The sequence below is a fragment of the Mytilus trossulus genome, chromosome 2 (assembly GCF_036588685.1).
Source record: "Mytilus trossulus isolate FHL-02 chromosome 2, PNRI_Mtr1.1.1.hap1, whole genome shotgun sequence".
Classification (NCBI taxonomy): Eukaryota; Metazoa; Mollusca; class Bivalvia; order Mytilida; family Mytilidae; genus Mytilus; species Mytilus trossulus.
The window spans coordinates 92,853,573-92,914,520 of record NC_086374.1 but is presented as its reverse complement, the minus strand read 5'-3'; the positions used below and the strand labels follow the sequence as shown (position 1 = coordinate 92,914,520).

The window sequence follows — 60,948 nt, the reverse complement described above, 5'->3', positions numbered from 1 at the left end:
ATTGAAAAGGTACACTTAAATTTCCTAAAGAAGATACTGAATGTAAGATCGACAACACCAAACTATATGGTCTATGGGGAAACTGGCAGATTCCCTCTTATCATTAATATAAAAACTAAATTACTTTGCTTTTGGGCAAGATTAGTGCAAAGCGGTAGTAGAAAATTATCCGGGATTTTGTATCAGTTAATGTATAACCTGCATACTTCAGACCAATACTCATTTAAATGGATATCTTCTCTAAAACAAGTACTAGATGATACAGGATTTTCTTTTTTCTGGAATGCACAGGGTGGTATAAAAAGTTCAGATATTAAAAAAGAAATAAAACAAAGATTAGTTGACCAATTTGGACAGCGTATATTCGCTGATATGACAAACTCGTCAAGAGGGGAGTTTTATGCGTCATACAAAACTATTTTTTGTTTAGAACAATATTTATTGAATCTTAAAGTGGCAGATCGTTATATATACAGTAAATTTAGATGTTCAAATATCAAAATCCCTATTGAGGTTGGTCGGTGGAAAAATACACCAAAGGATGATCGTATATGCCGCCACTGCGATTCAAATACAATTGGTGACGAATATCATTATTTTTTTACATGTACCAATGAACAAATTATGTCATTAAGAGAAAGGTATATACCTACATATTACACAAAGAATCCGTCCCAATTAAAATTTATTGGGCTATTGTCACATTGTAATGTACCAGTTCTAACAAAACTGTGCTCGTTTTTGAGACATTTAGATAAGATATTTTCATAATTTGTATATATACTGTATGACAATGTAGTATTAAAATACATTTTTATTCACCCTACAATTCAAATTATTTCAAAACAAATTAACCAATTATTATATATTTTAATTCTATTGTATGATATCGCTAATTTATTTATTGTTTGTCTTGCTTGCAAATGTATAATTATGTAATTGTTGATGTATACTTGTTATCCTCTTGTAGCACCATACGTGTGCCTAAGTTGTAATAAATTGTCTTGTCTTTGTCTTGTCTTGTCAAATTTAATAAGTTACCCGTGAATGTAGTTTCATGTGCATCACTCCACTTTTTCCCCTGATACTTGTAAACTATTTTATTTTTAAAAAATTCTCTCATATTATTAATCATAGGTCATTTTCACAGAAGTTTGACAATGATCTGAGAACATATTGATACGTAGAACTTCGAATTCAAAGCGAACGATATTTTGTATTAATAAATTCTAATGTAAGTAATAATATGTTATTCGCCCTACTGTGATCATTTGAACATGTGCACCAATGCATTACGCAATTTTTTAAACTTCTCCCAGTTTTCATTATTATTTGTTTGTGATCCGATACATATGTAATTACTTCTTTAAAAAAATCACGAAGAAACCTGATCTGCATGGCATTAGCATAACTTAAGATCCAACTTTAGTGCACTTTATGTCTTCAAAGCATTCATAGACCAAACATGTTTTGTTCAAAGTCGGTGACATTAATATATAAAACATTGCTTATATAATCGTGTTCATCTTGCATATTTAAAGCACTCGTCCACGTTATTTCAATATTGATTTAAAACACCCCTCTCTTAATGTGTGGATACTAACTACGAATAATTCTTTAAATTCCCGGAAAACTAAATGCAAATTTAAAGCACAAATAAATATATTGACTAAAAATAAATATGTAAATTAAAACTAAACCTGTGTGTAATATGAACCCATAATATATATGTTCGATAACGAGTATTAAGGTTTTTTTTTTTTTTATCAATTAAACGTTACAACATTGTTTGTGTTATTTGTTTCTTAGTTTTACCATATATGAGGGTCTGGATGTTTTTTTTTTTTTTTTTTTTTTTTTACAGAAACATGGACTTGTCTATGAAACAAAAAAATAGACGAGAAAAATACCATAAAAATTAAAGAATACATAAATGATGGACCTCATACAGACCCACATCATTGTGACAATTATATAACATCTTTAAATAACATGTTTAAGTAAATTAGTTTGTGCATGCATGTACTGAAGTGCAAATAAATTAATTAATGATACATATGCTGTATCAGAGAATATTTAAACGCCTAAAACTGAGATAAAGTTCATTTGATGCATTTTACTTCCTTATCATACAACGAAGTGTATAGAATTTCCACAATTTATTTTTAGACAGAAACGTGATATTTTTTATACAGAAAATGCATGTGCAAATCATGATTGGTCGCTTAATTAAATTAGAAAATGAGCATTCATTTGGATAAAGTGTCAACAAATTTATAATTCTTTGATTTAATCCAAAATAGTTTAATTAAAAGTATGTTTATTCCCTTCCTAACAAGTTGTTTTCATTGTTGCTAATGAGAAAGCATGAAAGCTTGATCACGTGACACAGGTGATTTTAAATTGACAGGTAGCAAAACAAGGACTTACATTTCCGAGGATTTTTTTCTCTAATTTAGGATATTAACGTTAAAAAAATGACTAAAGTTGCTGACGAAGAAGAAGGAAAGAAGGAAAAGCAAGGTTAGTTTATAAATTAGGCTATATGTTAAAATATAAGAAGGGGGATAACCCTGGAAATTTGACAGAAATCCGATGAAAAAATGTGTGCAAAATCAGTGTATGCCATACTATGTTGTGATATAAAAGTGCAGTCCATATATTTTTAGGGAATGTAAGGAATATAATGCAAGTGTAACGATACAATATATTGATTAATCAAGTGCCAGTTCATCTGCATGTACATATGTTTTAAGAAAATCTTTACAAACATGCGCTTTGTGATAACACATGCAGTGATATACATTTTTGTAGTCACCTACATTTTGGCTTAATAGAAAAATTAAGAACATACTAAAATATAACCTATTTTATAGTGAAAAAGGCAATAAAACAATCAAAACCAAGGAGTAAACAAAGACTCACATTACATCAACAGAACTTTATATACACGAACTCCACTAAAATTCGAAAGTGAAATCAGGTGCTCCAGAAGGGTAAGCATTTCCTGCACCGTATATAGCACCCATCGTGTTCAGTTTGATGGAAGGTTATTATGACTCGGGAAGAATATCAGATATGATTGCTGACACACTTTTGTCACATTGGCCAATAAGCTCATGAATTATGGCGACCGTAAAATTTCTTGAGTAATATGACTTTAATTTAATTGATTCATAGCCCTGTCTTAGCAACTTTTGAGAAAGCAGTATTCCTTGTTCATCAAATAGAGGAGACACCCTTATTCATTATATATTTTTTACCAAGGCTATTTTCAATTATTTATTCATTTTGAAATTAATTAGAAATTTAGATGACTCAGTGAGTGGACAATGTACTGGTATACATTGTAACCATGCAAAACCTAAGTTTTAAGAAAATCATAGTTTCACAGCTGAGATTACCATAACAATTATAACTGATGATCACTGATAAACATATGGGACATTTTTAAAAAAATGGAATTTTCGCTACACCAATCATGAACATGCAATATGCTATTTTTTAATGCTGGACATTGTTATATATTATTAAGTGTTTAAATGGAAAGTTTATAATATAAGAGTATAAACATCAGTAAGCAACATGATTTAGATCTATTTTGATAAGATTAAAAATACGTTTTTGAGCATGTCTAGTCTATCTTGTTATCCATACTAAGTCAACTGTTAAATTGTTTCTCATTATGAATAAGCATAAAGAATAAAAAAAAATAAACACACAAGATTGTTGCACAATATTATATAGTATTGATATATTTATGTCTATGATATCCTGTTATTGCCAATCCTGAAACTTTGGTTGTATAATTTACCAGGATAGAGAATATTTGGCTGGAACACTTTCAAAAAGATATAATCTTATAAAATATGTTTTCACTGAGTAAATGAAATGTTTGGTTATTTGAACTCATCTAAACATTGCTTAAGGTTACAACCATTTTATCTTGACAATGAAGCCCACATGAAATACAATATTAATATCAAATGGTAATAGGATAGATAAAATGTGTAACATAATAGATATGAAAGGTAACAGGATAGAACTTAATATGGTGATATATCATACGTTCCTGTTACCAAAACAAAATAAAGGAAGACAATATGTGCCAGAATTACTTGATGATGGGTTTATTAGAAAGATCAGACAAAAAATACCGAACTTTATGAATTGTACATGTATTTTAGACCTAATTTTTACAAACTTTGAAAATATTTTTTGAAGGAAATTTTTTGATACAACAATTAAAATTGACAAATTATCTATCTCTACACTGAACGAATATATGTATACAAATTTTTGATTAACACCTAATATAATTGGTCATGAAAAAAAGATTTTATTGAGGACTTTTCTAAATAGCCAAAACTTCCTTTTGGACATGGTAGCAGGAGAGACAAAATATAGCCTTACATTTACCTATCGAAAAGTTGTACAATAAATTCTTGTTTGACATTATCAAGTCTGCAATTTTTTGTAAGTTGTTTCAAAAGCCTTGTTTTTTTTTCATAACATGTATAATTAAAATCTTTTCTTGTATTTTACAATTCAAAAATTCATAAATAATGACCCATATAATAATCTCAACTTTAATTTTCAGTGAGTATTTTTGAATGATTAGTCAGATAGGAACTACATGTACATTTGTATACTTGAAAATATGTTTTGCTCAAATTATTTGTGTTTAATATTTATTTTACTATTATTAGAGAGTTGAGGGATTTTCTGCACTGATTTTATTGTATTTTTGTATAGTTTTTACAATGCAATTCATAGGAAAAAGGGGATGTGGGTAATTATTTACTTCACATAGTGTAATATATTCAATTATATTGACTGATTAGTTACAGAGAAAAAAGAAGAATTTAAAGGTATATCAGTAGATATTTCTGTTTTGAAACTTTCTAAAAGCTTTGGTGATTCTGAATTGAGTATGATGTTACATAATAATGATATACATGTACTTGTCTGCTATAGCTTTGACTAAATGAGTGGCTAAATTCTTTTCTCACACCTAAGACTCTTGACCAAGTGAATACACCTTTCTCGAAAATTATCATGTTTTATTTTAACATCTTTAACTAATGTAGGGGTCATCAAGCCAACATCATCTATTGTTTCAAATTTTGATTTTGTTAAAAATAAAATCCTACATAGAACTTAATTTAAAACTTGTTAAAAATTAACTGTTTATTTTTTAATTAATACATGTACATGTAAGCCTTGTTTAAGATTGACTGTTTCTTTATTGGTAAATACATGTACATATGTAACAAAGGTTAAAAACTAAATTGTTTTTAATAAGATTTAAGTTTCTCTTTATGCACTGACATAAATCTATGAAACTTTTAAAGGTTATTATATATACTAAGTTTAATTCTTAAAACATCAACATTTATTTTTGAACAAGATCGTTGTTCTTTTTACTGACTAATCCCACAGCCAATGTATTGGTACAATTTTAAAAATTCTTTGGATCCATCAGATCATTTTATAATAGACAAAGAACGGGGAGAATATGGCATCATATATATATAAAAAAAATATACCAGCCCCATATCAGGAACATTAACTGTTAAATTAGTTCATTTTACACTTATTTTATGTTTTTACCAAAAAAAGTAAAAAAACAAAAATATAAAATTATCAAGATATAAGTTTCAAAAAAATGAATGTTCATAAAACGACTTTTTCATTGGTCAAGTGTCTGTAACAAGTATAGGTAGCAACTTCCTTAATTTCTACTTTCATTCTTATTTCTCAGTGTGTTTCTGGTTTTTAATCTACACTAATGGTTGAAATCAATAATTATAGATTTGTTTATACATGTATAGTTTTAGTTTTAAATGGATAAGTGACATGCTTGGAGATAAAAGAATATATTTTAAGCTTATCTAGATCTCTGAAACGAAATTTTGTTAAATTTATATCACCTGTATTATTAGTTTTTGAGATTTTTCCAGAAGAATATTTAAAGAAAAAGATATTACATTAAAAAGATTTATACATACATGACATAAGTATGAAAAATTTACACATATTATGATAAAGTTACTTTAAAGCATACAGCTGTGTCTTTAAACATGTTAAAACAGAACACCTTTGTGATACTGAGGATGGGTGTTATTCACCAGTCTATGTAGGTCATATCTGATATGGTTATCGTATTTCTTAGCGTTTTCTGAGAAGCTGGGATCTGGCTATTTTAAGAATTATACTGTAGAATTATTTAATTTTCAAAGAAATAAGATTCATGCTTGAAATATTTATAGCTAGTATAAAGTTTCTGGACACATCAAAATTGTTTCAGAAAACAAAATAAGTTCAAAACTTCATGTATATTTAATACTGTTCTTTATGTCATGAACATGTACAGTGCATTTAGAAATACCATTGATTTTTTTTATGTGATTATTTTATAGTTCAATACTGGAACAGTCACCAACATATGGTTTTGGTTTTCAAAACACAATTTATTGCCAAATGTTAGCTGTTACAGTTCATTTTCCAATTATCTGCTTCTTCCAATTTAAGGCTTTACAAAGGGAAATAATCTTAACACGAAGATAGGAAAAACTTGTCTACAAAAGTCTGTGAATGCACTATCAATTGTCAAATATTCTAAAAAGCTTCATTTTATCAAGTACATGATAATATTTTAAATTTGGACCTAATGATGTCTTCTTATTTTTTGTGTTGTTGGGTAAATGTGGAGTTAATGTATACACCTGCCATGGAATCTCATCATATTCATATATCAATAAGTTTCATGCAATATATTTTTAAAGTGGCCGACATTTAATGCATGTCTCGGGTGCTGAAAAGTTCATTTCTAAAAAATGTAAGGGAAGTGTTACCCCCTTCTCTGACAACGTGGTCTCGACCATTGCTTGAACCATCTATGACTATATCATTACTTTTTCGCGTTTACTACCGAACTGTCGAACCTGAATTGTTCGAAGGAGGCAATCCTGTTATCAAGGGATTTATTATAAGCCCGTATATTACGATTACTTGTCCATCCGTGGCTCTATTTCAAATGGATAAGGGAATAAGACAAAACGAAAATTTTGTGTAGATATATTTGAAATATCGATATTTGTCAACCAATCATCAATATATATTATTTAAATACTGCTTTAAATTTAATGTAAACAGAGGATGGCTTGGATTAGGAATAGTATTTAATGCTAAAAAAGCCACAAATGTAAACAGGAAGTTATGTCAGCCGGTAAGGGAGATAATTTGGGAGGGAAAGACCTAAAAGAAGTATTGTCAAATCTTGACAAACCTATCTTGTGGCACGTATTCAAATGTTTATAAAATTATCAAGCACAACCTCTAAAGATGGTAATTGCTTCAATTGGCATACATAATGTATTTGATTGGTAATTTACCTTTAAAATAAAAAATATCTTTAAAATATTTTTATAGGATTTCTTTCATGCATGTTATATTCATAATTCATAATTGGAATATTTTAGCCTTTTTTTAAGCAAATCTTTGATAACATTTGAATATTATTGAAAGGGCAAGTTCATTTCTTCCTTTAAAATACTATACTCATTTTTATTGCAAAGTTGCACTTTGCTAGAAATGTTTATAAAATTAAATGTAAAAAATACCAATCTTGTCATTGAAAACTTTCTCACAGAAGCTGACAATGACTTTATTGTTGGTCCTACATGTTCTGAAACATCACCTGTTAGTAATAAGAAATCTTCACATAGGCAGTCTGGTATAGACCCACCATGATAAAGACTTCTCCTTGGGTTTTACAGACAGATAATAATATGAGGATTATATGACTTTACAATGGAGAAAAAGACTTTTCCTCTACATGTCTATATCCAGACAGTAACATTAGCAAACAAAGGGTAACTTCCATGAGCATGATGAGGACATCATTATAAGAGAAAACATCAATAGCATAATATAGGAAAAACACATAAAAAATCAATTACAAACCAACCGCGCGACGCGACAAAGTTACTGAGAATTGTGGAAAATCACGCGCTTACCACAGCGCTATCCAAAAATCCTGGGGAGAACACTGCCAAGTATATGATTTATTAATGTTATCCATTATCAGACAATTAAAATTGCAATGGTATCTTTAAATTCAGTGTTTTGTGCATAATTTATGGAGTAATTGAAGACCTATATATGTGTCATGTGTGCATGAATATATTATAATGAAATAGACAAAACAATAATAAGTGAAATTTAAGACAGAAGTGGATGAAAGTAGTCATTACAAATAAGATAAAAGAGGGTCTAAATGGAAGATCTTCTATTGAGTATTCTATATTAGATTTTGATTTTTCTCATCTGGTTGAGATAACGATAACCTACCAGAGTCATGAAAGTTTATGATGTTTTTATGCCCCCACCATAGCAAGGGAGGCATTAAGTTTAATCCTTGTCCGTCTGTCTGTTTATTGTAATGTTCGTAGGTCCCAAATTTGGTTTCAGTTCTCTAACTTATTAGTTTGCCTGAACCAAATGCTATGATACTTATACACAATGCTTATTTCAACAAAATACAGATGAAGTTAAAATTTTGGTGGTTTCACATTAACTATTGTAGAGTTATGCCCCTTTTCAAATGGAAAAATTGCTGAAAATTTTCATTTCAGTTCTCTTAATTAAGTTTGCCTCAACCAAATGTTATGAAACTTATACACAATGCTTATTGCCTCAAAAAACAGATCAGTTTAAATTTATGGGGTGTACCTTTTATTTTTCTAGAGTTACAAATGGAAAAATTGCTGATATTTCTCGTTTTATTCTCTAACTTAAGATTTTTTCAACCAAATTTTATGAAACTTATACACAATACAATATTACCACAAAACTCAGATCAAGTACAATTTAGGTAGGGTCACTTTTACTGTTCCTTAATTATGATCCTTTATAAATTTATATCTTTTAATTATTTCTGTTGTGAGGTTGCTGTTTCACTGACAAATATTCCAATTATTCAAACCAATATTTACAAAGAAATCTGGTTGCAAATTCATGAATCTATGAATTTATTACAAAACAAGGATCTTACCCTGCTTTCCTGACCATGAATTATTCATGAATATTCACGAACAATTCATGAATATTCATGAATAATATTCACGAATATTTATGAATATTCAAGGTAACAGTTCATGAATATTCATGAATATTCATGAATGTTAAATGGCACCTTGAATATACATGAATAGTGTTTGAACTGAATAAGCTTGAATATACATGAATATTGTATGAACTGAATAACCAAGAATTAACATGAATAATTATCTATAGAATATTCATGAATATGAAATAGGATGTCCATGAAAAATGCATGATAGAATATTCTATAATCACCATGAGTGTAAAATATATATCTATCCCAATAGTGAATGCTAAATACATACTCTAAAATAACCTTGAATGTGAATATTTCATGAATATTGAATTGTTGAATATTCTAGAATAACCATGAATATTGAATGGTTGAATATTCTAGAATAACCATGAATATTCCCCTGCGAAATGATTATGAATAGTTCATGAATGTTCATGGATGATTCATGAATGATTCATGAACATAATTCATGAATTGTTCATAAAAGATTCATGAACAGTTAATGAACTAGACATGAACTACAAATGGACAAGCACGTTCATGAACCAGTGAATAATGAACTATTCATGAACAGAAAGTGTTCATGAACTCTTTGGTTCATTAAAGTTCATGAACAAAAATAGTTCTTGAACTTTTATTATTCATGAACTGTTCATGATTTTATAGTTCATGAACACGCTTGTCCATTTGTAGTTCATGTCCTGTTCATGTATAGTTCATGATTTTTTTATGAATGATTCATGAATTTGTTCATGAACCATACCAGTCCATGAATCATTCATGAACACATGAACTACTGTGTTTATGAACTGTTCATTAGTAATTTAATTCATGAACATTGTTTGTCCACTTGTAGTTCATGAACTGTTCATCTAAAGTTCATGAAATAATTTAAAAGGTTTTTTTTTGAATTTTCATTTTTTGTGTTATTATCATAAGTAAACTTCTCTTCCTGTCTGTAATTAAAATTGCTGTATCAGGACTTCCAACTAGAAATGCTAAATAACATCTTGGTGCAGTTGTTCTGCTTGAAATTCTTCACAGTTGAACAGATCTTTTAATCAATAAATGCATCTGAGTTTCCCCCTGCAAAATCAAAAATCACTCCACAAAGAATCAAAAGTCCTTGATATTTGTTTTTATAAATAAACACTCAAGATTAAACAGTTTCTAACAGGTATAATACAATGTAATAATCTAATTTAACAAATGTTGTTTTTATTAAAATATCAATAGAGTAAGATTAATAACATGAATATCACTTCAGCCTTTTCATGACATTTCAAATAATGTACCTACCCCCCTTTTTTCCCTTTTAATTTAGCCACACACAATCATAAGAGTGGCTGAAGCATGAATTATTTTTACCTTGAAATACAATATATTGTACAAATCTATCAGTTATTCCTGAATGGAAATCATTAAACTAACACTGCAAAATGTAAAGGCTACTTTCTGGTGTTTTATATTTATTTTAATTAATCAATAATTATTATAAAATGCTTCAACAAATAGTTATTCAGCAAAAAAATATAATCAAAATATATATAATTTACTTATCTGATAACAAATCTGCTTTGTTTTGACAGCTATATTACTTCACTCCTCATCAAACATCTTCATTTGTATTGTAAGCGTCAAAAACATCATTTTGCTGACGTCATTATGACGTTTTTCTATTCCCAGTCACTTGTAATCATTTGTCTACATTGTAATCTTTTGTCAAAGTCATTGAAGCGTTTTACAAAATTTCATTAATAATGATAATTATTGACACCAGTCTGCATTGTTTGGGAAAGAATGAAATTTAAGAGTATCAAAGGGGTACAACCAATTTTAAATCAAAAGGGGGGTGAAAAAATTAAATATGAACTTATTTTTTTAAAACTTAATAATATATTTTTGGATTATATAAAAGATGACATTCCATTTTTCAAAACAACTGTTGGCAGAGGTGGATTTAGGGGGGGCAGGGGGCCCGGGCCCCCCTTTTTGGATAAAAATTTGGTTGCTTATATAGGGAATCACTGAAGCGTGGATCTGCCACTGGTTGGGGAATCTTGAAAAGCAGCATTTTTTAGTGTTTGTCACACAATGGAAAAATTCCAAAATTTATTCCTCATTTATATTCATTCTCATTCATGAAATGTATGCAAAAAGTCTAAACATGTTTTGCATGAAGATGTTATGGATTTCACCTACATGATCTATCTAATAAAATGATCCTCATATTTTTTTTTCATTTAACTGTGGAATACATGTATGTTATTCTGCATCAACAATCAAGTAAAAATAAACATACAAAAGTCCTTGAACAAATTTGATTTATCAATTTTTATGCCGTTTGCCACAAATAATTCTGAGTCATTATCATGCAGCTTTATTCATGCTTATTCATGTTTGTCACACAATGGGAAAATATTCTAAGTCCAAAATTTATTCCTCATTATTCATTCTTATTCATGAAAAGTATTCCAAAAAATTCTAAGTCCAAACATTCAAGTTAATTCATGTTTATTCATGTTGACAAAAAGGGTTTTATAACCCCTAAAAAACAACTATGAATTAAGGAAACTTGATTATACTATAATAAAATAAGTGTCTAGCATTTTAAGAACATTTATTTGTTGTCTCCAAACAGTTATTAAGAATTCATGTATATTCCACTTAATTCATGTTTCTTATTCATGAATAATTTTGACACTGGAATAGTAACCATGAATGGAAGTGGAATATTCATGAATATTCATGAATATTCTACCTTATTCATGAATACATGAATATCATGAAAGCAGGGTACATTAGAAGTTTTTGTCGATTGAAATGCAAGAAAAGCTATAGAAGTATAAAACCGGTTTAAACCAGATCATCAATTGTAACTTAGATTGTTTTTATCAACTGTCCCAAGCAACTAACATTGGAGATTTTAATATTCAGATTATTGATAGTTTCATTTGCAATTCTTTTTTCTTGTAAAATGGAAATTTCATTGATTTGCAAAAGGTGTGTGGGTATAAGGTATGAAAAAGATGCTTTCAATTTATATTTATAAGTCTGTATTAGTATTGACTTTTACCTAGCTATCTAGTTGATGTATGTATTAGTATTGACTTTTACCTAGCTATCTAGTTGATGTACTAGTAATTCAATAAAGAATCTATTCTTTTAAAATCCCCTAAGGTTTGCTTTTTCATAGCTTTGCACTAATCGATCTTGTTCATTGTATAGTATGTTGAATAGTTTATTTGGTTGTGTTGTTGTTAATTATTTTTCTGAGTGCTTGTTTATATCACCTAGATCAGTCTGCTCTTCCGAAAATTCTTTTGTGACGTCAGACTTTTTTACCTGACCGTTATTATTTTGAAATCATGGTCTTATAATGTTTGACACAGGATGACAGGCTCATAAAGAATTCAATGTGCAAAACAAAGGAAAAACAGTTGATTAAAGACATGAAAATCACACCAATAAAATGCAATAAATTCAATTATCAGATTTTTAAGACATAATTATTACAGAATATGATCAATATCCTAGTAACCTAGTTCAGCTGACCTAGTTATTTTATTATTCACCAATATTGTCATTGATTTTGTGGATATTTGAAATTTATAATTTAATCTTTTAACGAGTGTGATTTATCTCTAGGTTAGCCGATAAACCACAAAATCATATATCTATGATGATACAATTTTGCCTTAATCAAAGAAAATTTGTACAGTGGAATAGTTCTATTCACAGTATAGTACCATGCAGTAATAAGTTCCTTTCTAATCTCTCTATTAAAAAAAACCTTAAACATTAGGTGACACAATAGAATAAGTTAGGATATACAGATTTAGGGTTGATTTAGAATAATAACAAAACATTTCAACAACACCAAAAAAAACCATATAAAATCAGATGGACATTACATATATACAAAGTTCAGCAATGGACAAGTGTCTACATTATCATTGGATTATCTTTTGCTGTCATATATTTTGTCTTTTCGTTGTTGCAAAAATGAAGTACTTTTTGTTGATATTCCCAGGTGTGAAATGATACTTTTTTCTTAGAAAACTATTTTTCAACATGACCTTTTTGTGCTGATGTCAATCAGTTGTAGTATATTTCCAGAATTTTTATTGGTTAACTCTTGCCCCACTTGGTTACAAAACACACAGCCCCATGTTGTTGTTCACCCATATGCCCAGATGTTGCTACTGGGGAAATTCAAACATTGTCCTTAGTTCCATGGTTGTTCCTTGAGAAATATCAAATTGTGTAGATTATCATTGATGTCTGTAATGAAATATTAAATCATCTGACCATTTTATCTTACTATATTGATTGTATGCACTCATTTCAGTAAATGCATCACTTAGATTTCACATTGTCAATGAATGGGACTACTGCAAAAGCTATGCAAATGACCCACATTGACATCACACAGACTATGATGCAACTCTGGCAACATTGAACACCTAATTCCACCCGTTCAGCAGTTTCCAGTTTCTCAGCTGTCTCTGGATTATCATTAAAACATCTTACATTTTACTGCCTGAAGACTTTTTGAGTTCCCCATTCATTTAGTTATTCAGTGAGACAATAAATCAGACTCTGGAATCTGTATGACGGCATATAACATACAAACATCCATATGGGGTACATATTTAATAAGGCGTATACATATGATATGGCTTTTTAAAAAATCACACAATGTATTATCCGTCAACCAAAAAATCCTCTGAACACTCACTGAGCTCTTGGGATTCTATTGGTGTCTTGGATTGATAAGGATGTGACATTGAAAAAGCCATAAAGCCATATGATTTTTTCTATAGTATGTATACAATACATATACTAGTATTTCACCACTTAATATAAAATCCAATTTTCGTAGAGTTTTAAACAAATATAGAAAAATAACTAAAACTACTAACTCTGGTGCGTTATGAAATAGAAAAGATATTTGATTTAACAATTGAAAACCATTATCCCCTTATATTATGTCAGCCTAGTGAGTTTGAAATGAATTATCAACAATAAAAGAATTTTAAATTTAAAATGGTTATTTTAGCACCTTTCAGGCATTTAAACTTGGCATGCTCAATGATAGATCAATACATTTTATTGTAACTGAAGAAACAATAAAAACATCCATATATCAGTGACAATAAAATAAAAGTCCCAAGAGGTTATATATATATATATAAATATCAAAAAACAAATTGACATATTTTTTGAATGGCTTATTTTTATATTGACCTACACATACTTAGGTATACCCCATATATATATACATACCAAAGTCAGGAGCCTCTGGCCTTTGCTGTTAGGGGGAGTGTCGGGGTGTCCTGATCCCGAAATCTGGGGCTTAAAAACATGAAATTGGAAATCTTGAATTTAAAGAAACTTAAATCCCTACATCCTAAAATTCAATAAAAGAATTCCAGGATCCCGAAATGATCAATCCCGAAATCCCAAGCTTTAAAACACCTGAACCTGACGTCCTGAAAAAGATCCTGCCCCCTCTTCGCTAGTCTTGTATGTTTAAGTTCATTTATAGTTAAACGTTTGTGTATGTGCAACGTTTTTTTCTCTTTATATATATTGGACAGTGGTGTAACAATTTAACCTAAAAACCTTAAAATAAGTTATATAGGGTTTGTCTTTTTAGCTAGATGGCACAAAGGACAAAAACAAAACACGACGTATGGCTCATTTAAGAGTACTCACAGTTTTACCACTGTGACAGTCATAAAATTGCTTAATATATTTATGTAATATATACATATTCCTCGTTTCTCGTTTTTTTATATAGATTAGCCCGTTAATTGGTTTTCCCGTTTGAATGGTTTTACACTAGTAATTTTCGGGCCCTTTAAAGATTGTTGTTCAGTGTGAGCCAAGGCTCCCTGTTGAAGGACGTACATTGACCCATAATGGTTTACTTTTTTTTAAATTGTTATTTGGAAGGAGAGTTGTCTCATTGGCACTCATACCACATCTTCCTATATCTTAATTAATATTATTTCATATTTACATTGTGATTTGTTAAATCTATAGAACTTTATAACTCTATTACAATGTTTTAACTGTAATAAACCATTCTAGTGTCTATGTCTATATCTATGAATTATAAATTATATAACCTCCTAGTCCACCATACATGGTAATAGTTGGAAGAGATATATATGCTATATAGAATATCACGTTTCATTTATTGCAATACAGATTTATACACTAAATAACACCACACTTTTTATATACCTTTAACAATGATTCAGTTTTACTTTCAATTTCAAGGTTATATTACAAGTAGTTAAAAATACGATAATTGCATCTTGATCGTGAGCTCAAGTGCATAAATTTACAACAAATATTTAAACTACCATAATTACATCAATTGTATATGTATAAGAAAGATATTTATACTGAACTCAAGATATTTTGAATTACTCAATTGACTGGTTCTCAGACAAAGAATTAAAATGACTTCCTGTTATAACGAGATATTTGATACTTATATATAGTTCACCTCTATTATTAAACCAAAAACAGTTCCATGAAAATGTTACTGTACATATAAAAATAGAAAGCATATAACTAGTGAAATTTAACTACGCTAAAGTTAAATCACAATGGAAAAAAGCTTTTTGAATTTAGAGACCATGTAATATATTGGGTAATCCAAACCGCAATTTAAATCATAATATAAAAAAACAAAACTTTCTCGAATTCTATTAAATGAAATTGGATAAATGTTTTTTAATTGAATTGTGGAATATGAACAGCTTTTAAAATCAATGATTAAAACTTGAATAATTAATCACATTGCAATGAATTTGGTATTAAATGAAATGGTCTGAAACATCTGTGTTTTTTATTTATTTCAGATTCATTATTTTTTAACATTATTTCAAAGCTCAATTATAATTAATCATATTAACATTATTTGAATTAGATAAACATTGATATATTGTCTCATTTAGTGGTGCTTTTTAAAAACTAGTTAATTAAAGGGTTTGCACGGCTCCAACATCTCAAATCTGACCTGCAACTTTGGAGGTTAGGCAGGTTTGGATGGCTACCTGGTCATTTGACCTTTTAAGATGTTGAAAATCTAGTATTTTTGACCTTAAATTTGCTTATAAGTGACCTTAGACAATTTTATATGTGACCTAGTGACCTAAGGTGTATCCTTCTGGAGACCCAAGGTGGTGTCAAAGTAAACAGATGTACATGTCATTTTGTATTAATGGCACCTTTTTGAGAAGTTTGTATGAAAATTTTCAAGCTTTAATATACAGAGATCCAGTATGTCATAATCAAATATTGGAAATTTAAATGCATTTCAAGCATTGACTTAAATACTTAAAACTAACAACTAAACAGTCAGCACATTAGGTGTATGATCAGCTGTAACACATCACTGGTGCTTGTGGTAGATAAGTGATACTTGGTGAAAACGGGTGATTTCTGGTGATCCAGATGGCAAAAATGGATGGCATTATTTGAAGTTAACTATATCATTGAATATATATAAGGCATTGGTATGGTTACTATGGTTGCTAATAAAATATAACTACCAGAGATCAAGAGACTACCAGAGAGCCGGACTGTGCAAGGGCTGTTAAGCCAGTCAAGGTCGTCAAAAACTTCCATTTGTTGCAAATGACATATATATACACATTCATTGAGCCAGCTCAAACCATCCACAATCACCTGAATTCACTGTGTAATTTGAAACAATTGTTTTTGATGGTAATACCTTTTGTGAACTGTAGTGATAACTTCAAACATTTCAGAAAAAAAGAAGGCATGGGATGAACCAGAGAATAAAGGTAGACAACTCTTGGGTATCTTGTGTTCTAAATGAATTATTTCCCTTTGTAAAACAGTGTCTTTCACCACTATTACATATGTATCACTTTTATAAAAATAATTAATGTATTAACTGTCTAAAAAGTTCACAATTAAGGGCTGTTGAGTTTTTTGCCAACCTTCAGAAGAAATTTAATATTTATGTAAAAGGTTCATGGATTCAATTTCTAAGTCTGTTTTTTTTTTTAATTATGTTCAATTCTTCTCTTTGAGATATATGTTCTCATGTAATGTAAATATACTGCAATTTATTTACATTTGATTGTTAACTTTCTAAAGTAGATCAAATTAAATACAATTTTTAAAAGTTCTTGTGAATATGTAAATTTTGGAGCAAATTTCTCCCCTGTTATCAACAATTTGTTTGTTGAGAAACTCAGTAATAAAGGACGAAAAAAAGTACCAGCCCAATTATAAACGACTTTGTTAACATTTCCTTTTCAAAATCAGATCAATTAATAAACAATCTCTTGAAGCAGTTTTTCAGTATCAGAATCTACAGATAAAATTTAATATATCCTAGGCTGCATGCACGATATCCATGCATGCATTTTCAGATAAACATTAAGTTGTGAACACATTAAGTTAGAACAAGAAATGTGAATGCATGTAAGCATGAAAATTAACATCAACAAATATCTTAGTAAATCACTAATTCTTTAATGAAAATGTCAAACTTTCTTATTTGTCTGAAGTTTGTCATAGATATACAGTTTGACCACATGTACAGTTTGACCACATGTACACTCACTTACTCACAGTCACAAAACTATAATACTCTAATATCTGTTTTCAGGTCTTAAATCATAAATTTAAATTTGTTTGTTTAGTTGCATTTTATTATTTTAAATATTGTATTATTGACTGAAATAAATTTATGATATTGTTTATTATCATAAAATTTTTGTTTAATTTAGTTACGGAATTACAAGTTATGACAACTATAGTCCCATTTAATCTTTGCAAGAAAAACTCATATAATTTTTTAAGTCATTATTGCATAATTTTATCATGATATATTATTATGAAGTAATTTCCATAGTTTTATTATTACATGGACAACTATAACTTGTCATTATAACATTTAAGTAAACATATAATGCTTTTCCCAATCTTTAATTAAATCAATTGAGAGTTACAGTTTTTCACCAATGATATTCTCAATATTTCTACCTCAATGAACAATATGATATTGATTTGAACTATATTGTTTACTTCTTTACATGTGATAAACTAGATCAATGCACAATGGTATTGATTTGAAGTACATGTATATTGTTTTCTTTTTACAGGTGAAAAACGTCAGTATGATCCAAATTTCAAGGGACCAATAAAGAACAGGTAAAGCTCACTCCTTTCCAATCCTAATCTGGTTTCAATTTAATATTACAACTAAGTAAGGTATCAGCTAGTATTTACCTTAATTTTGACCTCTCATAATTTATTATCTTTGCCATACATAAGTTTTCAAATTTGTTATAGTTATTTAAATGGATTTTGTCTACTTGGGAGTTTAAAGTACCTTTTCCACACAATCGTTGAAATGAGCTATAGAATTTATATTGATTTATTAAGATTAAAATTTTAAAGATTATTAAACAATGTTTATAATCTAAAATTGATGTGTAATAATGACAGCATGAACAATTCTGCATTGAAAAACACATATTAGCATTTTCCAAGTAATATAATTGTTTATTTTAAAGTGTACAGTTATAGCTTTTTTTTATATAATTGCTGCAAAGAATCATTAAATTTCATGGGCATTAATTTTTATGGAAAGATAAAAAATATTTATTGGATTTACTTGATTTTGTCAAATAGTTTGACAAGATCTTATCACAACTTGTATATTGTTGTTAAGACACTTAAATTTGTGGATTGTCTTTTAATACCCAAGAAATCAATAAAAGTTTTAATGCCCACAAATAAAACCAAATCCATAGTATCTGTATTTTAAATCTTGTATTGATTATCATTAATTGTCAGATATACAATATTTATTGTATTCATTTAAATCTGACAATTTTTTTTCTTATTTTAACAACAACAAAAACACAAATCCAAATAAAATTAAGAATGGAAATGGGGAATGTGTCAAAGAGACAACAACCAAACCAAAGAGGAAAAACAACTGAAGGCCACCAATGGGTCTTCAACACAGCGAGAAAAATCCTGCACCCACATTTGGATTTCAAATGGCTCATTAACAAAACAGTGTTATTCAGTAAACATGAACGTCATACTATACTCCCAAACTAGCTGTTCACCCTTCAAGGTCACACCAAAGTCTTGGAAACTTCTTTGGTAGTTGTTCCCCCTTCAAGGTCACACCAAAGTCTTGGAAACTTCTCTGGTAGCTGTTCACTCTTCAAGGTCACACCAAAGTCTTGGAAACTTCTCTGGTAGCTGTTCACCCTTCAAGGTCACACCAAAGTCATGGAAACTTCTCTGGTAGTTGTTCACCCTTCAAGGTCACACCAAAGTCTTGGAAACTTCTCTGGTAGCTGTTCACTCTTCAAGGTCACACCAAAGTCTTGGAAACTTCTCTGGTAGCTGTTCACCCTTCAAGGTCACACCAAAGTCTTGGAAACTTCTCTGGTAGCTGTTCATCCTTCAAGGTCACTCCAAAGTTGTATACTTCTCAGGTAGCTGTTTACCCTCCAAGGTCACACGGAAGTCTTGGAAACTTCTCTGGTAACCATTCACCCTTCAAGGTCACACCAAAGTCTTGGAAACTTCTCTGGTAGCCGTTCACCCTTCAAGGTCACACCAAAGTCTTGGAAACTTCTCTGGTAGCTGTTCACTCTTCAAGGTCACACCAAAGTCTTGGAAACTTCTCTGGTAGTTGTTCACCCTTCAAGGTCACACCAAAGTCTTGGAAACTTCTCTGGTAGCTGTTCACTCTTCAAGGTCACACCAAAGTCTTGGAAACTTCTCTGGTAGCTGTTCACTCTTCAAGGTCACACCAAAGTCTTGGAAACTTCTCTGGTAGCTGTTCATCCTTCAAGGTCACTCCAAAGTTGTATACTTCTCTGGTAGCTGTTCACCCTACAAGGTCACACGGAAGTCTTGGAAACTTCTCTGGTAACCATTCACCCTTCAAGGTCACACCAAAGTCTTGGAAACTTCTCTGGTAGCCGTTCACCCTTCAAGGTCACACCAAAGTCTTGGAAACTTCTCTGGTAGCTGTTCACTCTTCAAGGTCACACCAAAGTCTTGGAAACTTCTCTGGTAGCTGTTCACTCTTCAAGGCCACACCAAAGTCTTGGAAATTTCTCTGGTAGCTGTTCACCCTTCAAGGTCACACCAAAGTCTTGGAAATTTCTTTGGTAGTCTTTCACTTTTCAAGGTTACACCGAAGTCTTTTCTGTACACACATATATATAAATTATATAGACTTATTATCTTATAAATTATGTTAACACAGTAAGTTACAGATTGAACCCACTTTTCTATGTGTCTATGTGTATATTGTTTTTCATTTCAGATCATGTACAGATATAATATGCTGTTTGTTATTTATAATTTTCTTTACTGGTATGATCATTTGCTCCGTAATTGGTAAGTTGTATTACTGTTAGTTTATTTAAAGACATATCAGGAAAAGGTATCCATATATTTTGTTTCCTGTTTTTACTGATCTTCTTCTTTTCCTCACATATATATACCGGAATAAAAACAAAGATGTGGTACTATTGCCAATGAGACAACTCTTCTCAAGAGACCAAATGACACAGAAATTAACAACTATAAGTCACCTTACTGCCTTCAACAATGAATAAAAGTTGATCATACTTGATTTTAAGGTGTATGGATGAGTCCCTTCATTTCCTTAAGGACATGGTGTGAACCTTTATTTGAATGTCATGAATGAGATACATTAACAAACTATTATTATTAGAATGTTTCAGTAGCTGGTCTTCATCAGTTCTTTTGCTTTTTTAAGTACATAGTAGACCTATGACTCATCTAAATTTCACATAGAATTTAATTGAAATATTGTACATTTAGATCTTTGGTAATTTTATTACGTCATATAGTAATAGATAATGGTAAAAGATATTTATATATAAAACATAAAAGATTAAATGCTTTAAATTCATGATTTCCATAAGAAACTATTTATAGAATGAGGTAATATAAGTTCTGAAACAGGTAGTTTACAATCCCATGACATCATAAGAAATGTTACGTTTTAACATGTGTAAGTTAAGAGGGGGGATAGGACCTTTCTTGGGACTCCGGGATCGGGTGTTTTAAAGCTCTGGATTTCGTGATTGACCCTTTCGGGATCCAGGAATTCTTTTTTTTGAATTTCGGGACATCAGGATTTTGTGTTTTTAAGCCGGGATTTCATGTTTTTAAGCCCAGGATTTCGGTATTAGGATCCCTCCTACCCTCCCTCAGTAAAGAACAAAAAACTCTTTTGCACCTTTTATTCTGAAAATATTAACCAAATTTCACCAAATACTCAATTTCTACACATTGTGCTTAAAAGGTGACTGATATCATAGGCTTGCTTAGAGACTGAAAAATTTGTATTTTTATCTTAAGTATTATACATTGTATAATAATAATATAGACTATATTATAATACAAGTCTTTCAAGTTTTAACATTATAACTAGATATTTTTATAGATACACAAAAAAGTCACATTATATATCAACAGATGAAGTCGTCATTAAAAATATGTAAAATTTACCAAAATGTTGCATGCTATGTCTACAAAGAGTCCATTTTAAAAATGAAAAATGAATAAAGATATGTTACAAAAATCCATATTATATAAAATGCATAACAAGTATGGATAAGGTTGGTTCAAAACCCTTTTTCTATGATTTGGTATGGATTAAAAGTAAATTTTCATAACTACATGTAGTAGTAAATATTAAAAGAATTTTTAGGAAATCTACAAAATAATCACAGAAAGAAAACTTTTGCCTGTTTTTTTTTAACTTAATGAAGATGAAAAAAATTTGTAACTAGGTTCAAATTGGATACCCTTGATCATATTATATATTTTGGTAAATTATTAACTAGTTTTTGGACCCTCATATGGTCCAAGACCACAATTAATTTGTAGTACATTTCTTATAGAACATAAATGAAAATTTAAAAAATCCCACCTGCGTTTTCTCAATGAAATTTTTACAGTGTATTGTACTACTTTTGGAACAAATTATATCAAAATTATAGAAAACTTCATTGGCTCTAATTCAAAATATGGACAATTTTATGTTGAGGGCATCTTGAAATCTTTTGACAGCTTCCAAAGTGCTAATTTATAACCTTTTTCAGCTTAACCAAATACTACTTTCCTTTGCAATTCTGGACCCAAACTTTTTTTACAGTGTAATTTCACCCCCCTACTTGCAATTTGAGTCATTAAACATGGAGACATAAATTTGAAAGGGGTATATAAATTAATGGCAAGTAACCCACTGTCAACACTAGGGACTATATTCGTGAACAACTAAAAAGAACAAGGTAAATCAAGGGACAACAATTGTAGTCTCGGACCATATATAGAGCATAAAAATTAAAGCTGATGTTATTTTATGTTACAGGATACACAAGAGGTGATCCCTATAAGCTTATCTTACCAACAGATTCAAAAGGACAAATTTGTGGTTATGATGCAGTGTAAGTTACAATAGTATATGTTGGGGGGCGGGGCACTTTCATTATACAAGGTGATAGGACGTGCTGCTGGAATAGGTCACCTTTTCAAGCTTGAAAATGTGTGAATAGGTCAGGAAAACTATCAGAAATATATGTTAAGGTGGTACCTACCACTATAGGAATAAAAGGAATATTAAGCATCTCAATGATCAAAATTGGTGTTTGTCAAATTGCTATATAACCAGTGTAATTTTTCTGACAGTTGGTTCAAAATTTTCATTTTTTTTTATATTTTTCTATATTTTTGTTAAAGTGTCAAAAGTGAATACTTGTCAAAATTTAATGAAAATTAAACAAGACAAATTAATTTTAGTGTAAGTGTTGGGTACAACATTAAGGCGCGCTAGCGCTGTGTTCCCTGCTGTTTTTATCAACCAATTTTTCTCTTGTGGCAGTTGGGTATTCCACTTTTACATTACAGACCATAACATACCGCATGAAACTCAAACCATATGGGAAAAGGTTACAGTTTTACCTATAAAAAAGAAGATATGGTATTATTGCCAATGAGACAACTAAAGACCAAAATGACACAAACATTAACAGCTATAGGTAACCGTACGGCCTTCATCAATGAGCAAAGCCCATACCGCTTAGTCAGCTATAAATGGCCTCGATGAGACAATGAAAAACAATTCAAACAAGAAAACTTTTATATTAAAAAATGAACAAAAAACAAATATGTTACACATAAACAAACAACAACCACTGAATTACAGGCTCCTGACTAGGGACAGGGACATGCATAAATAATATGGTGGGGGTTAAACATGTTAGCAGGATCCCAACCCTCCCCCTAACCTGGGACAGTGGTATAACAATACAACATAAGAACGACCTATAGAAATAAGTTGAAAAAGGCTTAACTCATCAGATAGACAAAAAATAAAAGTGGACGTGGCTGGGTACTTATACATCCTGACACAAAAAGACACAATGAACAGATCTGAGAGTACTGGCAGTTATCTGACAGCTAGTTCAAAGCCTCTAACAATTACTAATAAAAAAATCATGCATCTAAGACTAAACATCTCAATATATGAAAAGGTATATATTTTTTATAAATCTAAATTATATTAAAAGGGTGGGGTAACAGAACCATAGCAACACCCCTTATCAATTAAGTATTGAAGTAGTCCCGCCCCTAAGAGATAGATTTAGGCTACAGCAACTGTTAAAGGTAGCTTATACATTGTACAGTAATTAATTACTTTGAAGACATATCTGCATAGTCCATATTTTCTTGTAACTTATATTTTTTTTCTTCAGAAATTAGGGCAGTTAGTTTCTTAATTGAATTATTTCATATTTTTTATGTCCAGGCCTTTATAGCAAACTATATTAAATGTTTTTTTTCTCATTGTTAAAGGTCATACAGTTGCCTGTAATTGCTTTAATACATTCCATTTGAACTTTGGTAGTTTGTTTTGTCCTTGGCAATCATAATACATCTCCTTATTTTCATATTACTGGTTAGAATTGAATTGTTAAAGCTTGAATCATTCACAGCTTGGGAGCTGTTTGCTGAATTTAAACAAAAAATAATATTAGATAAAATATTTGAAGGCCTTATCATACTTATTTATGATCTTTATTTTCTTTTCACAGAGTAAAAGATAAACCGTATTTGATGTATTTTGACATATCGACATGTGCACAAATGGGTGCTGCTGCTGCTGTGAGTGGATGTCCCACACCTGCGGTAGGTATTTTATGATATAGGCATCATTTGATGTGAACACCTACGGTATGTATTTGATGATATAGGCATCATTTGATGTGAGCTACTGTGAAAGGGATTTTATGGTCATCTCATGTTTACCTCGTCCTGAATATGCATGAAATATTTGCAACTGGACGTTAAGCAACCAATAATCAAATAATCAATCTAATGTTTACCTCATTTTAACTCTATAAAAAATATATATGAATTTAGTTTGTCCTTAATTTCATGGCTTTAGGTATAAGTATACCGTTACCATGAAATAGAGGAAGTTTGATACCTTAATTTAAGTAACCAGAATTGCAATATTTCATGTTAGTTTTTATACTGTGGATCTATTTATTTTGGAAGGTTCCAATTTATGTGGATTATATTAACATTTTTGGGGATATTTTTATTTTTTGTCATTGCTTTTTTTTTTCTTTTCAAAGGAATTTAATAATAATGTCTCTTTTTCCAAATGAATACCTCTTTTTATAACTCATCTATTTCTACCTAGTATAAATGAAGTAGAAATCAGATTGCTTAGTTTGTTCAAATTTAAAAAATATTTAAAGAATGTTCTTAAACAAGAATATATAGATATAGGAAGATGTGGTGTGAGTGCCAATGAGACAACTCTCCATCCAAATAACAATTTAAAAATTAAACCATTATAGGTTAAAGTACGGCCTTCAACACGGAGCCTTGGCTCACACCGAACAACAAGCTATAAAGGGCCCCAAAATTACTAGTGTAAAACCATTCAAACGGGAAAACCAACGGTCTAATCTATATAAACAAAACGAGAAACGAGAAACACGTATATATTACATAAACAAACGACAACTACTGTACATCAGATTCCTGACTTAGGACAGGTGCAAACATTTGCAGCGGGATTAAACGTTTTAATGGGCCCAAACCTTCTCCCTTTTTCTAAAATAATAGCATAACATCACAACATATAAAAACATACGATAAAATATCAATTAGCAGACTTAACTCAATCAAAAAACGTATGATTACACAAAGAACGAATAAATTTGATCTGCGATATCTGAATACAAATGCACAGTTAATTAAATATTAGAGACAAACAGTCATGACCAAAAGGCTATCAAACAAATTCAAACACACTGAGAAATATTTAACCAATCAATGTTCACTTTAGAAAAAAACCGGTTTTTTATAATCTTGAAGTTTATACAAATGTTGTAAGAATAAGTGAAAAATTGAAGATATTACAAATAATCAAAGCTGGTATACAGCCAAGATCCATATAAATAAAAAATGACAAAAAAGCATTATAAACAGTATCAACAGGTCGAATTAACAAGAAAATACGATTTGAGAGTACTCGCAGTTACTGACAGCTAGTTAAAAGCCAAAACCAATTAATAGTAAAAAATCATGCATCAGAGACTAAAATCGACTAAAACACATCACAGGGATTTAGTATTTTAACGTCATTAATAGTCAAAGAAGACATGACTTGTGCAATGCCAAAAATAAATGTATCAACAGGTAGTAGTATAGTGAAGAGCGACTTCTATAGAAATAAAAGTTAACGTGGCTGTGTCCCCTATACATCTCGCCTCAAAAGATAATGAAATTTAGTTATGTTTTAATTTGCTAATGACAAAATCAATATTAGTGCCAATGTGAACTATATTCAGAGATCTAATTACAATATTGGTACGATAACCCTTACTTATAAGTTTGTTTAAAGGTTCGATGAGTTTACAAGGATCACATAGTGATTTCCTCGCTTTAAGTACAATATTACCATAAAATTTAGGATGAGAAATACCATTTTTAATAAGCTTTCTACAGGTATAGCCAAATTTACTAATCAAATCTTTGTATCTATGAAAGAATTTAGTAAAAGTTTTAAGTAATTTATGGTATCGAAATCCCTGACACAACAATTTACCAGTGATGCATTGATTACGTTCGTTAAAATCTATGACATCAGAACACACACGGGCAAACCGAACGAGTTGCGATATATAAACACCGTATGATGGAGCCAAAGGCACATCGCCGTCTAAAAAAGGAAAATTAACAATAGGAAATGAAAAATCGTCTCTTTTGTCGTAAATTTTAGTGTGAAGTTTCCCGTTTGAAATTGAAATGTCTAAATCTAGAAAAGGACAACTGCTGCTGTTTATGTTAGATTTAGTTAAAGTAAGTTCGTTTGGGTAAATTTCTGAAGTATATTTAAAGAACTCTGGATTATTCAACGAAAAAATATCATCGAGATAACGGTAGGTATTTTTGAATGTATCAACCAAATGTAACAATGATGGGTCTTTACTGAGTTTGGTCATAAACTGAGATTCATAGCAATATAGAAATAAATCTGCTATTAAAGGGGCACAGTTGGTGCCCATAGGAATACCTACTACCTGACGATACACTTTATCGCCGAAACGTACATAAATGTTATCAAGCAGAAAGTTTAAAGCTTCAATCATATCCTCACATTTCCAGTAAGTGTATCTAGCATACTTTCCTTTTTCGTTACAGAAAAAGGCCTTAAACGAGTTACAGCAAATAAAATTACAATGAGATTTTTCGAAAGACCATTTTATCAAATACAAAAACTTTTTCTTTATAAGATTGTGTGGAAGTGTAGTGTACAGAGTAGAAAAATCATAACTGTCAACAGAATTGTAAGGACCATTGAAAGCATGTATTTTATCTAAAACCTCTAAAGAGTTTTTAACACTCCAAAAATAATTAATACCATTATTTTCATAAGCTTTATTACAAAAGTTAATAACCAGTTCTTTGATAGTAGTTAGGGAGGTGGTTAGAAGCACTGATAGATTAGTAGTAGAACACTTACTCGAAGCGGAGATGAAACGGAATTTAAATGGTTTTTTGTGTAATTTCGGTAACCAGTACATGGTAGGGACTTTCAAATGTTCGGAAGATGCTTTAAGCTGGGCAGTGGCAGTGGTATGCTTGTTAACGATTTGACTCTCTGTGGTGCGCACTGACCTGAATGTAGAGGAATTTATTATTTCGTTTTGAAGAACTTTCGTGTAGTATATGCGTCACACCACCACTACATTATTTGCTGCCTTGTCTGCCGGTACGAACACAAACCGCTCTGCGAGTACCTTGAGTTTGTTTTTTATTCTAGAAATGGGTATATCATGGTTCCTATTATTAATTTCAGAATTGTTTTCTAAATGAGATATTCGAATATCAACAGTATTCATAATTTTATTCAAATAACTGTCTAAAGATTTTTTATCGGATTTTTCACGTTTGCACCAATTTTTACAATAGGCAGACAGAGCGTCTTTAATGACCTGACGACACTGTTTCCAATCTATTGTAGATGGAGGACGGTATTTCGGTCCTTTCTTTAGAAAAGTTATGACTTCACGGTCATCGACTATGTTGAGGTCTCCTGTGATAACATGACCATAGGGAACATATTTAAAACTAGATGTTTCGCAATCTCAAGTGGAAGGAACATTATTTTCTATATTGACGTCTGTTGTAATTGACGTATAATTGAAAATCAAATTTCTGCTCGGTTTTTTATAAGAATACGAAATAATGGGTTGTTCTATATTATCAAAATATGGAGGTATTAAGCTATAGACAGAAGAGTCATTGAATATGCTAGACAAATTAATAAAATCAATACCTCTATTTATATATTTTAATTTGAGAAAATGTCGTTTACGATTTTCAGGTTTATCAATAATAGGAAAAAGCCTGTGATGACAAAAGGCTGTAATAATACGGGTGTATTCACAAAATGGGCTAAAAAAAGAAATTTTATCACACTCAAGAAAAATAGCATATAATTTACTTATAGGTATCTGACCCAGTTTGCATAATACTTGATGTCTGCCATTATTCTTTATTATAGATAACAGATCAGCAAGACTTAGTGTATAATTTATACGATGTTTAATACGTTGATTGCGGTTCTTGCGTTTACCATGAGACCTATTATTTCTAAGTCGTTTATCAACAATATTAATGACATCGATATGAGTTTTAGATATGTTCCCCTGCCCTAATATTTTATCATTTAGACCGAGAGGATAAGCTGTTTGAAGTCTTTTTATCCAAAACAATTCGCGAACTTCGCGTGATTTTTCAAATTGCTTGTGTGATTCTTCTGGTTGTTTTTGATACATGTATATACCATAACACTACACATGAAAAACAAACTAACTATATAGCACTCTAAATATACATAAACTAGTGGCCTCTGGATATTTAGCAGTCAACAAGACAATCCTATTACATGACTTTTACAATTTATAGCTTTGATGTCTATTGTACTTTACCAACTTATAATTTTTTCCAGGTGTGTCGAGCAGCCTGTCCAACCAGTTACTATGTATATATAGAGACGAAGGCGAGAGCACTTGGAACCTTAACACAGTCTGATGTGGACAAGATGATCTGTAAAGACTGGGCCACAACACAACCTTCTACCACTTCTACCTCTGTAGGTTCTCAGCATCATTATTGTTAAGAAATAATGAAGACTTTTCCTTTTCTTTTTACAATGATTTAATTATTATTAGGTCTTTCCACTTTTCTGTGGAAAGACCTATTGTTTTTCTTCTGATTATTTTTTTTTTCTTCCGCCTAATTTTGTTCTTGCGATAATCATTTGTTTCGCAATATGTCGCACAGATATTTGGTATATGATATCGAACAGTTTATGCACTTTTGAAATTTACCCTGCGTAAACGAATACTTTTCTTTGTAGGAGTTATCTTCCCAAACACTGTTTTCCTTGTTATTGCAACTCCTTCGCAACCGTAAAATATTATGACAAATTTATTTTACAAAATTGCTCGTTATATCCTCAGCATGATTTGTCCTATTTTGAACGAAGCGATATGAACGCTCCATATGAGAGTTATTTCCCCTTATGCATTTGTTATAAGTGATATGCATTTCTATCTTGTAAACCATAAGTGCTAGAGACCTAGGATCTTTTGATTTGAGGTCCTTGGTCCAAAAAAAATAAAATTAGGTCAAGGTCAAAGGTCAAGGTCATATTCTAATTTTTTTAATTTGGCTTATTCTCTCTTATTTCCAGAAACTGTATAAGATAACGACAAATTATTTTACCTAAATTGTTTGTTGCGACATGTCGTTACACGTAAATTTTGATTGCAAGGGTACGTTGAACGTAAAAGGGAGTTTTATCCCCTCTTGTATTTAAAAATACGCGTTTGGTGATATAACTCATTAACTAAATATAATTAAGACCTATGGTCTTTTGATTTGAGGTCCTTGGTTTATGACCTTGAAATTGATCTCAAGGTCATAGCTTAATTTGACGTTCTAGATATTGACCTTTGACTTTATTCTATATGTATACATGATAAAGCTTTAAAACTTTTAGAAAAAGGTATCAAACCATTAAACCTTGAAAAAAACCCACCGGGAGTGACCTTTTGTAAACGGGAAGTAGCTATTTCTTGTACTTTATTAATATAAAAGTATATAGAACCAGATATTTTTGGAATCAGTGTCAAGTAAATATTCAAATATAATCGTAAGTAACATTTTTCAAACCGGAAGTAACAAATTATCTCCCTTATTTAAAAAAAAAATGTATAAAAACAATATATTTTTGGAATCAGCTTACTAGGAGCTATCATTTGACGATTGAAATGATATTTTAAACTTAGTTTCACAACTTTTCATATCAAAATACATTGTTTTGATGGAAAGACCTTCAATTGTTCTCTGAACAATTGGTTTTTAATTTTAATATGACATGCTTCTTTCGCTTTGTAAACAACACTATTATAAAATTCTTGATTTATCTATACTTAGCACAGACTCAGAGATATACATGATTGCTAATGCTAATGCTCAGAATAAAATTGGAATATCACGGCCCAGGCCATGCGTAAATTTCCAACAAATCTATGGCTTCTATGATTTTTTTCTTAAAATTTAACACCTTCTGCAAGAATGCTGGATTTCGATTGGTTGGTAGCCAGTGTATTTTTGCATATTCTTACCTTTTTTCTCATTTCAAAGAATTTTCATCTTAGCCTAGTGGCTGTTGGAAATTAATCGTCGCTTAACTGGTATTTTTCCCAAATACCCTTCCATATCATGATATATCTGTTCTAATTACACCTTATGTAAGAATCCATGGTTTTGATTGGTTGATAGCCAGTGTATTTTTCACCAATTTGCTGTTTTCGGGGTATTTGCTAAAAGGATATGCCTTTTTTTCCCTCTCTGCCGTGGTATTTGCCAAAAAATACTCTATCCGACTGGACGCTTGTAACGTCACGATCATCAATGCGTTTTAGTACATTAACATTCGGCTCGTGAAATTAAGCATTCTCTCGAATGGTATTTTTCGCAAATCCCCCTCCTTAACATGATATATCTTTTTTCCTCTTTTTATTGTCTTTTCCAAAATTATAATGTTTAAACAATTCAGTTATAGACTTTTTATATAGATAAAAAAAAAATACATACATTTCTAAGACTGTCTTTTAAAACTTTTCTAAGATTGCTTCATAAAAACAAAATGATTTTCTATTTGTGCAAATTCCCTTTTTCTAATGTAGATGAAGCACCAGACAAAAGATAAAAAAAATGATGCAAAAAATAATATAACCATTTTACAATAGTGCTTTTAAGACATGAAACAGTAGCTATAAACTCTATAGACAATTATCCATGATGTAGAAGTAGATAAACTAATAACCTTTTATAAGTAAGGGGGTGGGGAAGAAGGGGTTCTGATCCCAAAATCAGGGCTTAAAAACAAGAAATAAGGAAATCCTGGACTTAAAACATGCAATCCTGAGGTCCCGAAATTTCGGAAAAAAGAATTCCGGGATCCCGAAAGGATCATTTTCAAAATCCCCAGCTTAAAAACACCCGATCACGGAGTCTTGATGAAGGTCCCCCCTCATAAGTATTATACTCCTGTTACTCTTGTTATACATATACACATATATAATAAATGTTTACAATTATATTTGCAGTCTGACATTCAAGCTTTTATAGACGATGATGATTGTGCACCATATTATATGGATTCAACAGGAGGTAAGTTGTGCCCTTTGATTTATCTTGAAGGTCATCATGTGTAACATCTTGCAGTATCCTAGCTTTCTATTGGATTACTGTGGATTCATTTATTTTCGTGGGTACCAATTTTCGTGGTTTGAGGAAAACTTACATATTGGTGGATATTTAATTTCGTGGTTTTGGCAAAGTCTACACTCATTCCTTTACAAAATTTGTATTTCGTTGAACATTTGAATTCGTGGTTCTCCTGTACCCACGAAATCCACGAAAATTGGTATCCAACGAATATTAATGAATCCACAGTATATGAGCCAGATTTTTGTCTTGTTTTAACATATTTGTTAAGGCAAAATTGAGGCTTGCTGTTCATGGCAATTGACAGTATCTCCAATTGTAAAAGTTTGTGATAAAGTCAGTCTTAGGGAAATATCTAATGGTAAGTCAATGATTTTTGGTATGCAGTTGTAAAAACATGGGTACATCTCAGGAAAATGTGGCCCATCCCTCCATCATGGTGCATTGAATTTTAACGTTTTGTGTGGTTTACATGTAAAGTGTTGCTAATCAAGTTTCATAACTTGCATTTTCTTTTGAAATAGGGTACAGGTGAGACATGTCTCTGTGTCACAGTTTATAAATATTCTCTTTCACAAGGTAGTATCACTTGGTATATGACTCATAAATCTCATATTTGTAAAATTTTATCTTGCTGAATTTTCTGCAGAAATTGAAAGGCCAGTGGAATAAACATTTTGAACAATATTAAAACTTTCATGATATAGATGGTCCTGCCAAGATGACCATAGTGACTAAATGGTTGAAATTTAGAAAATTTGACATCTGCAGAATTGAATTATATAATCCAATTATGTCAGGAGAGTTATTGTTTGGTACCAGAGTAGTATGCTTTAAATCTTGTTGTTCTTATGAAAAGAAATATTGCTGAGATTTGAATTAGATTTAAACCTGGATGACAATGTATTTATGCAGCTTCATTTTTTTTTCAGTGGTGAACAGATGTGTGCCATCTATTTTTAAAACAATTACAGATTATGCAACAGAATTGTATTATACGGATGATAGCGGAAATAATCGTACTCTTAAAACAAGCAGTGGGACTGAGATTACTGGTTCATTAATGAGTGAGGCAAGCTAGTAAGTGTTTAAAAGAACTTTGAAATTCTCGATTTTTTTCCCTGATATATTTTTTGTAATGAAATTAAACCTGTCTTAACTTGTGGTTTGGTTTAGACAAGTTTAGATGTACCTAACCATGAAATCTATTGGTTTTGTACCCATTTGAATGCCTTACAAAAAATTGCCCATGAACCATTCTTCTTTTTATAAATCTGTTAAATGTATAATTATAAGCCATTTGTAAAAGTCTTATAAAATCTTATTTATTTTAACAGTTTTTGAGAAATTTATCTGGTCAATGATAAAGATATTAAAAATCAAGAGAGAATATTTAACTGCCAAAATTCCTATGGCTAATATCTCAAAAACAAGCACATTGACCCCTATTTTTTGTTTTGATCATAAGACTCACACACTGTTAATTATCATGTTTCTTAATAATTATTACTTTGAATAAGTTTTGTCTGTTAATAAAAGATCTATACTATTTGAGTTCAAATGAAAATAACATTTTAGATATCTATAAGTTTTGTCATTTTTTTTCTTTTTAAAAAAAATCAGAGACATGTCAAACAAACTAATTTCAAATGCAGATCAGTCATAAAATTTTGCTTTTTGTCTGTTCCAACAGTTATAAAAAATTGAAAACTTATTTTATCAATATTGATTTTTTTATTTCAGTTACTTGGCCAAATTTTATTCTGCAGTGCAGCATATTGAAATGGTATTTAAAGATGTAGTAGCATCTGGTTACCTGATTCTGATGTAAGTATAGGTCATTGTTGAAGGCACTTAAAATTGTTGCCTTCAATTTCTTTGCCAGTCTCTTCGTATCTTTGGCTATTTTTGGTAGCTTTGGGTTCTCTTGAAGTCAATAAGGTGGTACATAACACTACAGGGAGATTACTCTGTAAAATTCAGCTGAACGTTTTAATCATGTTCTATTTGTAAAGAAATATTAAGTTTCTCAATGGTAATAATTAGCGTTTGACATTTGCTATATATCAAATGAAATATTTTGTAAAGTGTGTGGTTCAAGTTGTTTTGAAATTTTTCGATATTGCAGTTTTATTGGAATGGGAACCGTATTTGCCTTCCTATGGATTGTGATAATGAGGTGGATAACAGGAGCTATGGTGTGGATTAGTATCTTCATGGTCATTGGACTTCTGGGATTTGGTAAGTAATTTTATTTTACAAACTGCTTTTTCAGAGAGAGCTAGGCTCATCAGTTGAAAACAAAAGAACAATGTCTTGACAACAATAAAAAAACTATCAAAATCCAAACAACAGAATACAAAACACAGAATACAAAACACAACATAAAAACTAAAGACAGAGTAACACATTTTAAGTTTTAAAATGACATCATATTTGGTCAGCAGCTTAGAAAGTGAGGACTTGACTGTCCTACCTGACAGACATTTTATGTTTCATTAAACAATTGTAGGCTCAGCATGGTAACAATTACATCCTGGTGGTGGGATGGGGGATGTTGTATTTGGTCATATAGTGTTCTCTGTTCTCTGTCTCTTTGACTTATGATATTTGTCTTGCCTGAGACAATTAATGACTCAGAAAACAAGATAGGGGTGTCTTGGACTGATTTATAACAAGACATTTAAGATAGATAATCTAGTTATCTTGCAAACAGTAGTCCATAGTATGAAACGTCCATCTGATCAATTATGTCAATTGTCTCTAACCTCATATTAGTAGTTCAGTGACTTCCATAAAAGTACTATTGTTATGCCTATGCCATCATTTGATGGTGGTTATAAGGGTTACCCTTGTCCATCCATCTGTTTGTCTGAAAATAAGTTTCTGATTTCTGATTTTAATTTCAACCAAATGTTATGAATCTTATACACAATGCTAATTAACACACATTAAACCACAGACCAAGTTCAAATTTCAGTAGCATTACTTAACTTTCTCAAGATATGCTCCTTTATCATGTTACATATAAGTGGGAGCATCATCTGTGGTCTAGAAGACATTCTATATTCTTTATTCATTAATTTATCTTGTGATTTTTTCAGCTGTTTCAGAACCAGATATTACATTGATTTTTTGTATGTTGCAGGTGCCTGTTGGTGTTTTATAAAATATTATGAAATAAAGAATACTAATGTTGTGAGTGAATGGGGATTTGATGAAGCTTTTGCACTAAATTTTTCTTATTATCTGCGGCTGAAAGAAACTTGGTTGGCTTTTGGTAAGTTAATTGTCAAGATGCTAATTACAAATAACCTGAAGTTATTTAACACAGACAAGTCTTAAGACTCTTTTCACAAAAAATTAACAATAAAAATTAGTTGTTGCTTATAATGAAATATTGTCATGCCATTCAAGTATTTAATATTAGTAAGAATTATTTTTATAAGATTACTTACATGCTCTTAATGTTGGTCCTGTTGATTTAGATATGCATTTTTATTTATTACACATTACATACATGCATTTGTAAGGAAAACAAACGTAATCATCTTTTCATTACACAAGCTTTCGTCAGCATTATGTAAATCATTTTTTTATTTATTTTTCAGCTTGTACCACTTCAACCTTCCTGGCTATATTTCTCTTCCTTTTGTTAATATTAGCCAGTAGAATTTGTCTAGCTATTGAATTGATCAAAGAGGGAAGCAGGTAATTAAATAATGACATAAAGCACACCATCTAGTAGTTCACAGTGCATTTCTAACCAAATAGAATAAATTCTAAAAAAAAAAAAAAAAAAAAAAAAATTCCCATCTGACTGATGTACAAATTCAAATTATTCTGTGATAAATTTATCCACAAGGAATACCAGCTTTGTTACCAAATAGGAATTATATCAGCTGTTATGGATTTCTGGTTAAAACAAACCAATTTACTATGATTAGTAAATACTAGATATGGGGTATAGAAATAGTCCCTTTACCATGGATGCTAAACAAAATTTAAACAGATTTGACCCTTTGCAAGAAAGTTGTTATATTATGTATCATATTTTGGGGTTCCAATTCTAATTGACTGCAGTCAAATTAATTTAAAACATATTTTAAACTTGTTTGAGCATTTGTTACCAGTATTTAATTTATTTCTATTGTAGAGCAATTGGAAACATGATTTTCACACTGTTTTGGCCAATAATTCCGTTCCTGTTACAGATCTGTCTGCTCATTTACATGGGATTCAGTTGTGCGTATCCTTTTTTATGAAAGTTGATAAAAGAATACTGAGAATTGATTTTTTATTTGTGGAGTACTAATAATCAGATTATAACATTTTAGAAAAAGCAACATTTCTTTTGGAATAGATCATAGTGTATATCAGTAGTCGTTTTGTACAAGTATCTTTACAGTCGATTTCATTGAGTGTGAAGTCATATGTAATATCTTTGGTTAGCTTGCTTGTTAGCTGAACTGTGGAGTCATTGTTAGATTAGGTAAACTACCCTCATTTAAGATTAGACTAGTCCAGCAGATAACCAATCTATCTGTCTGTTGGACTAGGCTTCTTCGAAAGGAGGGTAGTATACCTGATCTTATAATGACTTCATAGTTCAACTAGCAAGCAAGCTAACCAAAGATATCACATATGACTTCACACTCAACGCAATCGGCTGTAATTAATGGTGTTTTTTTGTGAAAAGAAGAGAAAATGAGAGAATTTATTTAATTTCCTTAACCCAGTAAAGATACATTGCTTCAATGGGAAATTCTGAGTTTTACTCTAATTCCACCAACGTAACAAGTAATGGAGTGGACTACTATCTATCCAGAACACCGTGTACTCCTGATGTAAGTATAAATTACTTATGTTATTAAATCTTACTAGATTCTCTTCTTTCCAAGATAAAATCCTACAGTTCTGTTTTAATCTTACTACATGTACTTTTTAAATAGCTGTATTAATTGATAATATATTTGGCGACTAAAAGTTGACATTAGCAACAAAAAATCTTGAATTGAGAATAAGCATTGGTTAACTGAAATAAGAAGATATTTCGAGGGACAGATTTGAAAACATTTATGACATCAAACTTTTTAAAAAATAACAGGAATAACCAACAATACTAGACAAAAGTTTAATAAGTTGGAAGGAAAAATACTTTTTGAAGTTGTGAAGCAGTTACATAATCAAATATTTTATAAGTATGGACTGGTAATATCTTCTTATCATGCAACAAATCTGCACTATACTTCTAGCTATTTATCAATGTTTATTATATTTTACCAATACTCTCACAAACCATAGCAGTTTAATTATTCTGTTTTATTGATGAAAGATTTATAAAAAAGATAACATACTCTTCCTTTATTTTTTCTCTCTCTCCTGATGTGTTTCCTACAGACGGTAACTTTTCCACAAATATAATCCACTGCACAGACATTTCATTAATTATATATAATCACTTGTTTAAATGGCACGATATTATACGAAGCTTTGTATAATTTATTGATAATTTAGTCTTAGATGCATGATTTTTTAAATTAGTTGTTAATGGCTTTGAACTAGCTATCAGTAACTGCGAGTACTCTCAGATCTGTACTTAGTGTCTTTTTGTTGTTGGGATGTACAAGTACCTGTCCATGTTCACTCTGTGATTTTGTTAGATGTATTTCTATTTGTATCCATCAGATTAGTGAAGCATTTTTCAACTGATTTTTATAGTTCATTTTTATGTAGTACTATTACACCACTGTCCTAGGTTAGGCAGACGGTGTGGATCCTGCTAACATGTTTAACCAGGCCACGTTCTGCAAATATGTGCCTTTCCCAAGTCAGGAGCCTGTAATTCAGTTTTGTCCTTCAGATAAAGTTTACATTAGATGGTTTTGACTGAACTGGTTTTTTTTGCTTACAGTATTTTGTTGATTTACTGTCAAAGACTCCTTTTTTTTACATCTAAGCACACTCAAAACTGATGAAAGTACTGGGGTTATTTCAAAAATATCTCGTTCACACAGAAAAGGTCTGAAAAAAATATATTTTTAAATATGAGTGGCTTTTGGACATCTCAAAGAGGAATAAGGCTTATTTTTCATTGTGTATTCACAATTTCGAAGCAGTAATTTTACACTAGTTTGCATGTTTATTTTAGTTTAGTTTTGTTGAAATAAAACTTTTTACAACACTGAAAAAAAGACAAAACAAAAAAAATACTGAAATATCAACATATGTTAACATTAAATGTATCAAGTACTAGTTCATCCTTGCTTATTTTCTCTCTCTTCTAATGTCTTTGCTATATTTTTTCATACATAAAGATATTATGAAAATATTTAATATTATCAAAATCTGTAAAATTTTACTTTTTTTCTTTCTATATAGAGTTCAACAGCTGGACAACTGTGTGACTTTGTGAAATATGGAGGTGAAGAGTAAGTAATACACCAGAAATCATTCAAGTGTGAACACATTTTCTTTTGCTACAAAGCAGGTATTTATGGCGGAGTTGTCTTAGTAGTCAAACTACTGTATCCATTAGCCTGTCAACACTGAGGTTGTGAGTTTGAATCTAACATGGCAGGTGTGCTCGACTCTAATCTTAATTGACTCAGATTGTCAGTTTTCCTACCAAAGTTTTCAGTAGTTTTTCTGCACACTCCAGCTTCCTCCATCAGACATTGACAGCCAAGAAAGGGGACGCACTATTGTGCTGAAAGTTGTGCTTAAGGGGGCTGCATGGCGGGTCTAAATTAATTTTTTTATTTAATATAAGATTTTGCTATTTTTTTCTTTAAATGACCTTTATCTTATACCTGATAGAAAAACAAAATAAAAAAAAGGGTTCACGGATAATTTACGCTCACAATCTACCTTTGAAAGAAACATACATTTTTGTAAAGGTACTTTTTTTCTGTTGAGCTAATAGGAGAAAAAGAGGTAATATCGAAATAAAAAAAGAACCTAATTAGAGAAATCGCTTAAATTTTACAATTTTTTAGTTTATGTACAGCTTATTTGAAAACAATAATAAAAAATATAGATCACCGATAAGAAAACAAAGATATTTCAATTTTAATGCCAAAAAATAGCATTTTTTGCCCCAAAGGGAGATAATATAAAGCTTTTTCAATGATATCTACATTTTAAAAGTCAGCTGGGGACAACACAAATTGAATTTTTGGAATGATTTTTGTGCCATTTGATAAAGAAATAACTTCTTATGGTAATTTATAAAATTTGTAATGAAAATTAAATGTTTATTTTTTTTCTGAAAATCTTATCCCCGCAAGCCTCCTTAACACCAACCAATCTAACAATCATGTCAAAAACCAATTCTATTGAACTTAGAGTTTTGATACCTTGTAAGGTACTGATATCAATATTGCATGGCTTAAAATTCAGCTGAAATTAACTTAGAGCAATTTTAATCTTTATGTCTCATAATTTTTCAAAAGAAATCTTAAATGTTTTAAGTGGTCCAGATAACGCATTCATATACTGAAAGAAAATTCTTAATTTGTTGTAAAGTTTTAATTACCACTGTACCCATGAAATCTATGAAAATTGATTGGTATCCAATAAGTAATAATAAATCTACAATATTTGAATTTTTGTGAAATTAGCCACAATATTTACCAAAAAATGATGAATATTCAAAATGATGCTACTGTAATTGGAGAGCATGTATCTACTCTACAAATTCATTTCGTCATTACCATTATTCGAACCCTGGTCGTCTGCGTGACAGTCAGTGCGTTAACCCACTGAGCTAAAGAATTGATTCCCTAGCTCCCTTGATTAAGACTGGCTTTATATGTTCTATCTGTACTCAGGGGAAGCACCCCCGCTACACTACAATAGTACATTTAAATGATCTTTTTATTTCCAGATACATCATACCTGTATTAGTGTTTATGTTATTTATGTTTCTATGGGTGATGAACTTTATTGTTGCTCTTGGTCAGATGACTCTTGCTGGATCCTTTGCTTCATACTATTGGGCATTTGAGAAGCCAAAGGACATTCCAGCATTCCCACTTACAGCTGCTTTCTACAGAAGTTTGAGGTGAGTTACTTCCCTTGTATACAGTTTTTTACAAAACATCAAAGTGTTTTTTTCATCAACTGAAATTTTTTTCTGTAATTTTTACTAAGATTTTAATCAAATTTCAATGAAAATTTCATGTATAGTATGTACATTTTTTATGGGGTTTCTCATAAAAAGCAAGGACTTTGCTTTATCATTGTTAACTATAAAATGAATGTTTGTTTCCATGTTTCTGTTCAAATTTTTTTTTTTTAAATTTATGATAAAATTCTATATTATGCTGTCATTCTCACAGTTTTTTTTCAAACAATTTTGTCGTACCTAAACTTCAAATCCCCAAAGTCATTTGTTTTTATTTATGCCCTTTACCATGAGTTTGTTTTCACTAGAGCTAAGAAATATTTTTTCTAACACCAGTCAGGAAATGTGAAAATAGCATGAAAATTAGAGAAAAGAATTTTCGTCTTTCTAAAGGTTCAGTGAGAAATTAAATTTCACCGGGAATACTTATGTGTTGTAATTATAGATTATCGTTGATTATCTCAACGAGATTGATTTTCTTGCTTGAGCTGTTACAGCGAAAGTGAGAAAAACAATTGAGTTGAGATGACCAATGATAATCTGTTTATCGCTATTTTACATATGACAAAGTTGTCAATTTCAATGTCAATTTCATTAGCAACACCACGTGGCCTCCTTAGTTTCTAGCGATATTTTTTCCATATCAAGTGAGAAGCATGATATGAAAATTATCACAAAAAAAGATCAAAGGAAAAATGCACAAAATAGCGATAATTTATATTAACTGGTCAAAACAGAAATTACTTATGTAATAAATAAATGTGATGTTTAAAAAAATATGTATATGTCATGTTTTTTCCAGATATCATTTGGGAACACTAGCATTTGGATCTCTTATCATAGCCATTATACAGATGATTAGGATTGTACTAGAATATCTGGATCATAAAGTAAAAGGATCAGAAAATCCTGTGGCCAAATTCTTTCTCAAGTAAGGAGTTGTAATATATATTTCATGTTAACAAGATAGATATTTCTTTACAAATCATTTAATGCCAAAAACTGCTTTAAAAATGGAAACATGTACACAATTAATGAATACTAAGTCAGACTGCAAATATCTTATTAAAACATCCCCTGGAGTAACATCAATTCGATCAGACTTGACAACTTTCTTAAGGATGTACTTAGGTGAGGTTAGGTGAAAATTAATAAATTAAGGAGTTAAAATTGATACTTTAAGCTGGTAGAGCATCAATTAAGGATTAAAATAAGCTAAAAATATTGATAGGTCAGGGACCTCCTTTTCGAGATATTTGAGATTTAAAATATGGCGGTAAAAGGTTGACTCAACCTTTTACCTTATATTTGCATTGGTATTATTAGGTCTCAAAACAAAAGAAAGAAAACTAAGAATCTTCTAAAACTTTTGTAAATGACCTTTCATGAGCTATTCAGTCTTGAATGAAAACATAAATGGGTGTTATGGGGTAATATATTTTACATTATATTGTATGGAAAAACACCAAGGAGTCTGAATATTTGACACAAATTCCAAAACTTCACCTAAGTACATCCTTAATATCATCAGTACTGTCATTGTTAGGGACCTGAAGTAAACATAAAGATTTCAGGAGGATGGAGTCATGACTGATACGTTATGCCCCTGTCTATGAAAGTATAGAGTATTGCCAGTCTGTGGGTGTGTCTGTTTTGATCCAAATGTCAGGATTCACTGAAAATGGAAATATGATGGTGCAAGGGGGCCTGGCGTCCTATGGACACATATTCTCTAAGAGTTTAATGATGAATGCAGTTTAAACTTTTAAGTTGATAAGTGCATGTCTAGTCTTGTGCTTTTTATATTTATATAAAAGACATATGGAATTTCTATATATATATATCAACTTAATTATGATGATATACAGTGATACATGGTTGAACTTATATGTTTTGTTTGAAAAACAATTATATGTAAGCTGACATCATTATCTCACGAATTCATCATTTTAAGATGCAAAGCTTTCAGATATCCTTTTGGTGAAATCTAGCTCAAAAGAGGAAATCAATATGATATTATTCGTGGATAATTTCTTTTAGCAGGAATGATCTTTGTGTAGAGATTGTTTTTCTTATGAATTTATTTTATTTGTAAATATAATATCTTTTTAGGTGTTTGAAATGCTGCTTCTGGTGTTTAGAAAAGTTTGTGAAGTTTATGAACAGAAATGCTTATATAATGGTAAATATATATAATTTATATTTATCCCTTCCCTAGCGCTTTTTTAAAAGTATATTGAATAATGATCTGCCGTTGAAGTGATAAATTGATTAAACAGTTTAATGAATAAATGGTTAATGATATTTATTAAAATATAGGATTCAATCATATTAAAGCAAAAGGCATGAAAAAGTTATATATTTTTTTTTAAGAATTATGAAATTTTGGAGAGAAAAATTACAATTTTCTAATGTTGAGGTCAATTTAAAAAGATTGAGTGATTCATGTTTGCTTAATTTTTTGTAATTTTATTATAAAAGGGAAAAAAAGATGATAAAATTGATAGTTTTAACAGAAGCTTTAGTAGAAAATTTCATTCAATATAGTTAAGTTAAAGTTAAAATATGATTATGTACCATTGCCTCAATAACCAGGCCACATACCGATCTAGACGTATAATTTTCTCTCTTTCAGACTGCAGTATATGGAAGAAACTTCTGTTCTGCTGCTAAAGAAGCATTTTTCTTACTTCTTAGGAATGTAGTAAGGTAAAAAAAAAAAAAAATGTTTGCTTAAACTGGATTAATGTAATTTTATGGAACCAAATTTTATTTTTGAGGATGGTTCTGCCAAAGTTTGCATAAAAACCTTTAACCAGCCAATATTTGTGCAGTTAAATTGTATTTAAGTATATTCTTTTGTAATATACATTCACTGACCATATATTCCCTTGTTTATGATGTTGACAATTGTCTATACATCAAGTTTTATTTATGAACAACTTGTCATTAAAGATTACAATCTCTCATATTTTTTTTACATCACTCAATAAATTACAAATTGATGGTTTTGAACCAATATATTCATTTTGAATACGGTAGTTGAAAGAGTGTCTAGAGAATAGCTATATGTTGTCTGAAAATAAAACATTTTTTATAGCAAAGCCTTGCATTCTACATGTTTCTTAGACTTGTACTAATAAATTCTATATTTTGATATTTTGAGTGTACATTTATCCCATATCAATATATAGAATTTGTAGTTCATTGAGTACTGTAAACCAACTTATTTTTCGCGGATACTTTTTTCGCGTTTTATCCTTTTTTGCCTTCTTCGCGGCTATTTAATTTCGCGATTTAATAATTTACTTTATGAAATAACATAAGGAAAGATCAAAGTTTTACATCTTCGCAACTATTTTCATGCGCGTTATTTTTCAACTCGCGAAAGTCGCGAAAATAAATTGCTCGCGAAATTAAGTTGGTTTACAGTATTTAGATGCGTGGTTCTGTTATTTGATTTAGTTCACAAGTCTGCTTTTTACTCACTATGAAGGCAATACCTGTGGGCTTTGCTAATTGTTGAAGGCCGTACAGTGACCTATAGTTGTTAATGTCTGTCATTTTGGTCTCTTGTGGACAGTTGTCTCTATGGCAATCATACCACATCTTCTTTTTTTATAATACCTTGTTTATAAATTTTCAGACTGCAATTACCATTCAATTATAAGATGTTATCCATATTTTGAAAATTGTTTTTAAGTTTCTAAAATGGGTGCTCATTTTTGTGTAGGTTTCTGAGTTGAGAAATATTTTTTGATAATAATGATTTAACTTTTTTGTATATTACAGAGCTGTTGTATTAGACAAGATATGTGATTATGTATTGTTTATCAGCAAACTGATGGTAACAGCGGCTGTTGGTGAGTACAATTTGTATTCCACGTTTGATTTTAAGCAGCAAAAGTTTACAGTATTTTAATCTCGTGCAACAATTATGAAAAAAGATACAGATCAATTTAATAAACAAAAATGGATGGAATTGATTGAAATTAAAATTGAGCAAATATTGAGACTTTGTCATCATGTTGCAATTGAGACTTTGTCATCATGTTGCAATTAAGACTTTGTCATCATGTTACAATTGAGACTTTGTCATCATATTACAATTGAGACTTTGTCAACATATTACAATTGAGAAAATAACACTATTCGTAAAATGACGGATCACTACAGCACTTAGATAAACATTGAACAAATTGTTGTCCTTTTAAGTACCAATTTTCATTGATTTCCCTAATCCATCCTACCTCTTAATATGTATCCAACAAAGTGCGTAAATTTCTTTTAGTCCTAATTTTTAATTTTAAATTTTTTTGAATTATGAATATAAAAACCCTGAAAATCCTATAAACAAACAATGATTTCACAAAGATTAAAACCACAAAAAAGCACAATATTAAGTCAATGTTTTGCTTTATGATAGTTGAATGATTAAGAAGAAGAGTGACAGCAATGAACACAGCTTCATAATCTGTTTATTTCTCAACAACATAATAATTCAGAAACTGTATTAAATCTGTGCATCAAAATAAATTAATTAAATAATTGCTTAACATCAAGGAAAAATATACCAAAAACTTATACAGAGTGAAAGGACAAATTTATTTTGTTAAATACTATTTTACTTAAGGTGGTACCCAACACTTTCACTACAATTAATTTGGCTCGTTTAATTTTTATAAAATTTTGTCAAAGTATTTACTTTGACCTTTTAACAGAAATATAAAAATTTCAAAAATTTTGAACCAACCGTTTTGTCAGAAAAATTACACTGGTTATATAGCAGTTTAACAAACATCAATTTTGATCATTGAGAAGCTTAATATTCCTTTAACAACACAACATAATTGAAACGTTTAGCTGACTTTACAGAGTTATCTCCCTGTAGTGTTAGGTACCACCTTAATTAAAAGTATATATGTATATATATATAAAATGACTGAATAAATAGTCAACGATAAATCTTACGGGGCGATGGATCATATAAACATGTATAAATATGGATGTATATTATATATATATATATGATATAAAATCTATTTTTTTCAGGTGTTGGAGCTTATTTCTGGTTTTCTGGCGGGATAGATTTTTTCCAGAAGTACAATCCCAATTTAAATTACTTCCTTACTCCTGTAGTGGTAAGTTATATTAAAATTAGTTACTATAGAGTTTTATATTTCTATTTTTTTCTCCCGGTGATATTCCTTTCAGTTTAAAACTGATACTTGAATGATATATATTTCATACTGTATTTGAATATATTTATAGAAAGAATTGATTAAGTTTTATATCCACTATCTTGTATAATTTGAATATTCATTTTATATTGTCAAATGATTTATTTCAAAAATTATGAAATTACAATGAAATTGAAACAAATGAATGACAACCATTAGGAGGTGAACAATATTTACTAATTTTTAATTGGTAATATAATTATCTCCCCTTTCATTTGTTATTTATCTCCCTTGTATTTCCAGGTTGTAGTGATTGGGATGTTTATTATAGCCTGCACTTTCTTCAGTGTGTATAACATGGCTGTAGATACACTATTTTTGTGTTTCTGTAAGTATTAAGAACAAGCAAAGATAATAAGACAAATTTTATTATGACAGGTCCATCCATACATGAATCACTTTAATTTCACCTGCATTTATAGAAGGAGGTTTTTACAATTCAATTATGCAGTTGTCTCTTGATGCATTTTCTTTTTTATCCATCTATAACTTGTTTCTAATACTTAAATCCCAAAACAGAGACTGGATATATTTATGAAAACACTTATCCATTTGTATTTATAGACATTGTGCACTCGTTATTTTTTATCATAGGAATTTCTGGATTTCTGATCATGAATAGCAAACCAAAATTTGTCATATTTAGAAAACAGCTAATAAAAAAATATGTTCAACACCTTTTAATGCCAATGCCTGTATGCCAATAAACTTTCATAAACATTTTTTTACAGATGCCATTGTACATCTATTTATTTTATTTTAGGGGGAGGGGTTACACAGCATATTATTGTCTTCCATGTGTTTATAAAAGAATGAAAATAGCCTTGTTTTTGTCTTGTTTTTGTTATTGTAAGTAATAATTCTTTTGTTTTTTTTGTAGTGGAAGATTTAGAAATGCATGATGGATCACCAGAAAAACCTTATTTTATGAGCAAAAGTTTGATGAAAATCCTCAATAAGACTAACAAATTTGAAGAACCAAAAGGAAAGAAATAAATATGTTAGAAGATGGCAATACAAGATTTGTTTATTGAACAATTTACTTTTATGTGTGATATTATGCGGGATCATAAGTTTTATAACACAAAAGGAAAAAAAAAACACCTCAGGAACAATTCTTTAAAATTTATAAATTTGAAGGTTAATTTTTATGTTATTTTTTCTCTTTGTAAGTTTTAATGTTTAACAATGTTGATGGTCATTCTCCAGAAGTGTAGATATAGTTTTTAGGTTTCAGTCAGTTATAGTACTAAATATTCTGAATAGTGGAATTAAAGGATTGAATAGTTTGGATTCAGCATAGTTTTGACACAGGACTCATTTTTGCCAAACTTGCACTCTATAGTCTTAAATTAATGATTGTATGACTCATACTGTGTAACACTCACTCACTCATCCTCTTCATGCCTGTGACCACATAAGGCCTTACATACAGTATACAGTAAACTTCATTAAGTTATTCATAAATGTAACCTTGGTGCACTCATATTACCTATAGTATCCAATTCTCTAGATACAGCAAAGACTAATATAGAATAAGAATATGAAATAAGTAAGATACTATGTGTAGTTTGTTGTCAGAATCTTTAAAAAGAACCAGTTCAAGTCTTGTTACAAGATGAAGTAATCTAAGCTTGTTGTTCGGTGTGACCAAGGCTCCATGTCGAAGACCATACATTGACCTATAATGGTTTACTTTTTTAAATTGTTATTTGGATGGAGAGTTGTCTCAATGGCAATCACACCACATCTTCCTATATCTATATAAGACTTGGGTTTCTTGATATCCACTGTGGCCCATCATTAAACATTTCTGTCTATGACTGCTGATTTACTGAAAATAAGATATTTTATATGTTAAAATTGTATCTTTTGGCCTGTTGTCCCAGCTATGTACAATCAAAAGAATGAATATGTTATTAATTGTTGATTATTGTGAAGAAATATTGTATTTTTAATGGATATTTTATAAAGCAAGGGAGATCATTTGTTGAGAAAATGGTTTTTGAATTGTTAATTGTTAATTGTGCATTTCATACACAAAAAATGCATTGAAATTGTGTTATATTGTCCACTAAATTAATATCCACTGCAGTGCTTTACCAATTTTACTGGTTATTTTAATATAGGCTATACAATTTAAGAAGTCTCGTTTCTTTTGAATTCTATTGAATTTTTATATTGCACTAATTATACAAATCATATCATAATTCCAGCACAAGTCCCACCATTAAAAATCTTTAAAAAAAACTTAGTCCCACCATTCCTTTTTTTTACAATTTTATATACATTCCTTAATAAAAAAAAATATAGATATGTGATGTAAGATTTTGTTTGTGTAAATTTGTTTTAATGTTGTTGTTTTTTTTATATGTAGAGAGATTTGTTTTATTAATTACTGTACATATAAGAAAATTTTCACAAGATTTTGTTTCATAGTTTGTATAACAGATGTTTATGTAAAAGTCAAGGGTTGAAAACAATATTAATCTGTGAAAAAACTGAGAAAATAGAAATTTTCCTTTTTTGGCTTTTTCTTCTTCTAAATAATGGAATAAACATGAGTTGTTCCCCTTTGAATTTGTTAGGCAGTTGATGCACATTGTTTTACTACATATATTCTAAACTTACTTAATCATTTAGAATATTATATCAATGCAATAAATTATAGATAAAATGTATAATCTTGGCTGGTCCCAGGATGTGTATAAAGGATTATATATAATTGTGTTTAAATTGGTAATTGTATTGTCAATATTGGGATGTTATTGATAGTAAATGGTAGAAATTTAAACATGTTTATTTGTAGTGGACAACTTATATTAACCCCTTTCTACTTTGTTGGTGCGAGTGCTGCATTGTCATTTTGGTTTTTTTTATAATTGCTAAATTGCTTAATCTGCCCTGTCATAATAGGAATATAACTACAAAGAGCACTAAATGAAAAATTCATTTGACTGCTAAGAAGTAATATGTTATTGTATTGAGGCTCCCACAGGGTCAAACACGACCTGCGACCTCTGGCCCTTTTAGAGGCGACTTCCGACTTGAGGGTCTTCTAAAAACAACCTGCAACCTATAAAATTTGGAAAAAACAACTTCAGACTGACTTCCCTCCTCTGTGTTGGGAAAAACGACCTGCTAACTGTACATTTCCCTTAAAAACAACCTCTCAACGAATTTAAAAGTGACCTTGCGACCTGAGGGGGGTACCCTGTGGGGGCGTCAGTATTGGTAGTTTTTAGTTTTGTAATTTTTTTAAATTGACTTGGTCATTGAAAATTTTAAGCAAATGTTTTTCTCTAGATCTGTCATACATTTAACCTAGCCAGGCACCGTTTGTCTTTAAAAAACTGAAAAATAACAAGAATTTTATAAGATTTTTAAAACATGGCATCTTATGTTTGCTGGCAAACATTTAATGGTGTTTCATGGATAAGAGGGTAAATAAGGATTTTTTTTCAAGGTAAATAGATCATAAGGAAATAGACAAATTAAGTCATATTTTAGTCACTACAATTTGACTACTGAAAATGTCACACATTAGAAACTTGAACAAACTCAACATAATATTCTAATGCCACTCTACATGTAACACCATATTTTATAAGCCTGGTACCTTTGATAACTCATTATTGTCTACTGCTGTCAATTCAGCAGTAGACGGTCAGAATCATTGGCAACATTGTTGTGCAATTGCCATCAATGATTCTTGAATTCTTTTCTGGAACGTTTACAAGTACTACATTAGAAGAGAGCTTTTCATTGACAGTAAAACTGCATTTGTAACTGTCAAATCCCTAATTGACATTGACAACCCTTCAAATTTATTACTGTTATTCCTAAATTCTGATCAAATGAAGGACGGAAAGTGACAGACTTAAACATTGGTATTTGAGTGATACATTAATTGATAAGATATTCACCATGACAATAACATGGTGGAGAACTCTCCTCTCTTCAATTTTATATCATTCAAAATTACCATTACTGTATTTGGCAAAACCTTTATACATATAAGAATATTTTGGTCCTCAGTGTCTATAACTTTGTACTTGATATAACCTTTTAACTATTTTATTTGAGCATAACAATGAGTCTTTTGTAGACAAAGCATGTCTGGCGTACAAAATTATAAGCCTGGTATCATTGATGAGTTATTTTACTATAGTCAGATCATTTCATACTAAAAAAATAGTTATTCTCAATACTGTTTAAAAAAACTTAAGTTGTACTATATATATATTGTTGGGATAGATCATCCTAGTACTGTTCATTTGTATGGATACTAGTATTAACATGAAGTTATAATCATTTGTGTTCATTCATTGTTATATAGTACACAATTGTTACTTTTGTAGATTTTCTTTAAGTATGTTCAGTGATGAATTTGTTATAAATGCTTAGACAAACTGTGTTTTTCCTCCCATGTTTAATGTATTTTATCTTTCTTTTCATTTCAACAGCAAATATTCATCTGTATCATAGCTTCAAATTTTATTGATCATTTTCCTTTCATGAAAGTAGAATACCAGATGGTATATTTTTTCATTACAATTTTTCAATGTAAGTGTTGCATGTATTTTTTTCTCTCATTTTTTTTATATTGATATAATTGTTAAATTTTTTTTTCCTGTAGATCTGTTTGAAAAGTATATTTTCTATTATTATGTATTTCACTATTTAAAGAAGTTGTTTTTTTAAACTATTGCACCACCTAAAAGTTTATTAATATTGCTCAAAAACAAACAGCATTATTTTAAAATCTAACATGGTCTGTTTTGTATAATACAAAGGTCTTATTATCTTATGCAATATGGTATTTTTAAAAGCTTTAAACAAGGCAATAGTTGATGGCAAATTTTTTATCAATTTGATTTCTTTTGAGGAAGATAAGAATCCGAAAATGATTAGTGTTAAAATATACTGTGATATGTATTTTATTAATATATTATATACATTTCTTGTCATTCATAATAAATATGTTGATGTTGAATTATTGTGTATTGAAAGCCACTAAGAAGGAAGAGTTTCATTCTGGACATTATTCAAATGATACATTTTTATTTTCAATTTATAATCTAAAAGCTAATGTGCTATTTATTACCCAGGCAACTTATAAAACAAAAGACTGATCAAGATGAACTTAACCAATGTCTGGGGAGGGGCTCTGCAAGGATATGCAAATACTGCTCAACATTTGGGATGGTTGTGTTACTTATAAAATAACAAACTTGGTGAGAATTCTAATTACAAACTTGGTGAGAATTCTAATTACAAACTTGGTGAGAATTCTAATTACAAACTTGGAGAGAATTCTAATTACAAACTTGGTGAGAATTCTAATTATCTCAGTTATCTACAAAACAGATTTTCGTTAACAGTCATCTTTATCTCAATTCAAGGTAATTTTTGATCAGACGCTTACCACCTTATTCCTTTAGACGTTTTCGCATTTAAAACTTTATGTGGGTGGGGGTGGGGTGGGGGGGGGGGGAGTGTTCAAGATTGATATTCCGTTATATACCCATTAGACCTTGCTGGTTACTGTAACTGTGGACACACAAACTAGGTACTTCATAACTGAAATAAAGGTAATACAATGTATATGCTCTCATTTTTAACCGGATTTTTGTGACAAAAATGTCGGTTATTGATTTGGGGATGCTCGGGGGCGGGTGGGAGGGCGGGCGGTCGGGCAGGCGGCAATCAAATGTTGTCTGTGCATTAACTCATGAATCGTGCAACCAAAGCTTTTAAAATTTTAAAATGTTGTTACTGACAACTAAATGAAGGTCAAGTTCAATAATGGCCATTTTGACTTTTACCGTTCAGGAGTTATGGTTCTTGAAAGATTGAAAAATGTTGTTTCCAGTTTTGTCCGTGCATTTATGCATGAACTGTTCTACCAAAGCTTCCCAAATTTTAATAAATTGTTACTGGTGACAAAATGGAGGTCAAGTTCAATAATGACGATTTTGACTTTTACTGTTCAGGAGATATATGGTTCTTGAAAGATTGAAAAATGGTGTTTCCAGTCGTGTCCGTGCATTTTCTCATGAACCATTCAACCAAAGCTTTTCAAATTCTAATATGTTGTTACTGATGACAAAATAGAGGTCAAGTTCAATAATGATGATTTTGACATATACCGTTCAGTAGTTATGGTTCTTGAAAGATCGTAAAATGGCGTTTCCAGTCTTGATCGTGCATTTACCCATGAACTGGTGTGCCAAAGCTTCCCAAATTTTAATATGTTGTTACTGATGACAAAATGGAGGTAAAGTTTAATAATGACGATTTTGACTTTTACCGTTCAGGAGTTATGGTTCTTGAAAGATTGAAAAATGGTGTTTCCAGTCGTGTCCGTGCATTTTCTCATGAACCATTCAACCAAAGCTTTTCAAATTCTTATATGTTGTTACTGATGACAAAATAGAGGTCAAGTTCAATAATGACGATTTTGACTTTTACCGTTCAGGAGTTATGGTTCTTGAAAGATCGTAAAATAGTGTTTCCATTCACGTTGTTGCATTTACTCACAAACCTTTCAATCTAAGCTTCTCAAATTTAAATATGTTGATACTGATGACAAAATAGAGGTCAAATTTGATATTGACGATTTTCATTTTCACCAATCATCAGTAATGGTTCTTGTGATATTGCCAGGACACAAATAAATGCTAATAAATCCGGTTTACTGTCGTTGTGACAGCCTCTTGTTAGAATTCATTCTAGTATGCCAAAGTATTAGTACGAATGTGTTCAAGGACCACTTGTCCTTATCTTTTCATTTGATATCTATATAACCAAAATATATTCTACATAAATTGATATTTACACCTATGTACAGGAACAATATTGTTTCAAATATGAACTACTTTTAAGTATGTTCTTTTTGACCAGCACTGATTAGGCAGTGTGATTTCGTTCAAAGTCTATCCTAATTTTTGGCAAATAATTTCTCAAGTCGCTGCTAGGGCCGTCTTAAACTTACAGTTATAGCTCTTTAATTTGCTCCATATTGAAGGCCCCATTGAGACGAAGAACAGTAACGAAAGCGCGGTACCTTGCTTTTTGTGTGTCCTTTGCAGGGCAGGTAGTACCTGTCAATATTGTCACTATTGGCAAGGGATTTCCCTCATGTAGGCTCCCAAATTGAAAATTTAAAGAGCAATTATGGTGTTGGTGTAAGATCATCTCATGAAGAACAGGTTTGTCAAAAATGCACAGTCACAGATATAAAGTCGGTAACATCAGACTCCTACATGTTCTTTTAAAAGAACAATAAATCCGTGGAATGAAAAAAAAGTTGCAAAATAATTCGAAGGAGAGGTTTTGTTATGAGAAAAAGTGCAGAGTAGATAACCGAAAGGACTGTGTACGATAAATATGTTTTCTTTTAAATTTGTATTCAAGATCATCTTCCAAACAAATAAAAACAGAAAACGCAGTTTCATCTGCTGAACATTCAACATAAATGCTAGTCATAACAGAGTCAAGGTTGTAAACAGTCGATTTTTTTTTGAAAGATTGATGTCGAGGGTTAAAGCCGCAAATATATTCATGTCAATACAATTATCACTTATCCAGGTGTTCGCGTTTCTAAGAATGCTACTTTTGAAAATTATTAAACTAAAAATGAACCGACAAATCCGTTACTTTATATCGGTATAGACTCATTATGTTGCAATGTCTGTCGTGTTATCGGCAGAAAGACACTGAAGAAGAGATTGATTGGACACAAAACTGAAAAGAACACATTTATTGTACCATAAAAACATATTTTCGACAACAAAAATAATATCAACGATATTTCGTAACACTTTGAAGTCATCAGCACTGGGAATGAAACTTTTGTCAATTAAAACTTTGGATTTTTCATGAATAGTTTATGAAGCAGTGAATATCGTCAATATGTTTGTTTAAAGTATATGTGCAAGATCGGCTTTCAGTTAGAATATAAAACAACCAAGGTATCATGTGTATAAAAATGTTAAATAAATGCTAGTCATAACAAATAGTCAAGGTTGTAAATATGCGAAAAACTATATGCAAACATTGGTATAGAGGGCGACAGATGTAAATATATTTATGCCAATACAATTCTAACGAAAGAAGGAAATATCTGGACAAAACCCTAATTCCAGCTCATTTCCAGTACTGTCAAAATATTATTTCGACGACAAAAATACTTTCTACGATGTTTCGATAAACTGTGAAATAATATGCACTGGAAAAGAAGATATCTTCGATTACAATTGTTGACGTGTCAAAAACATTCTTTGAAGCCGTGAATATCATCAATTTATACAAATAAGATGTTTGAGAGCAGAAAGAGCAGTATGTTGAAATCATAAGAATATATGCGAATAGAAAAAAATTCTTGCAGGTAATGACTAATTGTTTTAATGGTTCTTAAAAGTAAACGATTGTTACTTTTTAAAACGAGCAGTTAGTCGGTTTTATGCCATACATTATCAGTTTGTTTTAGATTAAGTGTCTTTTGATTTGATCATCTTCCAAGTCACGTGTTTCCATTAACTTTGTTCAGGTTTTAATGAATCTTTAATGTCTTTGCAGGGAAAAACAACCGGATTTTTTTCTGATTATTAGGGTGTACATTTCCATGAAAAAATCTTTTAAATGTGTTCTCTACTACTTCTTAGTGGAAAGACCTTTTATAATTGTGCTGATTGTGTGTTTTTCTTTTTCCATCTTTTTGGCTTTTGTGCTTTATTGTGGTTTAAAAAGATATCGGCAAATTATATCGAACATTTTATTGCTTTGGAAACGCATTGTTTGTAAGTTTGTTTGTAAGAATTATCTCCCTGTATTATTGCTAATCCTTCGCAACTGTGAAAAAAACGTCTTTTATCCAAAAACTGCTTTTTTATAGGATACCCAAAATACGTATGAGAGGTATTGTTCGTTATGTATTTGCTAAAATATTTTATGTATTTGTAACTGGTAAACCGTTTGCTTGGAGTGCTTAAAATAAAAACTCTTGACATTCTGAAGTACATACGGTGAACCTACACGATAGAACCAAAAACTACACGTACACATGTAATGAAATAATAGAGCAAAAAGTCAGAGCGTCGCACAGATGAGGAAAACAGATGATAAAGAAGATCCTGGCTGTCCCCCTTTTAATTTGCATTTCTCTTGAGACGTTGCCCCATGTATTGAATATGGTGATGCTTGTAATGCTTAAATATAATACAAAGAAGGTAGTTTGTCATAGTTAACCACTCACAAACACATATAACTTATATAAAATACATCAAGAGTAACAACTGTTATATGGAGTTTTTGGATTGATCTGATAAAACATATTCTCAATCTGAAGATATTAACAATAATTTGGGGAAAAATATCGGCTTCTTTTACGGTTGTGAAGGAGGAGCGATAACAAGAAAAACAGTATACGACAAGATGGTACTACAAAATAAATTGTTTGGTTAAATAATGTGCGTTAAAAAAAGCGTAAAACAATGTTTTGTATCATTTGCCACATATCTAGTCGACATCTTATAAAAATACATCATAACGTACAAACATAAGTGGCAGAAGAAGATAAAGGAATGAAATAAAAAAAAGTTCTTACAAAGAAAAAAGTGGACAGACCTTATAATCAAAACAACCCCTCGAAGTCCTTCCACTGAAAGATGGAAAGAACTAAACAAAGATATTTAAATACTTGGGTTATTATAAGTAAATGAAATCAACGTACGTAAAATACATTACAACTTTATTTTTTTAGTATAACATAGTATGACACGATTAATTGTTTTTCTTTTTTACAAAATCAAATGTCAACTCTTCTTCACCATTGATAACATCAGTCATTATCTACGTTTTTTCTACTCGTATATCTTCTGCTGATCTCAACATACTATTCTTTCTATTGTTTTATCAGAAATCCCCATTGTAAATATTGACGATAGTCACTGCTTCATATAATGTTCACAAAAATCAACATTTTAAATTGAAGAGTTTCTCAGCTCCAATACAGATGACTTCAAAGTTGATCGAACAATCGTTGAAACTCTTTTTGACATCTAAAGTATCATTTGATGGTTCTAGAAATCCGTACTTTTCAGTGAGTTGACCAATGTTTTCCTCCTTTCGTGATATTCTGCCGAAACAACCAGTGGACGGAAGTACGATAGACATTATGCAACGTAATTATTCTCTATCAATATGTTGTAATGAGTTTATATCCTTATCTTTAGTGAGCTGAATCAGCATTCACATCTTTATATACTCAAAGAAGTGGATAAGTGCTAATTGTATTGACATAAATATTTGCGTCTGTCGCCCTCGACATTGATGTTGTCATTGAACAGTTTGTCATATCTATACAACCTTGACTCTCTTCCTGACTCTCCTATTTATTTTGAATCTCCTGCAGGTACAATTTGAAATTCTGTTTTTTGTTTGTTCCATATTCATATACAAAATAAATTTCACAGATAATTTTACATACATATATTTTACATTAGAGAAAAACATATTTTGCAAAACATCGCCTACATATTATTTGCAATTTGATGCATTCCCCTATTGTGCTATTCTTCCATAAAAATTACAGTTCATCGGAAAGTGGCATTCGTTTTCAACATTTAAACTCAAGTGCAATCGGCTTTTTTCTTCTCAAAATGATCCGTCCTGTTTTGATTGTCAAAGGAGGTATAGCCGCATCTAAATTGTGCCAGAATATAACGTTCAGGACTACTGAGGTCCAATCGAACATGTATTTCACATTTATATTCTTATTGTAACATTGTATTTGTCTGCTATTTTGGACAGTTTATAATAGAGTTTTCCCATTCATTGGAGAACAACATGTACAAAGAAAAATCACAAAAATACTGAACTTAGAGGAAAATCTAATCGGAAAGTCCATCATCACATTGCAAAATCAAATAACAAAACACATAAAAAACGAATGGACAAGAACTGACTTGGTACAGGTATTTTCAAATGTAGGAAATGGTGGAATAAACCTGGTTTTATGGCGCTAACCCTCTCACTTTGATAACAGTCTCATCAATTCCGTTATATTACAATGAGGCGTGAACTTAACAGATATTTCTTTTACACGGAAAATATCACAGGGCGTATATACTAGTAGTTGAAATAATCTTCAATGTTAATGTATGTCAAAATAAGTTCCCCATATGATGACCAATTGTTCAAACACCGCTTATGGTCTCGGTTTTAAACTTGTTTACATAACCGTTAGTCGTCTATTCCGATGAACTTATTCAAAAGACAGAATATTATGTACTACATGAACTCCATCCAACAATCCCATTCTTTCAGCTAAGAAATAGCGAATGACTTTTTTGCACCAAATTGACACATGCTTAGTTATTGTTTTTTCCTCAAGTACAGTTAAAGTATTAAGGTGATGATATATTCCTGGTATTTCCAAAAAAATAATTAAATTTGTTGTTGAGATATCTATACCTGAACAACATAAGTGTCCATACAAACAACGGCATATTGCTAGGTCTTCCAAGTGCTCTACGAAACCTCTTTCTGAATTATTATCATCTATTTTATCAGCAATCAAAGACGGGCTTCAAAGTTATTGTGAACCTGCCTATTCTAGAGATGGCGTGAATCAGATGTGGATAGTTGAAAATTCCAAAGATCTTTTAGAGTACATACAATCTATATCTCTTCCATCTTGCAATAGTATTAAAACTTTTAACTTTTCTACACATTACACAAGTATTCCACATTCCAAACTAAAAGACAAATTTAAAGAGTTGGTATTGCTTTGTTTCCTAAAAAGGAATGACCAACGTAGATACAAGTATCTTGTCTTAGGGAGAGATAAATCATACTTTTTAAAGGATCACTCTGATTCAAAAAAATATTCTCTGAAACTGATATCATCAAGATGCTTTTTTTTTTAATTGACAGCATATTTGTTACGTTCGGAGGAATTGTATTTCAACAGACTGTCAGCATTCCAATAGGAACCAATTGCTCTCTCTTCTTGCCGACTTGTTTCCTTATTGTTCTGAGGCTTACTTCATACAGAAACTTTCTTAGGAAGAAAAATAAGAAGTTAGCAATATCCTTTAACTCTACATTCCGCTATAAAGATGACGTTCTTTCACTAAATAATTCAGAATTTGGTGACTATATTATTCAACGAGTAATCGATTATTTAAACTTCACTGAGTTGACATCCCTAATAGAAATTTTAATGTTGAATAAAAATCAGCGGTGACTTCAATCCTATGACGAATCGTAGTAGAGTCATAAAAATATAACAAAAATACTGACCTCAAAAGAACAATTTAAAAAGTAGAAGCACATAAAAAAAATTACAAAATCAAACGCTAGAATACAAAGGAACAAGTGAAAATCAATTGACTTGGTACAAGAATTTTCCAATGAAAATGGTAAGCTAAATATGCCAGGCTAAACCTCTAATTGCATGATAATATTTTCAGTTCCGTTGTATTGATACAATTTGGAAAGCAACACAAACAGACAATACAGGTTGATGTAACAATTATTGGGATCTAACAGTTAACTGTATACATACATCACATATATAACAATCATTGGGATCTAACCGTCAACTGTATACATACATCACATACAGACAATACAGGTTGATGTAACAATCATTGGGATCTAACAGTCAACTGTATACATACATCACATATATAACAATTATTGGGATCAAACAGTCAACTGTATACATACATCACATATATAACAATCATTGGGATCTAACCGTCAACTGTATACATACATCACATATATAACAATCATTGGGATCTAACAGTCAACTGTATACATACATCACATATATAACAATCATTGGGATCTAACTGTCAACTGTATACATACATCACATATATAACAATTATTGGGATCTAACAGTCAACTGTATACATACATCACATATATAACAATCATTGGAATCAAACAGTCAACTGTATACATACATCACATATATAACAATTATTGGGATCTAACAGTCAACTGTATACATACATCACATATATAACAATCATTGGAATCTAACAGTCAACTGTATACATACATCACATATATAACAATCATTGGAATCTAACAGTCAACTGTATACATACATCACATATATAACAATCATTGGAATCTAACAGTCAACTGTATACATACATCACATATATAACAATCATTGGAATCTAACAGTCAACTGTATACATACATCACATATATAACAATCATTGGGATCTAACAGTCAACTTTATACATACATCACATGTATAACAATCATTGGAATCTAACAGTCAACTGTATACATACATCAAATATATAACAATCATTGGAATCTAACAGTCAACTGTATACATACATCACATATATAACAATCATTGGAATCAAACAGTCAACTGTATACATACATCACAAATATAACAATCATTGGAATCAAACAGTCAACTGTATACATACATCACATATATAACAATCATTGGGATCTAACAGTCAACTGTATACATACATCACATATATAACAATCATTGGGATCTAACAGTCAACTGTATACATACATCACATATATAAAAATCATTGGAATCTAACCGTCAACTGTATACATACATCACATGTATAACAATCATTGGAATCTAACCGTCAACTGTATACATACATCACATGTATAACAATCATTGGGATCTAACAGTCAACTGTATACATACATCACATATATACCAATCATTGGGATCTAACAGTCAACTGTATTCATACATCACATATATAACAATCATTGGGATCTAACAGTCAACTGTATACATACATCACATATATAACAATCATTGGAATCTAACAGTCAACTGTATACATACATCACATATATAACAATCATTGGGATCTAACAGTCAACTGTATACATACATCACATATATAACAATCATTGGGATCTAACACTCAACTGTATACATACATCACATATATAACAATCATTGGGATCTAACCGTCAACTGTATACATACATCACATATATAACAATCATTGGGATCTAACAGTCAACTGTATACATACATCACATATATAACAATCATTGGGATCTAACTGTCAACTGTATACATACATCACATATATAACAATTATTGGGATCTAACAGTCAACTGTATACATACATCACATATATAACAATCATTGGAATCAAACAGTCAACTGTATACATACATCACATATATAACAATTATTGGGATCTAACAGTCAACTGTATACATACATCACATATATAACAATCATTGGAATCTAACAGTCAACTGTATACATACATCACATATATAACAATCATTGGAATCTAACAGTCAACTGTATACATACATCACATATATAACAATCATTGGAATCTAACAGTCAACTGTATACATACATCACATATATAACAATCATTGGAATCTAACAGTCAACTGTATACATACATCACATATATAACAATCATTGGGATCTAACAGTCAACTTTATACATACATCACATGTATAACAATCATTGGAATCTAACAGTCAACTGTATATATACATCAAATATATAACAATCATTGGAATCTAACAGTCAACTGTATACATACATCACATATATAACAATCATTGGAATCAAACAGTCAACTGTATACATACATCACAAATATAACAATCATTGGAATCAAACAGTCAACTGTATACATACATCACATATATAACAATCATTGGGATCTAACAGTCAACTGTATACATACATCACATATATAACAATCATTGGGATCTAACAGTCAACTGTATACATACATCACATATATAAAAATCATTGGAATCTAACCGTCAACTGTATACATACATCACATGTATAACAATCATTGGAATCTAACCGTCAACTGTATACATACATCACATGTATAACAATCATTGGGATCTATCAGTCAACTGTATACATACATCACATATATACCAATCATTGGGATCTAACAGTCAACTGTATTCATACATCACATATATAACAATCATTGGGATCTAACAGTCAACTGTATACATACATCACATATATAACAATCATTGGAATCTAACAGTCAACTGTATACATACATCACATATATAACAATCATTGGGATCTAACAGTCAACTGTATACATACATCACATATATAACAATCATTGGGATCTAACACTCAACTGTATACATACATCACATATATAACAATCATTGGGATCTAACAGTCAACTGTATACATACATCACATATATAACAATCATTGGGATCTAACAGTCAACTGTATACATACATCACATATATAACAATCATTGGAATCTAACAGTCAACTGTATACATACATCACATATATAACAATCATTGGGATCTAACAGTCAACTGTATACATACATCACATATATTACAATCATTGGAATCAAACAGTCAACTGTAAACATACATCACATATATAACAATTATTGGGATCTAACAGTCAACTGTATACATACATCACATATATAACAATCATTGGAATCAATCAGTCAACTGTATACATACATCACATATATAACAATCATTGGAATCAAACAGTCAACTGTATACATACATCACATATATAACAATCATTGGGATCGAACAGTCAACTGTATACATACATCACATATATAACAATCATTTATCATGTTGATTTTTAGTTTTCGCTTGGTATGTTTTAATTCAGTTTGATTATGAGTTTGTTTTCGAAATCAAGTATTAAAGATTTTCCAAACTTGACCTAAGGCAGATATAAAATCTAGATGCTCGTCAGAAACTCGTTTTTTAAGAGTAACGCATTGAAGGAATTGATCAAATCTTGGAAGATGCGAGGGAGAGGTTTTGTTATGGAAAACAGATAAAACGATCGACATGACATTTGACAAAAAATATGTTTTGTTTTAAATCTATTCGCAAGATCATCTGTTTTGTATTTGGTATATGAATTTGAAACAAATAGAAAAAGAGTTTCATCCGCGATTGAAAATAAACTCTAGTCATAACAAAAAGTCAAGGTTGTAGAGTTATAAAAATCTAGTTCATACAAACATTGA

General features: G+C 30.5%; 1 protein-coding gene across 6 annotated transcripts; it reads left to right on the top strand.

Annotated features, from left to right (window-relative positions):
- Positions 1–2,283: 2,283 nt before the first annotated feature.
- Positions 2,284–49,883, top strand: LOC134708379 (choline transporter-like protein 2). Of its 6 annotated transcripts, XM_063568861.1 has the most exons (25): positions 2,284–2,523; positions 4,845–4,871; positions 16,918–16,953; positions 18,286–18,334; positions 20,484–20,557; positions 22,566–22,641; positions 24,289–24,382; positions 28,728–28,871; positions 31,399–31,462; positions 32,452–32,599; positions 33,263–33,346; positions 33,648–33,760; positions 34,668–34,799; positions 35,131–35,230; positions 35,676–35,768; positions 36,264–36,366; positions 37,901–37,950; positions 39,408–39,584; positions 40,450–40,578; positions 41,760–41,829; positions 42,283–42,356; positions 43,440–43,510; positions 44,700–44,788; positions 45,131–45,215; positions 45,768–49,883. In XM_063568861.1, the coding sequence occupies exons 1-25, from the start codon at positions 2,478–2,480 to the stop codon at positions 45,881–45,883; spliced, it is 2,244 nt and encodes a 747-aa protein (XP_063424931.1). In that variant the 5' UTR covers positions 2,284–2,477; the 3' UTR covers positions 45,884–49,883. The 6 variants fall into 6 exon arrangements, with proteins under 6 accessions (XP_063424931.1, XP_063424932.1, XP_063424933.1 ...); XM_063568862.1 differs by lacking the exon at positions 4,845–4,871 and having other exon boundaries at positions 2,287–2,523; XM_063568863.1 differs by lacking the exon at positions 16,918–16,953 and having other exon boundaries at positions 2,287–2,523.
- Positions 49,884–60,948: the final 11,065 nt, after the last annotated feature.

Coding starts and splice junctions, on each gene's coding strand:
- LOC134708379 (XM_063568861.1), top strand. CDS start 2,478: ATGACTAAAGTTGCTGACGAAGAAGAAGGAAAGAAGGAAAAGCAAG. Junction 34,800..35,130: donor AGAAACTTGGTTGGCTTTTG/GTAAGTTAATTG, acceptor TTTATTTTTCAG/CTTGTACCACTTCAACCTTC. Junction 40,579..41,759: donor GTGGCCAAATTCTTTCTCAA/GTAAGGAGTTGT, acceptor ATATCTTTTTAG/GTGTTTGAAATGCTGCTTCT.